Source organism: Ahaetulla prasina, chromosome 17, assembly GCF_028640845.1.
Source record: "Ahaetulla prasina isolate Xishuangbanna chromosome 17, ASM2864084v1, whole genome shotgun sequence".
Lineage (NCBI taxonomy): Eukaryota > Metazoa > Chordata > Lepidosauria > Squamata > Colubridae > Ahaetulla > Ahaetulla prasina.
Window position 1 is genome coordinate 1,465,682 of NC_080555.1, and position 69,673 is coordinate 1,535,354.

The 69,673-nt window shown below is 46.4% G+C and overlaps 4 protein-coding genes across 7 annotated transcripts; 1 reads left to right on the forward strand and 3 right to left on the reverse strand.

Moving 5' to 3' along the window:
• Positions 1-2,078: 2,078 nt before the first annotated feature.
• On the forward strand, positions 2,079-30,887 carry LOC131186675 (trichohyalin-like). Of its 3 annotated transcripts, XM_058160512.1 has the most exons (5): positions 2,079-2,329; positions 4,978-5,076; positions 26,788-26,885; positions 27,748-27,899; positions 28,556-30,887. In XM_058160512.1, the coding sequence occupies exons 4-5, from the start codon at positions 27,762-27,764 to the stop codon at positions 30,377-30,379; spliced, it is 1,962 nt and encodes a 653-aa protein (XP_058016495.1). In that variant the 5' UTR covers positions 2,079-2,329; positions 4,978-5,076; positions 26,788-26,885; positions 27,748-27,761; the 3' UTR covers positions 30,380-30,887. The 3 variants fall into 3 exon arrangements, with proteins under 3 accessions (XP_058016495.1, XP_058016496.1, XP_058016497.1); XM_058160513.1 differs by lacking the exons at positions 2,079-2,329; positions 4,978-5,076 and adding an exon at positions 15,099-15,218; XM_058160514.1 differs by lacking the exons at positions 2,079-2,329; positions 4,978-5,076 and adding an exon at positions 23,166-24,245.
• On the reverse strand, positions 5,339-14,658 carry S100A11 (S100 calcium binding protein A11). The gene is made up of 6 exons (XM_058160719.1): positions 14,593-14,658; positions 13,753-13,911; positions 12,732-12,896; positions 10,645-10,818; positions 6,862-7,020; positions 5,339-5,623 (listed from the first exon to the last, which is right to left on the reverse strand). Exons 1-6 carry the CDS (start codon positions 14,641-14,643, stop codon positions 5,465-5,467), a joined length of 867 nt encoding a protein of 288 aa, XP_058016702.1. The 5' UTR covers positions 14,644-14,658; the 3' UTR covers positions 5,339-5,464.
• LOC131186674 (trichohyalin-like) lies at positions 18,392-23,061 on the reverse strand. 2 transcript variants are annotated; one of them, XM_058160511.1, is made up of 3 exons: positions 22,818-23,061; positions 22,518-22,669; positions 18,392-21,575 (listed from the first exon to the last, which is right to left on the reverse strand). In XM_058160511.1, the coding sequence occupies exons 2-3, from the start codon at positions 22,653-22,655 to the stop codon at positions 18,546-18,548; spliced, it is 3,168 nt and encodes a 1,055-aa protein (XP_058016494.1). In that variant the 5' UTR covers positions 22,656-22,669; positions 22,818-23,061; the 3' UTR covers positions 18,392-18,545. The 2 variants fall into 2 exon arrangements, with proteins under 2 accessions (XP_058016494.1, XP_058016493.1); XM_058160510.1 differs by having other exon boundaries at positions 22,518-23,061.
• Positions 30,888-35,233: 4,346 nt separating the features above from the next.
• Positions 35,234-38,986, reverse strand: LOC131186797 (TRIO and F-actin-binding protein-like). Its single transcript, XM_058160720.1, has 3 exons — positions 38,849-38,986; positions 36,775-38,279; positions 35,234-36,584 (listed from the first exon to the last, which is right to left on the reverse strand). Exons 1-3 carry the CDS (start codon positions 38,984-38,986, stop codon positions 35,234-35,236), a joined length of 2,994 nt encoding a protein of 997 aa, XP_058016703.1.
• Positions 38,987-69,673: the final 30,687 nt, after the last annotated feature.

Sequence of the window (69,673 nt, forward strand, 5' to 3'; positions counted from 1 at the left end):
CTAAGTTATCGCAGTGAAAAAGTGCACGAAACTTTTCAGGAATGGCACGGCACGGATAAAAAAACGGATAATATTCAGATTTTTCACCTTGCAAACTCCCGATGCTTCCAATCAACTTAAGATGGATAAAAAAAACCTGATTTATTTACCTGCATCGTTGAGCGCTTGTAGTTTTTACCGCATTTTATTTTGCATTGTCTATACAGGTCCGTCCTCGACTTTAAACTGCCGCAATTGATGTTGCTAAGCAAGACAGTTGTTTAAGTGAGTTTTGCCCCATTTTACAACCTGGCTTGCCACAGTTGTCGAGTGAATTGCTGCAGTCATTAAGTGAGTCACATGGTTGTTTAAGTGAATCCGGCTTCCCTGTTGACCTGGTGTGTCAGAAGGTCGCAAAAAAGGGATCATGTCACACACACACACACACACCCCTCTGGGACACTGCGACCGTCATAAATATGAATCAGTTGCCGAGCATCCGAATTTTGACCATGGGAATGCAGCTATGGCCATAAGCGTGAAAAACATTCAAAAGTCAACTTTTTTGAATGCCGTTGTAACTTCAAAAGATCACTAAACAAACTCTCTGGGTTTTTTGTGTTGTTGTTTTTTGGGTGTGTATTTTATTGTGTGTTCACTAGACGCTGCATCTACCAGCCTCCAAAGAGCTCCAGATTTCAAAATCAAAACAAGCTTTGAGTTTAGAATTAATTTGCTAACTCAGGACGGGAGTTTCTGGATTGGATGGAAATTTTGCTGGAAGAGAAACATTTGAGATCTGGCCATTTTCTGGAGGGAGAGTCAACCTCCGTTTCCACATTTCAATCTCTCTTATATTACCGTGTTTCCTCAAAAATGAGACCCTGCCTTATATTTTTTTGAACCCCGAAATAAGCGCTTGGCCTTATTTTTGGGGAGGTCTTATTATTTTGGGGCACATGGAGCAAGACGGGGCTCCTCTTACTGTCTTACCTGATTTCCAGCTCTGACTCTCTAACCAGTGATGGGATTCAGCCAGTTCGCACCACTTCGGGAGAACCGGTTATTAATTTTGTGAGCAGTTTGGTGAACTGGTTGTTGGAAGAAATCATTAGGGTAGAGAACCGGTTGTTAAATTACTTGAATCCCACCACTGTCTAACCCTGGCCAGAGGAAATGGCGGGGACTGGCTGCGCATGCATTTAAATATTTTTGGGGAGGGCTTATTTTTTTGGGGGGGCGCGTATTATTTTAACGCATGCACTCAAAAGCCCGGTGGGCTTATTATCTGGGGAGGTCTTATTTTCAGGGAAACACGGTATTAATTAACGAATTGCTTAAGTCTTCCACAAATAGACCGAGGTTGGTTCCAGGCTAGCTGTTCTGGGTTGCCACGCCTTTGCCAGGCTCAAGTTGCAAACATCCACATTTTTCCATCCCAGGAAAAATGCTATTATCTTTGTTGCTTTCTTTCCTGCTTCCTTGGGAACTCTCCGATGAAGCCCGCAGGTGTTTTTTCCCCCCTGGCATTGTTTCTCGCCATTCTTTCGGCCAGAATATCTATCTATCTATCTATCTATCTATCTATCTATCTATCTATCTATCTATCTATCTATCTATCTATCTATCTATCTATCTATCTATCTATCTCTATATCTATCTATCTATCTGTATCTTCCGCCGATTTCCCAATTTCCATGTCCCCCCCCCCAAAAGTTTGCGGTGTGCGCCACCAGCTCTCTGTTTCTTTATGAAAGCATTTATGGTCCAATACATGTTGGACTGCAAGGCCATCTAACCGGTCGGTCCTAGAGGAGATCAACCCTGACTGCTCTTTAGAAGGCCAGATCCTGAAGATGAAACTGAAATACTTTGGCCACTTAATGAGAAGGAAGGACTCCCTGGAGAAGAGCCGAATGCTGAGAAAGATTGAGGGCAAAAGAAGAAGGAGGGGACGGCAGAGAACAAGGTGGCTGGATGGAGTCGCTGAAGCAGTCGGCGTGAGCTTAAATGGACTCCAGAGGATGGTAGAGGACAGGAAGGCCTGGAGGAACGTTGTCCATGGGGTCGCGATGGTTCAGGCATGACTTGCAACTAACAACAACAACATGTTGGAGGAAATGTCCATCTGGGTTCAGTTCCAAGTGGGGAAGAAAGACACTGGAAACATGGAGGCTGCTTGGAAAGATGGTTTTCAATGGTGGACAGGTCCAGCGGTGAAACCCTCTGAAGTCTGCTACCGATTCTGTGAGTCTGCTACTGAGCGTGCGCTTCACGCGCATGTGTACATGAGGTGTGCCCGTGCAGCGCTAAAAAAAGGAACATTTTGAAGACTTCCGAGTCTGCAAAGGTAAGTAGAACAGCGAGGGGGTGGTGGAATCCGCTGTGCCGCACAATTTAGATTAGCTAAAAAGCAGGAAATCCGACAATTCTAGCTAATATAAATCGCGCGTCACAGCTGATTGTCGCCCAGCTGATCGTTGGAAATACCGGTTTGCCCGAACCGGTAGCATTTTTTACTGCTAGTTCGGGAGAACCGGTCTGAACTGTAGTATTTCAACCCTGGACAGAAACACATGGTTTGGAGGTCTGGGGGGCGGGGTGGGGGGGAAGGAAGAGATGCTGAGAGTGCTCCAGTTTTATGCCCTTCTGGGCTTTTGAATTTGAGCTTGTATTCTGATTGGTTTTCAGACTCCCATGGGGCCATACAGGGGCAACTCTGTATGCTGTCCTGAGTCCCAAGCTTGGTTGACTCTTGCTGGGTGATGATGTAATGAAAGGGCTTTGGGATTCCTATTATGGCTCTGCCTGAAGGAGGTAAATCTTTGTTATGTAGACTCGATTGGCCAAGGCCTTAATGCCCCCCCCCAAAGGTGAGGGGGGGCGGGGGGCGGGCTGAGTTTCTGCCTCCCTTTTAGGGGAAACATTCTGCCCTTTTAATATTTCCTAAAATATCTCATTTTCCTACGAGAGGGACGGGTGCTAACTTCCTACATACAATTGCCGGAGCAGGGGATAATATTTCAGGTGCAGCAGTAGAGGAAGACTATAAGAAGAGGGAAGAGGAAAGAAAAACAAAAAACAAAGACACCCATCTCAAGTTTGTTTGTTTTAATATATGTGTGTGTGTGTGTGTGTAATCTCAGCACTCAGGGAGAAGTGTGTGATGCAAACAGCCTGACTAATTTGTGCGATGTGCCAAGGTTGGGTTGTGCAACGGAGATTTCGCATCGGTGGCAGGGGCCTTAAACCATGTTGTCTTGGAAGGCAAATATTTGTGGATTTTTCTGCTGCTGGGTGGATCTAGAATAACCTCCCTGCACCTGTCAATCTGTCAACCAAATTAGGTGCAGTCTCACCTGTTATAGCCCTTTTTTTCCCCCTGAGAGGACTGTACCACTGTGGGAAACGTGAGCCCGAGGAAGCCCGTCCGAACGCCCTTTGCCCCCAGAAGGACGAGAAAAATCCAGGAGACAGGAAGAAGCAGTGGGGAAAAGTTTGAATATTTCTTCCCAGCACGAATGGGGTGTCGGAAAGAAAGCTAGGCCAAAAAATAAATGAAAAATTGCAATCAAAGCTCAGGAATGTCCCGCGCCAGCTGATTATCGCAATGGGTTACAATCGGCGGCCGAGTTCCCACCCCGAGCAAAACCTTCAATTCTTTTTCCACCCAGTTGGGTGGGTAGTTCAGGGATGGTATTCGCTTCTCTTTGCTACCAGTTCGCAAATGTGAGCACGCATGCGCAAGTGCCTTCCGCGAATACGCAGTGGGTTAAAAACGCTTGAACCACGTACAACCGGCTGAATACCACCACTGGGATAGTTGTATAAACACAGATGAGAGCTTCTCAATCTCAGTGACTCAAAGATGGGTGGACTTCAACTCCCAGAATTCCCCTGGAATTGTGGGAGTTGAGGTTTGGCCATTCTCACGTGGCCGCGGTTGAGAAGTACGGTTTTAAATAGGTTTAATTTGATTTCAACCAGCGGCAGGTTGGTGCTGACTAAGAAGGGGAGGAGGAGGAGGAGGAAGAAGAGGAGGGGGGAGGAGGAAGAGGAGGAAGGAAGAGAAAGAAGAGGAGAGGAGAGGAAGGAGGAGGAAGAAGAGGGGGAGGAAGAGGAGGGGTAGGAGGAAGAAGGTGAGGAGGAGGAAAAGGAGGGGAAGAAGAGGAAGAGGAGGAAGAGGAGGAAGAGGAAGAAGGTGAGGAGGAAGAGGAGGAGGAGTGGGGGAGAAAAGAGGAGGAAGATGATGGGGAAGAAGAGGGGGAAGAGGAAGTCATAGGAGAAGAGGAGGAGGAGGAAGGAGGAGGGGGAGGAGGAGGAGGAGGAACTACACAGCATCTGATTTTTGCAAATGCCAACTCTCAGTGACATGGCCGTTATTCACCGCTGGTGACAAATAGCCGAAACGGATTCATTGTCCAGAGAATGTCGGAGGTCCGGTTATGTATCTGGGTGTGTTTTGCCAGAGTTCAAAATGCACTTTGGAGGACATAAATTATAGATATTTTAGATATGCGTACTGCCCTCTAGTGGTTCAGCCTGGTGTGGCCCATTTAGGAAAGGGCCACATTACATTTTTTAAATCCGGAGTGTACAGATGAAATAAAAATCAAAAAAGTCGAAATTTGTGAATTCGCCCCGTTTTACAATCTTGCTGGCCGGAGTCGTTCAATGAGTCACTGCAGTTGCTAAGCGAGGACCATGGTGGTGGTGAACCCGGCTTCCCCATGGACTCTGCTTGTCGTCAGAAGGTCACAAAAGGGAATCACTGCGACCGTCGTAAATGTGAGTCCATTGCCAAGCATGTGAATTTTGATCCTGTGACTCCAGGAATGCTGCAACGGTCATAAGTGTGAAAAGGGTTCCTAACTCCCTTTTTTTTTGGTGTCGTCGTAACTTTGAATGGTCACTAAATGAACTGTTGTAAGTCAAGGACTACCTGTACAGTATTTAGAAAAGATTTACTGCTGGAAAACACGTCTGATTCTCCTTTAGCCTCAACCCAACCAGCGGAGGAGTTTACATCTTGCGAAGTGTCCCATCAGACAGTGTCAAATACCGAAATAGCATTACCTTAAGGTGAGTTAGATAAAGGTAAGATTTATTAATAGGCAATAAATGAATCAACTAGTCCGGCCGAACGTCTGTTCACGGCAGGTAGAATCCTACCTGCTGTGTTGCCCTGCTCCTTCCCCAAACACAGAGGACTAGCAGCTTTATTTTTAAAACCCAAATCGTTTCGGATGTCCCGAACCATTCCTTTTCAACCAAGGCTAACTTTCCCTCGTCCTGCAAATACGTGACTCCGTGTGACCAACGCAGCTCTCTGCTCCTATGTGCACGGACAAACCAAAAATCTGTTTTTAATACTCAATTTTATTCAAATTTTAACAAGGAAAACAAAAAGGGTGAACGACATTGTACGTCCTTCCCTGATTTTGGAATGCTTTGGATGACAAGGTTTGAAATCGCCCGGATGCCTTCACAGTCTTTTGGGGGGCTCGGCGGCTGCCACGTGGTCATGGCAGGCCGCTGCCAGGCCTCCGATGAGGTTCAAGAACTCGGAAAAGTCCAGCTGCCCGTCGCTGTTCATGTCCAGCTTTTTCATCATGCGGTCGATGACGCCCGGATCTTTCTGGTTCTGCAAAGGATCAAAAAAGAAAAAAAAAGAAAAAAGATCATAGGAGATCAGCTTTTTGGTACTTCCCAAAATGAATTTCCTGAGGGATAACGGGTCAAAAACCTCGTAAGAGCACACCTGGAATCCTGCGTCTAGTTTTGGTCACCACGTTACAAAAAAGAGGTTGAGACTTTGGAAGAAGTGCAGAGTAGAGCTAACTAGGAGGATGAAAGGTCTGGAGAGTAAAAAATAGGAAGAACAGTGGGAGGAATTGGGTATGGCCAGTCTAGAGAAATGAAGGACTAGCGGGGGACATGAGAGCAGTCTTCCAGTATTTGAGGGGCTGCCCCAAAGAAAGGGGAGTCAAGCTATTCTCCAAAGCACCTGAAGGCAAGACAAGAAATGCTGGATGGACACTAATCAAGGAGAGAAGCAACCTGCAACTAAGGAGAAACTTCCTAACAGTGAAAACAATTAACCTGTGGAAGTGCTTGCCACTAGAAGTTGTGGGTGCCCCAACACTGGAGGTTTTTAAGATTGGACAACCATTTGTCAAACAGTATAAGGCAGTGATGGCTAACATCCTATAATTCTATGTGCCGAGCCTCCCGCACATGTGTGTGGGACCTCCCCCCCTGTGCTTCTCCCCGTTTTTGGCATGCGATGGCTCGGTGGGCCCGGTAGGCCCGTTTTTTGCTCTCCCCGGGCTCCTAGAGAGGCTCTGGGGAGAGCAAAAAACAGGCCTTCCCCCCTCAGGCCCTCGGGAGGTAGGAAATAGCCTGTTTCCTACTTCCGGGTGACCCAGAAGGCCTGAAAATCAGCTGGCCAGCACGCGTATGCACGTCGGAGCTAAGCTTGCGTGCCCACCGATATAGGTTCGCCATCATGGGTATAAGCCTTCCAGCCTGGCACTCGGACTAGAAGACCGCTGAGGTCCCTTCCAGCTCTGTTATTCTGCTATCTCAGCATTTTTCACGGGACAGATCCTGGTAAGAAGTCTGAATGGAAACAGCACCCCAAACGGCTCCTTTGTTTGCTTTGAAATTCCTGATTGAACCATCCTTCGCCTGGTTCCCACAACAGTGAAAACATCGAACTAGGCCTCGGTGCCTATCCCTGTTTGCAATTCTACATCCCACCACTGGAGGGAGCCCATACCCCACCAAGCAGGATTCCTCAGCTGAATTCTTAGGGGGGGAAAAAAATAACAACACATTTTCCCATATATATCAAAGAGATACGTAAACCGTAAATCACACCTTGGTGAAAGAGGCCAGCTCCGTGTTCATGAATGTTTTGAATTCGTTCTTGGAGAGAGTGTCGGTCTTTCCCTCCCTCCCAGCGTAGCGGTGGAAGACGGCCAGCAGCGACTCGATGCAACGCTCGGTTTCGGTGGGACCCACAGGGTACCTGGACGACTGCAGAAGTGAAAAAGAGGCATTTTAAAAAAAAACGTGCTTCTTTCGCTTCGGGATATCGCAACGATGCACGCTTCACTAAAAGAAGCATCTTGTTTCCAACGGGAGCCCGAAGGGAGAGGAGAACAGGGAAAAAAATCGGAAGTTGTGGATGCTCCAGCTAACTATCAAAGACAAGAATTGCCAGCAAATCGTTAATTCTCAGTGGTGTGTTTTGCAAATTTAAATAATAGATGGGGAATAGGTGCTACGTTTAACGTACCTTTTTCGCTTTTCCAAAAAATAACATCTGCAAAACCTCCACCACCCTTTTTTTAAAAAAATTTGAATTTATATCCCGCCCTTCTCCGAAGACTCAGGGCGGCTTACATTGTGTAAAGCAATAGTCTCATCCATTTGTATATTATATACAAAGTCAACTTTTATTGCCCCTAACAATCTGGGTCCTCATTTTACCTACCTTATAAAGGATGGAAGGCTGAGTCAACCTTGGGCCTAGTGGGACTCGAACCTGCAGTAATTGTAATTGCAGGCAGCTGTGTTAATAACAGACTGCATTAGCCTGTTGAGCCACAAGAGGCCCTTAGGAAACAAATTTCTCATTTTTACGGAAATGCTATTTGGGGAGAGGCTTGCCCCTCTGGGTGAAATAACTTGCTCGCTTGGTCGCTCTGGGGAGGGACTCCAGTTCCCATTGTCCCCCATCTGGCTGAGAAGAAGGGATAACCTTTCAGAAGAAGTGAAGGAGTGAAACATGAGGGCAATGATGGCTAACTTTTTCTGGACCAAGTGCCCGAAGTGCACATGCACAAACGCGTGTGTGCCTAAACCCCAAAATGCAGTGTGCGTGTCCCCCACGTGCCCCACCCCAACGCACGCACACATGCCCTCGCACATGCCATGCGCATGCCCTGCCCCCACCCCCCACGCATGCGCAGCAGAGACTCAAAGACCACCTGGCCGCTGGGAGATGTGCACGCATGCGCGGCCGAACTGAACTGGAGTGACGGCTCGTGTGCCATCAGGAAGATAGACTATGCTGAGCTAAGTGAGCTCCATTGCTCCTTGTGCCTCCATTTCAGTTCATACCCCGATGCCCATTAGCTGCATTTTGTGAGCCTAGAACAGTATTTTTCAACTTTGGCCTTTGGAAGAGGGGTGGGCTTCAACTCCCAGAATTCCCCAGAGTGTTTGGGGGATTCTGGGAATTGAAGTCCACCTCTTTCTCCCAGTGGCCAAGATTGAGAAATGCCGGCCTTAGAATGTGAATTAATTTCACAGCTAATTAAATTTGGATTAATTTCAAAACTAATTAAGTTTGCCTGCCTGCCCGCTGCTGTAGTTGCTTTTAAGTTTTAAGAGGGTCTTTCAAATAAATTGGCCCACAGATGTGGACATTCAGAATAGGCCCAGGAGGGGAGAGGCGCTCCCATTAATATCCCAACAGCCAATTCATTGAGGGCACTCTGCCTATGCCCAGGGGCTGTTCTTTCATTTGCAGATCAAAACTTGCTCATTTGCCCCCTATCGGCCTTGACTGGAACTTGGTTTTTGCTTGCAATGACAAAACTGTCCAACAGGAAAGACTTCAATTCTTGGCTCGGGAGAGAGTGCGCTCTGGTGTTGTTTTTTTTAAAAAAGATATAACGTATTTGGCAATATGTGCACACAGACATACAATTTGGCAACTTCGGAGGAGAGGCACTCATCAGTTTGGCCCTGCCCTTGAGACCAAAACCCCTGGGAAACAAAAGCTGCAGAACCAACTTACATTCTTCTCCAATCTTTCTCCCCACCTCCCCAGTAACCGCTTAGTTGCATTCACACAACACTTCTTGGTTACTGAATGAACCGTCTTTGTGGATTCACACAAGATGTTTCATGTTATGCTCCGAGTGTACACCGATATAGGTGCTCCATCACTGGAGATTTTTAAGTTTGAGCCATCATTCGTCTGAAATGAAACAGGGTCTCTTGCTTGAGCTGGGGGGTTGGACTAGAAGACCTCCAAGGTCCCTTCCAACTCTGTTATTCTGTTAGCCCACGCACACACAGACAACAAGCTCAGATTAGCAAATGGTAGACGGGCCCCCATCCAGGTTTCAACCTGGTCGAAATTCATCATAGCGTGGAAACATACCAAGTACGTCTTACTTCTTTTTAAAATATTAACGAGTAACGTCCAGAGTATTTCACCAATATATTTTACCTGCAAGAATGTGTAATTCAAGATTTGGGGTGTGTCTTGGTATAACTCTTCTTGCCTAGTCCTTAGTTCTGTTCTTCTGTACCACTAAGCGTTTTCTCCTACTACTACCCATTGCGAGCTGACTTTGCAAAAAATCAGCCAAGAAGATTATTTTGAGATCTTTTTTTTTTTTTTTACGGCTGATAGTTACCAATCGAACCACTCTCCAAAGCGCAGGAACGGTGATTTTTTTTGCAATCTACACTTGGCAAACATATGGTATACTTTTAGAGACCTGGAGTGGGGTCTCTAGAGGGTCTCTAGACAGAAATCCCATCCCCAAGGATTGTAGGGGAAGGCAGTTAAGCTGCAAGACCCCACTTCTCTCTAATTCCTGCCTGTTTTTCTCCTTGGCGGTGCTTGTAGGCCTCAAACTCTTGGGTGGCAGACCGAAATCCAACTGGTTAATGATCTGACTTTTGCCTAAGTCTTCCCCTGTTGAACTTCGCTCCCTGGGAAATTTTTTGCAAAAGGAATCCTGAGCCATTCAGGAATTCAAGAAAGCTTGTCCTCCGGTTCAGCCACACCCTTTCTCGCAGAAACAAAACGGGAAACCACAATCCAAAGCGGTAAAAATTTGACCGCCCGTTACTCTCTGCTCCTCTGACCTTGCAGGAAAGGCAAAATCAAATTTTCTATATATTCTGGTGAAAAACTCACATCCTCGGTGGCACGGATGCCTACCACGTTTTGAAACACAGAGACGGAGGGAGGGAGAGAGAGAGAAAGAAAGGGATAGATGGAGACAAAAGAGATAGAGACAGGAAGAGAAAGAAAGAGTCAGAGGATAGGCAGAGACAAAAGAGATAGAGAGACAAATACAGAAATGGAGGGAGGGAGGGAGGGAGAGAGAGAGAAAGTCAAAGAAAAGGATAGGCGGAGACAAAAGAGAGAGAGACAGACAGAAATAGAGAGAGGCAGGGAGGGAGAGAGAGGGAGAGAGAGAGAGAGCGCCACACCTCAGTGGCCTTCTCTGCTCTCCAGATTGCTGGCGGAGGAATCCCAGCACTCAACTTCCCATCATCCCCACCCTCTTGGGAGTGGAGGGACTGTGGAGCAGAGGAACCGGAGTCCCCACCCAGGCGGAAAAGTCTGGGACTGTCCAAAGGAGACGCCAAGAGAAAGAAGTCGGATTCGGTGAACTTTTGGGTCATTCCAGCTGCTGCCCATTTCTCCTCCTTCTCACGGTGTCATTTTTTCCCCTTCTCCTCCAGCCAAGTTTTTTTCCTGGCTCTGTTTTTTTTTTGGGGGGGGGGAACACCTTCCTTCCCTCTCCCCCCCCCCCCACCCCAGCTGCAGACAGAAACCCCTCCCTATTTCTGTCTTGGCCTGCATCAGAGGCCTCATCCTCCAAGCCAAGGCCTGGGTGCGCTTACCATAGCTGTGGTCGGCAACCGGCCGGGCAGAGAGGAAAGTTGGCTGTTGCTGGTGAGCTGGTTGAAGACCGGAGTGGTGAAGGGAGGGTTTGGCTCCTCCCCGGTTGAGCCAACGCCTGTCTCTTCCCCCGCCTGTTGAACAATTTTGGCTAAAGGCAGACTCAAAAAAAACCCCTACATGCCCCACCTTATTTCATTCACTCAGGAATGTGCTTTAAGGGAAGTTGGTTTTTCTCTCTCCGTTTTAACCCACTCAGGCCCTCTCTCTTTCTAACTTCTGCAGAAACCACCAACCAACAGGTGTGAAACCAACCGGGTGAGCTTTCTCAGCTGCTAGGAATCCGCTTCGAAGACTTCCCAACTGGTTCGGCTGAGTAAAAAAAGAAATCCCGCTTCGTGTGTAGCAGGCCGAAATTCAACTGTTAGCGATCTGCCTTCAGCCTAAGCCTTCAATCTAGTAGCATAGTCGGAAGAGACCTTGGAGGTCATCTAGCCCAACCCCCTGCTAACGCGGGAGACCTGTACTAGGGATTCGAACTGCCGAACTGCCGACCTTTCTGATCGACAAGTTCAGTGTCTTTCAAGTTTCCTCTCTTTTCCTACGTTTTGGTTTTGTGTCATTATCCATGTGAAACGCAAAGGAAACTCAGCAGTCTGGATGCTTGGAAGTCCTGTCCCCCCCACGACTTTGAATTTCTTCCAAAATCTAGGAGCCAAATCTTTTTAAGATACACGGAGGGAAAAAAAGAAAAAACCCACCTAGTCTGGTTTTAATTCTACCCCCCACCAGTTTTTAGAAATTTTCTCCTTTGGGTAAAAGCCAAACACGCTTCGCAGGACCGCATTTGCCTCTTTCCAAATGCGGGCTGAAGGTTTCGCGATGCTTCAAAGCAAGCAGAAAGACGCCAGCGTGAAGGGAAAAAATAAATAAATTTCCCATAACAGAAAGGGGAGTTCTGTTTGTAAAAGATGCAAAAAAATGTGGATATTTTTACAGAGTTGGGCCGAAACCGACGTGAGTATTTTCAGAATTCGGTTTTCGGACTGAACCGGGAAAACAAAGCCAACTGGCCTTACGATCAAATTTCTTCCCCGAATTCCTAATCTATACAGTGCTGGAAAAATAACAGGAAGCCAGTTTTCTGCAGCGCTTTGATTTTCCTTTGTGCAAAGAAGCCGCAGAGGGGTGAGTGAGTCATCCCCCTACTCCTCTGAGTAAACTCTGAGAAGAAGAATGGGGAAAAAAAAAGTTGGAGAGAGACATTTTTTCCCATCGTCTTGTGCCAAGAGACGGGCGCTAACTTTGCCACATGCCAGCTATCACCGCTTCTTCTCTTCTAGAATACACCTGGAGGCTTTCCCCATAACCATGAGGACTAGAGCCTTGGCATTTCTAAAAAGAGAAACTCTACTCAGGGCTGAATTTCTGCTCTGCTTTCATCAGGACTGGATATGAGTGTAACTTATGCGCAGTTGGGATTTTATAATTAAAATCAGTATTTTCTGTCCCCCCCTTGCAGTAGAGAAAGAAAGAGGGAGGGAGGGAGGGAGAGAGAAAGAAAAAAAGAAAGAGAAACAAAAGAAAGAGAACAAAAGAGAAAAAGAAATAAAGAAAAAAAAGAAGGAAAGAGAAAAAGAAAAAGAGGAACCCACCCACGGAACAGGTAGTAAAAAAAATTGGATTTCACCACTGGGTTAGATGTTTTAAAGGTCTGAGCATCGGTTCACACCCTGTCCTACCAGGTAGAATCCTACCTGCAGTGTTGCCCTGTTCCTTCCCCAAATACAGAGGACTAGCAGCTTTATTTTTAAAACCCAAATTGTTTCGGAGTCGGGGTTCAGATGTCCCAAATGATTCCTTTTCAACCAAGGCTAACTTTCCCTCGTCCTGCAAATACGTGACTCCGTGTGACCAACGCAGCTCTCTGCTCCTATGTGCACGGACAAACCAGAAATCTGCTTTTAATACTCAATTTTATTCAAATTTTAACAAGGAAAACAAAAAGAGTAAACGACGTTGCACATCCTTCCCCGATTTTGGAATGCTTTGGATGGCAAGGTTTGAAATTGCCCCCCGGATGCCTTCACAGTCTTTTGTGGGGATCGGCGGCAGCCCCGGATGTCACCTGTTCATGGCAGAATGATGCCAGACTTCCGATGAGGGTCAAGAACTCGGAAAAGTCCAGCTGCCCGTCACTGTTCATGTCCAGCTTTCTCATCATACGGTCGAGGACGGCCGGATCTTTCTGGTTCTGCAAAGGAAGAAAAAAAAAGATCATAGGAGATCAGTTTTTTAGTACCTCCCAAAATGAATTTCCTGAGGGATAACGGATCAAAAACCTCGTAAGACCACGTCTGGAATCCTGCGTCCAGTTTTGGTCACCACGTTACAAAAAAGAGGTTGAGACTTTGGAAGAAGTGCAGAGAAGAGCTAACTAGGAGGATGAAAGGCCTGGAGAGTAAAAAATAGGAAGAACGGTGGCAGGAATTGGGTATGGCCAGTCTAGAAAAATGAAGGACTAGGGGGAGACATGAGAGCAGTCTTCCAGTATTTGAGGGGCTGCCCCAAAGAAGAGGGAGTCAAGCTATTCTCCAAAGCACCTGAAGGCAAGACAGGAAACAATGGACGGACACTAATCAAAGAGAGAAGCAACCTGCAACTAAGGAGAAACTTCCTAACAGTGAAAACAATTAACCTGTGGAAGTGCTTGCCACTAGAAGTTGTGGGTGCTCCAACCCTGGAGGTTTTTAAGAAGAGATTGGACAGCCATTTGTCAAACGGTATAAGCTTTCCAGCCTGGCACTTGGACTAGAAGACCTCTGAGGTGCCTTCCAGCTTTGTTATTCTGCTATCTCGGCATTTTTTGCGGGACACATCCTGGTAAGAGGTCTGAATGGAAACAGCACCCCAAACGGCTCCTTTGTTTGTGAAAACATCGAACTAGGTGAAAACATCGAACTAGGCCTCGTTGCCTATCCTGGTTTGCAATTCTACATCCCACCACTGGAGGGAGCCCATACCCCACCAAGCAGGATTCCTCAGCTGAATTCACGCAACAACACGCTTTCCCAGGTATATTGAAGAGATACATAAACTGTAAATCACACCTTGGTGAAAGAGGCCAGCTCCGTGTTCATGAATATTTTGAATTCGTTCTTGGAGAGTTTTTTGCTGTATCCGTCCTTCCCAGCGTAGCGCTGGAAGATGGCCAGCAGCGACTCGATGCAACGCTCGGTTTCGGTGGGACCCTTGGTGTACTTGGACGACTGCAGAAGTGAAAAAGTGGCATTTTTTAAAAAAATGTGCCCCTTTCGCTTCGGGATATCGCAACGATGCGCGTTTCACTAAAAGAAGCGACTTGTTTCCAACCGGAGCCCGAAGGGAGAGGAGAACAGGGAAAAAATTAGAGGCGAGGGGATTGAGAAATGCTGGCCTTAGAACATGGATTAATTTCAGAGCTAATGAAGTTTGGATTAATTTCAAAGCTAATGAAGTTTGCCTGCCCCCCCTGCCAGAGTTGCTTTTAAATTTTAAGAGGGTCTTTCAAATAAATTGGCCCACAGATGTGGAAATTCAGGATAGGCCCAGGAGGGGAGGGGCGCTCCCATAAATATCCCAACAGCCAATTCAACGAGGGCACTCTGCCCATGCCCCGAGGCTGTTCTTTCATTTGCAGATCAAAACTTGCTCATTTGCCCCCTATCGACGTTGACTGGAACTTGGTTTTTGCTTGCAATGACAAAACTGTCCAACAGGAAAGACGTCAATTCTTGGCTCAAGAAAGAGAGAGATTGCTCTGGGTTTTTTTTAAAAAAAGATATAACATATTTGGCAATATGCGCACACAGACATACAACCTGGCAACTTCGGAGGAGAGGCACTCATCAGTTTGGCCCTGCCCTTGTGACATAAACCGCTGGGAAGCAAAAGCCGCAGAACAAACTTACATTCTTCTCCAATCTTTCTCCCCACCTCCCCAGTAACCGCTTAGTCGCCATTCACACAACGCTTCCTGGTTACTGAATGAACCGCCTTTGTGGATTCACACAAGATGTTGCGTGTTACACACTGAGGACACCGATGTAGGTGCTCCAACGCTGAAGAAAAGGATAGCTAGAAACGAAAGAGATAGAGAGACAGAGACAGAAATAGAGGGAGGGAGGGAGAAAGAGAGAAAGAGAGAGAGTCAAAGAAAAAAGAATAGGGAGAGAGAGAGACAGAGAGAGACAGAGAGAGAGCCACACCTCAGTGGCCTTCTCTGCTCTCCAGATTGCTGGTGGAGGAATCCCAGCACTCAACTTCCCATCATCCCCACCCTCTTGGGAGTGGAGGGTCTGTGGAGCAGGGGAACCAGAGTCCCCACACAGGCTGTAAAGTCTGGAACCCCTCCCTATTTCTGTCTTGGAGGCCTCATCCTCCAAGCCAAGGCCTGGGTGTGCTTACCATAGCTGTGGTCGGCAACTGGCCAAGCAGAGAGGAAAGTTGGCTGTTGCTGGTGAGCTGGTTGGAGACCGGAGTGGTGAAGAGAAGGTTCGGCCCCTCCCCGGTTGAGCTAACGCCTGTCTCTTCCTCTGTTGAGCAATTATTTCTTTATTTATTCATTTGTTGAGTACATATTAGATACTATATATATATATATAAGTAGAAGCATGAATTGAATGCATAAAATGTATACAATTAAAGAGAACATTAGGACAGGGATGGGGTGAGGTCAACAGTAGCCAGTCTGAGGTTAAAATTTTGGGGGTTTTGGGATGAAACCACAGAGTCTGGTAGTGCATTCCAGGCACTGACCATTCTGTTGCTGAAGTCATATTTTCTGCAATCGAGTTTGGTGCGGTTGACCTTGAGTTTGTATCTATTGTGAGCTCGTGTATTGTTGTGGTTGAAGCTGAAGTAGTCATTGACCAGGTAGGACATTGTAGTGGATGGTTTTATGAGCTATGCTTAGGTCAGACCGAAGGCGGTGTAGTTCTAATTTTTCTAAGCCCAAAATTTCAAGTCTGGTGGCATAAGGTATTTTGTTGCGAGCGGAGGAGTGGAGGACTCTTATGAAATATTTCTAGACACATTCAATTGTATTAATGTCCGATATGCAGTGATATGCACGGACACCTCAGACACACACACACAAAACCTCACACGCCCCACCTTATTTCATTCACTCCGGAATGTGCTTAAAGGGAAGTTGGTTTTTCTCTCTCCGGTTTAACCCATTCAGGCCCACTCTCCTCCTAACTTTTGCAGAAATCACCGACCAACAGGTAGAAAACCAACTTTTAGAAATTTTCTCCTTTGAGCAAAAGCCAAACATGCTTCACAGGACCGCATTTGCCTTTTTCCAAATGCGGGCTGATGGTTTTGTGATGCTTCAAAGCAAGCAGAAAGACGGCAGCGTGAAAGAAAAAAAAAATTAAATTTCCCACAACAGAAAGTGGAGTTCTGTTTGCAAAGGAAGAATGCAAAAAATGTGGATATTTTTACAGAGTTGGGCCGAAGCCGATGTGAATATTTTCAGAATTTGGTTTTCGGACTGAACCGGGAAAACAAACCCAACCGGCCTTACGATCAAATTTCTTCCCCGCATTCCTAATCTATACAGTGCTGGAAAAATAACAGGAAGCCAGTTTTCTGCAGCGCTTTGATTTTCCTTTGTGCAAAAAGGCCGCAGAGGGGTGAGTGAGTCATCCCCCTACTCCTCTGAGTAAACTCTGAGAAGAAGAATGGGGGAAAGAAAAAAAGAGAGTTGTAGAGAGACATTTTGTTCCATCGTCTTGTGCCAAGAGACGGAGAGCTAACTTTGCCACATGCCAGCTATCACCGCTTCTCCTCTTCTAGAACACACCTGGAGGCTTTCCCCATAACCATGAGGACTAGAGCCTTGACATTTCTAAAAAGAGAAACGCTACTCGGCTGAATTTCTGCTCTGCTTTCATCAGGACTGGATATGAGTCTAACCAGTGGTGGTTGCTACCGGTTCGCACCAGATCGGGCGAACCCGTAGTGGTGGCGGCAGGAGGCTCCGCCCACCCACCCAGACGCTTCTGCACATACGCGCACAAGCGAACCGGTAGCAACGGGATTTGGAACCCGCCCCTGAGTGTAACTAATGTGCAGTTAGGATTTTATGAAGTCAATATTTTCTGTCCCGCCTTGCAGTAGAGAAAGAGAGAGAGGCAAAAGAAAGAGAACTGAAAGAAAGGGAACAAAAGAGAAGGAGAAAGAAAGAAAAAGAGGAAGAAGGAAGGAAGGAAAGAAGGAAAGAAAGAAAAACGAAAGAAAGAAAGGAAAGAAAAAGAAAAAAGAAAAAGAAAAAGAAAGAAAAAAGAGAAAAGGAAAGAAAGAAAGAAAAAGAAAGAGAAAGAAAGAAAGACAGAACATCTTTTAAAATCTTTTTATTATTTTAATTCCTATTGCATGTAAGTTTTGCAAAAGTTCATCTTTTTAACATCGCGAACTGGCCAGAGTTACCTTGCGGTACGATGGGCAGCCAATATATTTAATAAATAAATAAATACCATTTTAAAAATAAATAAATAAATAAGAGAGGCTTCTTTTCAGAAGAATTTTCTGAAGATAAGCTGACTTTCTTCTCCGCCCTCTTGCAAACTGGAAAAAGTCCAGCAGAGATCCTTTTCTTTTTTTTTTAAAGAAAAAATTGCAGGGTTGTGTGCTAATGAAAAGGATTGGGCAAAAATTCAGATTAAGTGTTCCCTAGCAACCAAAACGGAAGGGGGTGGGTGGGTTAAACAGAGCCCGTGGCAACACCCAGGACAACACAATCACAGTGGTTGTGAAAGACACAACCTCCCAGTTGCATTTTTGCAGTTCTGTCTGTCCCAACCTTCCCCTTCGCAAGTTGTGACTTGAACATGAACTTAAAAAAACCCACAAAACTCTCACTGGCTCTCAAACCAGCATTTCCCCAAATATTTAACCCTTGTGAATCCTGGCTGATTTTTTTCTGCGCTTTGCTGCCCCTCCACCTTGTGGCCAACAGAGGAATCGCCCCCACTTAAAAAAAATACATAAGGAAGGAAATACTGTGGGCTGAAAGAAACAGAAGGAAGGGGAAGAATGGATGCATTCAATCAGAAGGAATTTATTGATATTAGAAGGAAGATTCCTAAGGACACTGAGGGGGTTGGTCTACATCCATCTAGATTTGCTTCTTGATTACTCCAGGCAGAATTTGGGGTTTTCTTTCCTCATTGTGAGACGCGGTGGCTCAGTGGCTAAGACGAGTTTGTCGGTCGAAAGGTCGGCAGTTCAGCGGTTCGAATCCCTAGTGCTGCCGCGTAACGGGGTGAGCTCCCGTGATTTGTCCCAGCTTCTGCCAACCTAGCAGTTCGAAAACAGGTAAAAAATGCAAGTAGAAAAATAGGGGCCACCTTTGGTGGGAAGGTAACAGCGTTCCGTGCGTCTTTGACGTTGAGTCGTGATGGTCACATGACGCCGGAGACGTCTTCGGACAGCGCTGGCTCTTCGGCTTAGAAACGGAGATGAGCGCCACCACCTAGAGTCGGGAACGACTAGCACATATGTGCAAGGGGAACCTTTACCTTTTATCTTTCCTCATCTTGTACCCTTTTCTGGAGTTTGGAAGAGCAAAGGGGCTGCTCGAGACCCTGATTAGAGGAAAATCCAGATGATTACAGAAACCCCCCCTCCCGCCCTTTTCTCACCCTAAGTTTACATTTCCATAGATACATCCCAAAGGGAAGAGATCACGACCCCGTAATACCCTTTGCTGGGTATCGCCTTGGACCAAAAGGATTGATTTAGAGATGATTAGATTAACTGATTAGAAGAAAACTCAACAGGATCGAAGAACATCTGCAGAAAGAAAGGAAGGCATGAAAGCAGAGTGTCCTTCAAGCTCGCATCTTCATCCCATCTTCTAGGGTTGCTCCTGCTTCTTCTGGGCCAACAGATATTCATACAGCGGGTTACAAATTACACACGATTTGCTTTCCACAAGAGAACTGCTCGGCTTCTCCATGATGGCTTGTTGGTCATCGTCCTCCAAAGGGGGCTGAGATTCCTGGGCCCATGAGCCACTTCCGTCATCTTCCTCCACTTTGGGTTCCTCCATTTCAGGTTGAGGAGCTTCTCCTTCACGGTGGACTTGCTGCTGGTTAAGGGCAGCAGGTTCTTGAGTTTTGTCTCCCTCTCCAGCCGGAGATAATTCAGACTGGCCTTCAGCTTGGGGGGCTGGTGTGGGATGGTACCCCTGGATCCAGCTTTCCTGGCCCTCGGTGATCTGTCGTTCACTTGGTTGGGAGAGAACTCTCTTGCTTGCAGGTGAACCTACCTTTGGTTGGACTTGGTCCACTCCTGCTTCTTGGGCTTCAGTTTGGCGTTGCAGCCACCTTCTTTGGGGACCTCTCTGTTCTGGTCCAGATAAATTTTGGCTCTCTCTTGTGGCCTGGTGCTGTTCATGTGGACTCACCAGGCTTCGTTCTGCCTTAGATTGTCCCGGCTTCCTTGATGGTTGAGGTTCACCAGACTCTGGTGGCCTTTGGTCTCTCAGCAGATCAAGTTCACGGTCAGCAGTTTGGTTGGAAAGAGAGGTGGCTTCACGTGGCCGAGTGCTGTCCCCCATATTATCTTGTGTTACTTCAGTATCCCTGAAATTAGGGTCAGAGGACTGCACTGTCCTCTGTTGCTCACCATCCCTTGGGTCAACTTCATATGGGTTGGAAGGCTTCTGACCATCTTCTACTAGGTCAGTTTGTGTGCGGCTCCTCCATCTCTGGTCAACAGACTCATGTGATGGCATTCTCCTTGGTTGTTGATCATCTTTAGGGCCAACCTCATATGTTGGTGATCTCCTCTGGTTGATCTGTCTTGTACCAGAGTCATGCGATGAAGTTCTTCTTTGGTCTTCACCTTCTCTTGAGCTAACCTCATAAGTTTGGGTCTGCCTCTGATCAATGTTTTCATCATCAGAATCATGTATCGAGGTTCTTCTCTGGTGTTCACTCTCTCTGCGGTCAACACCACGGAATTGGTCAACATCTCTAACCTCAACATTGCTTCTCCTTTGCCCTTCGCTTTCTCTTTGAGCAATATCGATTGCCCAAATTTGTCTCTGGGCATTGCTTAGTCTATTATAACTTTGTCTCCTCCCTTCACTTTGTAGAGTATGTCTGGACTCGTATAACTGTTGTCCATTCCGGTCATACTCTCCTGGACTATCAGATGGAGAAAACCTATCTGATTGTGTTGGTCTGGTGACTGCTTCTCTTGATTGGAGTTGTTCCCTTTCATCAACTCCTGAGTCAACCAGCTGAGGCCTTCTCATCTCCCTCTCTCTGGGTTCTGAGTAACGTAACTGAGGCCTTCTCCTGTCTCTTTCACTGTCCCAGGTTTCATGTTCATCATACCTTTGCCTCTCCTGGTTGTCTTCTCTCTTGGGTGATTCACGAGGTTGGAGCCTTCTCCTCCTTTCAGCATCTCTTTCTTGGGACCGAACCTCGTAGTTACGGGGTCTCCTCTGGTCATCTCTCCTTGCTTCTTCATAACTTTGAGATCTATCATACTTGGGGTCCCTGAGTTCAGGTTCTTGGGATTGGGGTCTCCTTCTTATGCTTTCTGTTGCACGGGTTTCGTCCCGGCTGAACTCCCGCCTTCTCCGCTCTAGGTCCTCAGGACGTTGGGATCTTCTGACCTCTTCTCTGCCTTCAGACTCATGAGATCGGGAAGGTCTGTCCATATTCTCGAGCTCAGAAGAATAGGGCCTCCTCCTCCTCCTCTCTTGTTCCCTGCGTTCCAGATCTTCCACTTCTGGCCTTCTTGAAGCTTCACGTGGTCGTGGTCTGCTCCACTCATCTTCAGCTCGTCTCCTTTCAGATCTTCTGACTTCTTCCTCTTCGGCCTGGATTGCTCTATCGACATCTTCTCTCGATTGAAAGACAGAGCGTCCTTGTCTCCTCCTCTCACCCTCTCTGTGGTCAGCTTCATGGAACTGTGGTCTTCTCTCACCTTCTCTGGACAATGGGCGATGCTCCTCATACTCCGCTACTGGGCTACGGTGACGAATACGATCTCGGCGCTCATCAGCCACACGGGGTTCAAAGGCGCGAGACCTCTGCTCACTATGCAATTCCGGCTCCCTCCTTCCATCTTGCCTTTCTCGCCGTTCACGAGACGGACGACTTCTTTCAACATCGTAATCTGCACGATCCACTCGGGCTTGAGAACCATGTCTGAAGAGTCTTCCCTGAGCTTCCTGATGTTCAGTCTCTTGGCCCCGGCGTTGCCTCCCATCTTCCCTCCTGGATATGACTATTGGAGAATAGAGGTCTTCTTCATCTCTGTCCAGGAGACCCCGAGCTTCACGTCTGTCATTGTCATTTCTTCTCACAAGTTGTCGGGACTGGCGGGGAGAGTCTTCATCCAGTGCTGATTCCCGTTGTCTCCGTTTACCGGGTTCTGGTATCTCGATATCTTCCCACTCTTCAGGCTCATGCCATCGTTGTTCAGGGTCTCTTTCCTGACGTTCCTGAGATGGACGGCCTCTCCTATCACCATCCCTCAACTCGGGTTCATGTCCTTCAAAGCTGCTATCTTCTTCTTCTTCTACTTCTTCTACAGGCTCAATGGGAAGGTAGCGTCCCATCAACTCCCCCCGTCTTCCTTCCTCCATGGAAGTCCCATCTGAACCTTGTCTCTCATGGACAAAGTCTCCTCTCCTTTCCCCATCCTGAAGCTGCTGACTTCCTCTTTTGGATCCTCCTGCTTCTCCTTCGCGTAGGGCTCTGCTACTTTCCTCCCGAACAAGATACTCTCTGGGCTGCAGGTACCTGTAACAACCCGTGGCAATTTGGAAGACGAAAATCAGGTACTCGTTGAAGTCCACCAAGCTGTCTCCATTGACGTCCAGCAGCTTGAAAGTGAGCTCAATCGTCTGAGGGTCACAAGGATTCTGGAAGTGAGGAGAAATAAAAAAGAAAAGGGGTTGGTTTTTGGGATGGACCTACTGGTCATTCCAACCACCAGTAGCACCTCAACATTTGTCACTCTTAAGATGATCATTTATGATGTTTTAAATGGAATGATATCCAAAGATAAATTATCCTGACCAATAGGATTGCTCAGTGGTTGGCATAGCCAACAATGGGTCCTGCCCAAGGTTCACGGGTTCAGGAGAACCTCTAGTTAAGATTCTGTGCAGTTTGGAGAACCCACAAATCCCAATCCTGACTGGCCCCGCCCACCCTGCCGCTCCCCTCCCGGGAGTCCCTGTGCAGCCCGTTTTGGATGCAGGTAAGTGCAGGGAGCACGCGGGGGCTCAGAGAGGGAGAAAAACGGCCCTACCAGAAGTTCAGGAAGGCCAGAAATGGGCCTGTTTCCAGAGGGCCTCCGGAGCCTGGGGAAGGCAAAAACGTCCTTGGTGCAGTAGGCTGACTAGGCTACGCCCATCATGGCCAAGCTCACCCAACAACTGGGCAGAGAACCCCTTGCTAAAAAATTTTGAAGCCCACCCTGCTCCTGTCATCCCTTCAACCCCAAATTCTGGTCTTTGCTTGGCCTAGATGTATCCGCTGACATCCCCCCCCTCTTTTCTGTAGTTGTAGCTCAGTGTGTTTTTAGTCTTGTAGAGCTGGAAGGGGTCATAGAGGTTCTCTATCCCACTTCCTAGAATATGCTGCACCAGACCATCTCTGATAGGTGGCCCTCCAGGCTGGCTTGACGTCCTCCACCGAAGGAACGCTGTGTAAGGATTCATGGTGGATGGTGCAGGATCCTAGCCAGAATGTGGATGAAGGCTGCAATCAGGACATGGGCTTGGGACGAAGGGTCCTGAAAATCCATCACGGTGGGCATTGCCCAATGTCGCCCCTCATCCCCCACGGTTGGTGCTCACCTCCAAGACTTCAGCAAACTCTTTCTGGATAAGCGTCTTCATTTCTCTCCGGTTGAGAGCGAGGTTGCCATCCTGACATCGGGCATACTTGTGAAAGATTCTGACGATGGTGCAGACACTGTCCAGAAAGTAGCTCATCCTGAAGTCCCTTTCTGCAAAGACAGGGAAAGGGACCGTGAAGAAGGAAGGGCCTTTCTTTTTCTACGGTGCCATCCCTTTCAAGGACCTCTAAGGGACTGCTCAACTCTCCCCACCTTCTTCTGTCTTGATGTCCCCCCATTCCCCAATTTTTCAACTCACCCAGCTCAGCAAAATCAGGTGAGCAGCCTCAGAGACAAAAGTGTGGAAACGCCAAGAAGCCGAACCCCTTTTATAGGTTGGCTAATTGTACCGTGCAAGGCGACACCCTCTTCAAAGGACAATCTGATTCATCTTCAGTCCCGGCTCCTTCCACCTCTGTGCCTTCTGAACAAATTGCTCGGCGACTTGTATTTCCACCTTGTCGTCGTCACGTTCCCCAAAAAATGGAAGCCTAAAATAGCATTTGCTGTCTTCCTGCAATTTTAAAGGAGGAAAGAACCGTGGCCTTCCATACCTTGTGGGGTGATCATCGACGTCTCCCCGCTTCTGAGGTGCTTCTGAGGTTTTATCTGGACATCACGCAATGCGAGGGTTGGAAGAGATGAATTCCATAGCACATGCAGGTTTCTTGATTCGTCTTTAAGTTCAAAAACTAAGATTGGTTTCCGGAAGGAAGAGTGTTTGAGCTTGGGCAGGAGAACATGAGGTCTTGTGACAACATCAGGATTTATGGTTTCATCCGGTGCAGAATTCCACAGATTATGGTCCAGAAGAGATCTATCAATCAACGGCTTTTAGCTCTATTCATTAGCTTTCCTCCAGGTTGGGAAGCAATATATCCCAGAATGATAGATTGTGTAGGCCAAGAATGGGTGAGGTCCAATTCTCTGTCATCACCCAGCAGGAGAACCTCAAGAAACCTCTGTCACTAATGGAGGGAGTCAAACAAATGGCCTTGGTGAAGGACAGATTTATCTTCCCAGGCTTCAGTGTCTTATTTTTCTTGCAAAAAAACCTACAAGGAGAAACAGAACCAAGTTTGAGGGGTACGAATGTTCTCCAGGAGCCCAAGTTTATGTGATCGTCCCCTCCCTTTCCAATTTTTTAAATTAACCTTAACCATTAAGGTAGGTAAGACTTCAACTCCCAGAATTCCTCAACCAGCAGGTTTGGAGACAGTTTGGGGCAAGAAAATGTTTGGAGCCAGGTTGGGTTTTGAATCCAAGCGTGGCACGACCCTAAGGAGTTATGGTGGGGTAATAGTGGTAGGAGAAGATATGGAAAAATCTACAATAAAAATTATAGTTATGAGGTAAATTGTACGGTGAGTTAAATCAGTTGGATGCGCTCAGTGGTGGAATACATCCTCCACAGATGGATCCCCAAAAGAAGGGGGCATTTTTTTTGGAGGGCTGAGAAGTTCTCAAGAACTTTGAGGGCAACTTTGTTTGCCCAACCACAAATGTTTTGAGCAAGGCGGGTCAATCTGGTGACTATTTTCAGAAATATTCCTTTTGTTTTGTTCCTTCAAAGTTCTCTGGTCCTTACCCTACACCATTTATCACTTTATTTTAAGGTTCCCTGCCTTGTTTGTTCAACCCGTCGAGGTCACCTCCTTGTTGTTTTTCGTTCCCTGCAGAAAAGGATGTGAGTAATTTTTGTCCTGTAGCCACTTCTTTTAGCGGCTGGGCTAATTACACCTCGGATAATGATACCTTAACTCATCTAGTAGTTAAATTTAAATGGGTGTCTTCCCCAAATGGAGAATACAGCAACTCTGGTGGGCTGCAAGCTCCAGCTTTGGAATCAAACTCTTGGGCCCGAAAGGGATCTGGTTTGATGTTGCCCATGAGAAGATAGAGACCATCGGATCATTTTTCTTGCTGAATTCAGTTGGGTCAACTTCTCTGTCCTTGTAAGAAGTCAAAACGAACCTCTCTTCCTTTAGTTGTTTCTCCAACCTGCAGCACACCCAAGCTTGTATTCACCAACATCACCTTTATGAGCACAATCGGCTCTAGGTTGTGATTTCAGGAAGATATCTCGATGAAACATCAGGCTGTGACTCGGTGCCAGCACAACGTGGTCATCTGATGCTTTTTCAAGGTTTCAAGACCTTCCCCCCCATAAAGCTTCAAGGCATGATGAAGCATAGATGATGGATCTTGTCTGGAGAACCTGCCTTCAAGAGGCCAACAGTTGGTTGACCTTTTGACTTGGACGATTTGGGGGGGTTGTGTGTGCAAGAACAACTGTTGACCCCCCCCAAAGCCAATGAAGCTAGATGGTTAAAAGCCTTCTAGATATTTCTTCACCCCCAATTCCCATTATGCTTGTCCAGTGGTGGCTTCTGGGAACTGGAGTTTGGTGGACCCTGAAAAATATGGAGTCCCACTGCTTTGAATGTCAACGTGCCAACTTTGATGTTTTGGATCTGGTAGGGTTTGAGGAGCTAAGAAACATAGGATAGTTGTACAAGTGAAGCTTGGCCCCAACTATTAGAAGGTGGAAAAATTACTCAAGCCAGTGTCAGGGTTCCAAGTAACCCACTTCTTCCCCACCACTTACTTCTATAGCAAAGCCCTTTCCAACAAAGGCATCCCTCACAGTGGCTCTTCACGATCTGCCATTCCGAGAGAAGCTAGGAAGTTAACCATCCTTACTCATTTCTCTCAAATCCCCAGATCTTTTGGAAAATGGAATTTCAATGCAGGACAAATGCGACGTTTCTCCGAACCTCTGAGCTTCCATGCTTTAGTTTAGACCAGGGGTTGGCGATCTTAAACACTCAAAGAGCCATTTGGACCCGTTTCCCACAGAAGAGAAAACACCGGGAGCCACAAAACCTTTCCCGTGCCTGACTATTTTTCCTGAGTAGCCACAGAACTAGCATCTGTAGTTGAATTAAACGTTCTGTTTTCTTCTGAAACTTTTCTTGGATTTATCTATGGTTGGCCTACCAGGGGTCGAAAAGCTCAATAAATCGTGTGCCGATGGATATCACACATTGGCAATTGTGACGCATATTTTGAGTGATGGAGCTGCAGCAGACGGGTGAAAGAGCCACATGCGGCTCCAGAGCTGCGGATTGCTGACCCCTGGTTTAGACCTTCTCTGGATTGCATCCTTGGTTTATTCAGAAGGATAAATACGTGAGGTGCTCCCTTCCTCTCCTGCTCAAGAACTGCATCCCAGAAGGAAACGACGCCCCTAAAATTAGTATTATTACCCCAAGGGTGCGGGCTGTCATTTGCTCACGGTGGTTATTTATCTTAAAAAAAGATTTGCTAAAAAAAAAATGTCCCCCACCTGTTGAAAAGCAGGAATGATTAGTCGAAGAGTGTAGACTTGTTCTACCAAGGAGTTTCGGGTGGCCATCAAGTCTGAGTTGCTACAGGGATCTCGAATTTCAAGTATTGCTCCAAGCAACATGTAGGGAAGGAAAATACTGGTAGCCAGGAAGGAAAGAATGGGGAATTGAACAGAGGTGGGTTCCATATAATTTTACCACCGGTTTGCCACACACAGAAAATGTGGGTGTGCGCGCATGCTTCACTCATGTGCGTGCCATATGCGGATGCACACCTTTTACGCATGTGTGCCTTCTGCACATGTCCTTTGCTCTTGCGCATGCAGCTTAGAAAACATGGCTAACAGGATGGCATAGCGCTGGGGCCTTACACATACATGCTGGTTCTCCGCCAAGTCTCCGAATTTTTATCGCGTGACTGGGGGGGGGGGGATGCTGCAAAATTCATAAGTGTGAGGACCAGTCGCTTTCTTCAGTGCCGTTATAACTTCGGAAGGTCACTAAACGAATGGTTACGAGTCAGCTGTTACAAAATAGATTTGGGAGGGACCCTGGAGGTCTTCTAGTCCAGCCCTCTGCTCAAGCAGGAGACCCTATCCCATTCCAGACAAGGGGCTGTCCAGTCTCTTCTTAAAAACCTCTTCGCATTAACCAGTAAGGGTTTCTTCCCGCCCACATAATATTTAATCGGAGATCTAACCCTGGAAAGATAGAATTCCGGTTAGTCCCTGGAAACTGATGTTATTTTGGTATGTTTATTTTAAAAAAGACAGCTATGAGGGGGTAAGTTGAAATACAAGGATTAACAACCTGCTTGAAAAAGGCGAGGTGTTGCAAACCGGGCTGGGCTGGATGTAAATTTATCTATCATCCAAGCAGGGTGTCAGCATCTTAAGAAATATATAAAAAGGAATTGGATACCAGCTATTCTCCAACAGTTCCCTGAAGGCTTCAGACCATTGAATATACTGAGCTGGGTGAGTTGAAAACTACGTTGCTACATTGGGAAAGAAAATATATAATATTATATATTATATTATATTATATTAAAATTAAACTTTGGAGATTGCTGAGAAAATTAGAAAGAGCAGGACCAAGCTGGAAAGAGGAGAAGCTGGGTAGATTAAAAGGATTGAGGAGTCATATTTTGGGGCAACGTAGCTTAGAAAAAGGGGAGAAGAAAAAAGGCAGGGAGGATAGAGACTTTGCTCCAGTGAATGGAAGGAGGTTAGCTTATCCCGGGACTCAAATATAGATGCTGTTGTGGTCCGCCAGCGGACCTGGTAGCAGATTCAGACAGCGAGGAGGTTGGGGAGGAACAAGGGCCAGTCCTGGAGTCTGGGGAAGTCTCTGACAAGGGCTCTGCATCAGAGGCAGAGTGGGGGTCAGGGCCGCATGACAGTTATCAGCTGCCTTCGGAGTCAGACATAAGTGAAGCAGACGAACAGCTGGAGCCTGTTCCCAGTGTGCCCATGCATGCACAGAGTTGACAGGAGAAGGGAACAGGTAAGGAACAAGGGTTGACTCGGGAGTAAGGCCACAGGTAGACAATGAATGGCCCCTCCCATAGGGAATAAAAGAGGAGTGGAGGGGTGTTTGCAGGAGACAATTAGTTCGCTTAATTGGTTTGTGACTCTCTGAAATCAGCCTGGCAGGTCTCCAAGCCAGATTAGGTCTGTGACTGTAAATTCACCCTTGAAAGACTTCGCTGGATGTGAATGAGAGGATTTCACAGTAACTTAATAAAAAGGGATTTTTGTCAGGACAAGGAGTCTGTTTCGTGGTTTGGGAATGCCTAGGTCAGAAGAGGTGCAAATTTTCTTTCCCTTGTTTCTGCAGACAAAGTCTTTGACATGGCTGGTCTCGTGGACAGTATCTGCACCATCATCGCCGTCTTTCACAAGTATGCCGACAGGAAGAGTGAGCATTCCTCCATGAAGCGAAGGCAAATGAAAAGACTCATCCAAAAAGAGTTTGGTGACATTTTAGAGGTAAGGAGGTTCTGTTGTGGCCCACCAGCAGCCAGTGGAGCTGGCAGCAGATTCGGACAGTGAGGAGGTTGGGGAGGAACCTGGGCCAGTCCTGGAGTCTGGGGAAGGCTCTGATGAGGGCTCTGCGTCAGAGGCAGAGAGGGGGCCAGGGCCGTCTGACAGTGATCAGCTACCTTTGGAGTCAGACATCAGTGAGGCAGACGAACAGCTGGAGCCTGTTCCCAGTGTGCGCATGCATGCACGGAGTTGCCAGGAGAAGGGAACAGCTAAAGAACAAGGGTCGACTTGGGAGTAAGGCCACAGGTGGACAATGAATGGCCGCTCCCAGAGGGAATAAAAGAGGAGCGAAAGGGGAGTGGAGTTTGCAGGAGACTTTAGTCTGAAAGATATCGGCCTGGCCACTCTCCAAGCCTGATAAATGTCGGTAATTGTGAACTGTCTTGAAAGGAGAGGAAAGACTTTGCTGGAGACGAATTCACTGTCAATTAAATAAAAGGGGTTTATTTAAAATCGGGACAAGGACTTGGCTTCGTGCTGCAGGGGAAGCCTAGATCAGAATAGAAGGCTAGTTTGGGAACTTTAGAAGTCGGGTGAAGTTGGGAAGAGTTGTCCAGTCTTGAAAGTAAAATCTTTGTGATTTCTGGTTCCCCCCCCAGAACCCTCGTGATCCTCAAATTGTCAAGCTGACCTTCCAACTGCTGGATGTGAACGGAGATAATCGCGTTGACTTCAACGAGTTCCTCTTCCTCATCTTCGAAATGGCCACTGCTTGCTATAGTGTCTGGCATCTCCAGGAGTGTCTTTCATACAGTGAGGAAAGCAGGAGAGCCATGCGTGACGAGGAACCACGTGGGAATGGAAGCAACCGCCGGGAGTTTCTGGAGGAGGACAGGAGAAGAGGCGATGTCCCTGAGAGACGAGGTGCCGACAGGACCTCCCTCCAATCCTTGGAAGAAGGCAGGCGAGGGGAACTTTCCAGTGAACTTCGAGAAGAAGTAGACCGCCACTTTGAAGGACATGAACCCGAGTTGAGGGATGGTGATAGGAGAGGCCGTCCATCTCAGGAACATCAGGAAAGAGACCCTGAACAACGACGCCTGGAGCCTGAAGAGTGGGAAGATACTGAGATACCAGAATCCCGTCAACAGAGACAACGGGAATCAGCACTGGATGAAGACTCTCCCCGCCAGTCCCGACAACTTGTGAGAAGAAATGACAATGACAGACGTGAAGCTCGGGGTCTCCTGGACAGAGATGAAGAAGACCTCTATTCTCCAATAGTCATATCCAGGAGGGAAGATGGGAGGCAACGCCGGGGCCAAGAGACTGAACATCAGGAAGCTCAGGGAAGACTCTTCAGACATGGTTCTCAAGCCCGAGTGGATTGTGCAGATTACGATGTTGAAAGAAGTTGTCCGTCTCGTGAACGGCGAGAAAGGCAAGATGGAAGGAGGGAGCCGGAATTGCACAGTGAGCAGAGGTCTCGCGCCTTTGAACCCCGTGTGGCTGATGAGCGCCGAGATCGTATTCGTCACCGTAGCCCAGTAGAGGAGTATGAGGAGCATCGCCCATTGTCCAGAGAAGGTGAGAGAAGACCACAGTTCCATGAAGCTGACCACAGAGAGAGTGAGAGGAGGAGACAAGGACGCTCTGTCTTTCAATCGAGAGAAGATGTCGATAGAGCAATCCAGGCCGAAGAGGAAGAAGTCAGAAGATCTGAAAGGAGACGAGCTGAAGATGAGTGGAGCAGACCACGACCACGTGAAGCTTCAAGAAGACCAGAAGTGGAAGATCTGGAACGCAGGGAACAAGAGAGGAGGAGGAGGAGGCCCTATTCTTCTGAGCTCGAGAATATGGACAGACCTTCCCGATCTCATGAGTCTGAAGGCAGAGAAGAGGTCAGAAGATCCCAACGTCCTGAGGACCTAGAGCGGAGAAGGCGGGAGTTCAGCTGGGACGAAACCCGTGCAACAGAAAGCATAAGAAGGAGACCCCAATCCCAAGAACCTGAACCCAGGGACCCCAAGTATGATAGATCTCAAAGTTATGAAGAAGCAAGGAGAGATGACCAGAGGAGACCCCGTAACTACGATGTTCAGTCCCAAGAAAGAGATGCTGAAAGGAGGAGAAGGCTCCAACCTCGTGAATTAGTTGAGAGAGAAGACAACCAGGAGAGACAACATTATGAACGTGAATCCCGGGACAGGGAGAGAGATGGGAGACGTGCCATGTCCCTCGAAGCTGAAACCAGAGATGAAGATCGAAGAAGGCCTCAAGAAAGTGCCTCCAGATATGGGGAAAGGGAGAGCCTTCCAGAAGGAGATGCCCGAATGAGACGTGCAGGACGAGACATGGCGAGTCCTTCTGAGGCTGGTCGGAGAGAGCTTGATCCCAGCAGCCCACAGCAGGTTTCCAGGCGCAGAGCTCCTGAACTCAGAAGATCTGAGCCCCGTAGCCTTATGCCAGACATCAAAGGCTAGAAAACGAAGGTTGAAGCCAAAGTAAGCAGCAGTTGGGTAACTATAGTTCTCCAGACCTTGAGAAACTACATCTCCCAGTAGTTCTGGTCCATCTTCTCTAAGACAAGAGTTGCTGGGAACTGTCATTTGATCAATATCTGGAGAGGCTCTCTGTTCCTTGTCCTTCTTTTGGAATGTTTGACCAAGAAGCCAACCGGTTTGTTCATAGTTGTAACCTTACTATTGTCAATAATGCTATATTTCCCCACCTATCCTAGCCATTCGAGTAACGAAGAACAAATTGAAGACATCCATCAAGAACATTCCTCAAGGTGGACTAACGGAAACCAGTCTGGTTCTTCCTTGATGTTGAACGTACGAAATGAATGTGTTCACTGTTGATCAAACGACTGTCAACTCCATCGGATTGTTGAACGCCAACCGTTCTCTATTTTTCCCCTTCCCCTTTCTTCTCTAATTTTTTTCTAACTTTGGATTTAGGGTAAATCCAACTTGGTGGATTCGTGGGTTTTTTGGTGGGCTACTGGTGATGGAAATGAAACAAGATAAATAAAGAGCAGTTTCTTCTAAACAAAGTCCATGTTGTTTGTGTTTTGGGGTGACTTTTAGTTCTTGGGTGGGTGCACTGAGGTTAGAAACAGGTGAGGACACAATCCATCTTGTAGAAAATGATGGAAACTTATCAAGGAGAGATACAACACTGGAAATTTTTAAGAGATTGGACAATCATTTGTCTGAATTGGGATAGGGTCTCCTCCTTCAGCAGAGGGTTGGATTAGAAGACCTCCAAGGTCCCTTTCAACTCTGTGATTCTGTATCCTCCGAGTGTGGAGAACAACATTCTCTAAAGCAAGGATTGACAACTTGAAGATGCGTGGACTTCAACTCCCAGTATTCCCCAGCTAGCACGGGCTAGGAAATTCTGGGAGTTGAAGTCCACACGCTGAAGACTGCGGGGCCCCTTGAAGTCCAAAAGGCATGACCCAGAATTGGAAACTGCCCCTTTCTGGAATGCTGACACACGCCTTCAAGTTGCCATGGCTGAGAAACACAGCTCTAAAAACATCCCATAATACATTTCGTTAAAATAATCTGCTATCTATCCATTGACCACAAGATGGTGCTCAAAGATCATCAGATGTTGTTTCTCTCACTAAAGTCATGTAACTGTTCTCGGTTTATAAAGGTAAAAGTAAAGGTTCCACTCACACATAGGTGCTAGCCGTTCCTGATTCTAGGGGGCGGCGCTCATCTCCATTTCAAAGCCGAAGAGCCAGCGCTGTCCGAAGATGTCTCCGTGGTCATGTGGCCGGCATGACTCAACACCAAAGGCGCACGGAACGCTGTTCCCTTCCCACCAAAGGCGGTCCCTATTTTTCTACTTGCATTTTTTTTATGTGCTTTCGAACTGCTAGGTTGGCAGAAGCTGGGACAAGGAACGGGAGCTCACCCCGTTACGCGGCGCTCGGGATTCGAACCGCTGAACTGCCGACCTTTCGATCGATAAGCTCAGCGTCTTAGCCACTGAGGACCTTCTAATCGTAAATCAGGCACTCGGTTTCCATCACAGCAGGCTAGATTAAAATATGTGGATAGTTTTTGACTGGGAACCTAACTTTTAAGTGAGGTTTGTAGTTTTAATTTCTTTTCAGAAATTAAAACTAGTCCACTTTTTGCTGAATTATTCCTGTTACAAAACCACGCAAATAGCGCAGAGAAGAGCAAATAAGATGATTAAAGGCCTGGAGACTAAAACATATGAAGAACGGCTGCCGGATTTGGGTTTGGTCAGTCTAGTGAAAAGAAGGATTGTGTGTGTGGGGGGACATGATAGCAGTGTTCCAGTATCTGGGGGGCTGCCGCAAAGAAGGGGGTCAACCTATTCTTCCAAACACCTGAATGCAGGACAAGAAATGACGGATGGAAACCAATCAATGAGAAAAGCAACCTAGAGTTAAGGAGAAATTTCCTAACAGTGAGAACAATTAACCAGTGGAACTACTTGTCACCAGAAGTTGTGGGTGCTTCTTAAAAGCTGGAGGCATTTAAGAAGAGACTGGACAGTCACTTGTCTGGACTTCCCAAACTTCCTGTAGGCCCGTTTTTCACCCTCTCCAAGCTTCCATGTGTGCCCTGCGCTTACCTACATCCAAAATGGGCTGTGTGGAGACTCCTGGGAGGGGCAGGGTGGGGTGGGTGGAGCCAGCCAGGAGTGGGATTTGGGGGTTCTCCAAACTGAACAGAATTTTAGCTAGAGGTTCTCCCGAACCGCTGTGATTCCCTCAATACAGTCAAACTATTTACTAAATCTGCACTACTATTAATCTCCTCATCGTTCCCACCACCCATCTCCTCCCACTTATGACTGTATGACTGTAACTTTGTTGTTGGTATCCTTATGATTTATATTGATATTGATTGTTTCCTGATTGCTTATTTATACCCTATGACTATCATTAAGTGTTGTACTTTATGATTATTGATGAAGGTATCTTTTCTTTTATGTACACTGAGAGCCTATGCACCAAAGACAAATCCCTTGTGTATCCAATCACACTTGGCCAATAAAAAATTCTATTCTATTCTATTCTATTCTATTCTATTCTATTCTATTCTATTCTATTCTATTCTATTCTATTCTATTCTATTCTAAGCCCAGATGTAGACCTTAACAATTCATTCTCACGAGTAAGACATGTCTCTTGAGTCAACCAACCCAAGAAGAGTCCTATTTCATAGATGGAGACTACCAGACAACGGTTGGTTGGTCTTTCTCACTCTTGACCATGTAGTCTATGATTGAAAGGCCAACACAAACTCGAAAAGGGTCAGTTTGGATGATTGCTACTTCTTTTCAAGCATGAAATCATTGTGTTGTAAAAAGGAAGCGTACCACATGTGCTTGCAAATATTCTTTTATTGTATCACCGAAAGAAGCAGAAGTTTAGAAAGAACGATTTAGATTGGTTAAGATACACCATTTGACACTTAGCTATGAATTTTTGACCATTTACAGTTGATCGTCTACATCACACTTCTAGGTTGTGACAAGGTTGAGCTAGACTGTTCATTCTACAGTATGGCGGACAGCTTAAGGAAGTGTGGCTCAACTTGGACCACTTGAAGATGAGTGGACTTCAACTCCCAGAATTTCTCAGCCATTCATGGTGGCTGGGGATTTGTGGAAGTTGAAGTCCACCCATCTTAAAGTAGCCAAAATAGAGAAACACAGACCTAAGAAGATCTGGAACATCTATAGTATGAATAGAAACTCAACCATCTCATGAACAATTTTGTTATACAGTTCTGACATTCATTGGATCATGGGGACATTCTCTCAATGCAAAGCTGGATCCTTTATTGCATTATGGAACGATTGTATTATTGTATTATTGACTTGATATAAAAGATAGCTGGAGATGGAGGCTGCATCCAATAAACCACTCATCCTGAGCTTCACAAGGTCCTTCTTGTGATACCAAGGCTAAGTGGGCCTACTGGGAGACAGAGGACGGGAGAGAGAACATGGTTACAAAGATCTCAGGATTCTTCTCAAAGATTCCTTGCATGTAGAAATGAAGCATGTTTGAAGCAAGGATCCTGGTTCTTCATAAAGAAGCAAAGCAAGATCTAAACTACTTGAGATCCACCAAGCTTAATGTAGCTCACCCCTGGCATTTACTGCAACTGGCTGTGGGCTGTGCTTCTCCACTCACGTTTTGTAAGATGTAGTTGGTGAGCAAATCCAGGAAGGTTTTCTCCAAAGCTGCCACAAATCCTGGGTGAGATAGATTGATCTTGGTGGATCAACTGTGTTTCCATGCTTTTGTGGAGAATTTCTTGGCTTTCTAGGAAGTGTTTATTGCTTTGTAGACCAGGGAAGAGGGAACTGTAATGGCCTCTGTTTTAGCTGGAACTCGGCAGGTTGGAATGGGCGTCTGGGAGAAGAACCTTGAGAACATTGGACGATTGTGAGTTCTCCAGGCTCACCGCATGGGTATCTCTCAGCTACTTGAGGCCTGGTCAATTCCTTAGACACAGCTCTCTGCTCTGATGGACCACGTTGGCATTGTCCTAATGTTGTGGGATGCCTTTCCTTTTCTTGATGAGGTCGGTAGACTGGCATTTGAGGTTCTTGACGTCTACTTATGACCTGCCCTGGAGCTTCAACTTCTTGGTCCTGTTGGACAACCGAACGCTGCTCAACTCCTTGAGATTGACGTCTCTGTTGGTCATTCTGATGCTGTCCCAGCGTGACAGAATGGGATTCTTGGTCACAAATCTGGACCACCTGTGGATTCCTGAGTTGGCCAGATGCTGATCGTCTTTCTTCAACCTCCACTTGCTGGTTCTTTCCTCCAGAAGGCCTTTGAATAGTTTCTCTCAATGGTTCATGGAGGACTTCCCCAGCTGAGATTTGTTCCATCTCAACAGCTGATCGTTGACTTCCTCTTTTCTGCACTGATGTTTGGGAGGTCCCTTCCTCCTGACGTGTGCTGCTCCACTCTTCCACTGGACGTTGTTGGGATGTTTGCTGGGGAACACTCTGAAGAACATCTTGACTTGCTTCTTGATCTGGGCTGAGGGGTTCCTGAAGACAGCGACGGCGGGTGGGAAGAACACTTGGATGCCTCTGAGCAGGAACCTGCTCGGTTCTCATTTCTGCTGAAGAAGTTTGGCAGGTGAGATTTCCCCTTATCATGTCTTCAATTGTTCTCTGAACTGATTGCACCCTTGATGTTTGTGTTCTTGGGCGAGTAGAAGCCTCTTCCTGTTGGGACTGCTCCTGATCGTCATAACTGGTCTCCACTCTGGTCCTCTCCCTCTCCTGTTCCTGAGTGAGTTCCTCTGCATCTAAAATTTTCTTAGGGGGCACAAGCTGCTGGCAAGGACGAGGAAATGCTTGTGAGGTTTGGGCCTCCTGCTGCTGTGTGCTAGTGATATTTCGCATGGATGGTCCATCTCTGGACATTTGTTGAGGTGGGATGTCCCGCTGTTCAGTGCTGTAGGTATCTCTTTGGGCTGGTCCATCTCTGAACAGTTGTTGAGGTGGGATGTCCCGCTGCTGTGTGCTAGTGATATCTCGCATGGATGGTCCATCTCTGGACATTTGTTGAGGTGGGATGTCCCGCTGCTGAGTGCTGGAGGTATCTCTTTGGATGGTCCATCTCTGGACATTTGTTGAGGTGGGATGTCCCGCTGTTCAGTGCTGGAGGTATCTCTCTGAGATGGTCCATCTCTGGACATTTGTTGAGGTGGGACGTCCCGCTGCTGTGTACTGTAGGTATCTCTTTGGGCTGGTCCATCTCTGAACAGTTGTTGAGGTGGGATGTCCCGCTGCTGTGTGCTAGTGATATCTCGCATGGATGGTCCATCTCTGGACATTTGTTGAGGTGGGATGTCCCGCTGCTGTGTGCTAGTGATATCTCGCATGGATGGTCCATCTCTGGACATTTGTTGAGGTGGGATGTCCCGCTGCTGTGTACTGGTGATATCTCTCTTGGATGGTCCATCTCTGGACACTTGTTGAGGTGGGATGTCCCGCTGCTGTGTACTGGATGTATCTCTTTGGGATGGTCCATCTCTGGACATTTGTTGAGGTGGGATGTCCTGCTGCTGTGTACTGGAGGTATCTCTCTGAGATGGTCCATCTCTGGACATTTGTTGAGGTGGGACGTCCCGCTGCTGTGTACTGGTGATATCTCGCTTGGATGGTCCATCTCTGGACATTTGTTGAGGTGGGATGTCCCGCTGCTGTGTACTGGAGGTATCTCTCTGAGATGGTCCATCTCTGGACATTTGTTGAGGTGGGACGTCCCGCTGCTGTGTACTGTAGGTATCTCTTTGGGCTGGTCCATCTCTGAACAGTTGTTGAGGTGGGATGTCCTGCTGCTGTGTACTGGTGATATCTCTCTTGGATGGTCCATCTCTGGACACTTGTTGCGGTGGGATGTCCCGCTGCTGTGTACTGGATGTATCTCTTTGGGATGGTCCATCTCTGGACATTTGTTGAGGTGGGATGTCCCGCTGCTGTGTACTGGTGATATCTCTCTTGGATGGTCCACGGTGGACACTTGTTGAGGTGGGAGGTCCCTTCCTCCTGACGTGTGCTGCTCCACTCTTCCACTGGACGTTGTTGGGATGTTTGCTGGGGAACACTCTGAAGAACATCTTGACTTGCTTCTTGATCTGGGCTGAGGGGTTCCTGAAGACAGCGACGGCGGGGGGGAAGAACACTTGGATGCCTCTGAGCAGGAACCTGCTCGGTTCTCATTTCTGCTGAAGAAGTTTGGCAGGTGAGATTTCCCCTTATCATGTCTTCAATTGTTCTCTGAACTGATTGCACCCTTGATGTTTGTGTTCTTGGGCGAGTAGAAGCCTCTTCCTGTTGGGACTGCTCCTGATCGTCATAACTGGTCTCCACTCTGGTCCTCTCTCTCTCCTGTTCCTGAGTCAGTTCCTCTGCATCTAAAATTTTCTTAGGGGGCACAAGCTGCTGGCAAGGACGAGGAAACACTTGTGAGGTTTGGGCCTCCTGCTGCTGTGTGCTGATGTTATCTCGCTGGGATGGTCCATCTCTGGACATTTGTTGAGGTGGGATGTCCCGCTGCTGAGTGCTGGAGGTATCTCTTTGGGCTGGTCCATCTCTGAACAGTTGCTGAGGTGGGATGTCCCGCTGCTGTGTGCTAGTGATATCTCGCATGGATGGTCCATCTCTGGACATTTGTTGAGGTGGGATGTCCTGCTGCTGAGTGCTGGAGGTATCTCTTTGGGCTGGTCCATCTCTGGACATTTGTTGAGGTGGGATGTCCCGCTGTTCAGTGCTGTAGGTATCTCTTTGGGCTGGTCCATCTCTGAACAGTTGTTGAGGTGGGATGTCCCGCTGCTGTGTACTGGAGGTATCTCCCTGGGTTGGTCCATCTCTGGACATTTGTTGAGGTGGGATGTCCCGTTGCTGTGTACTAGTGATATCTCGCATGGATGGTCCATCTCTGGACATTTGTTGAGGTGGGATGTCCTGCTGCTGTGTACTGGAGGTATCTCTCTGGGTTGGTCCATCTTTGGACATTTGTTGAGGTGGGATGTCCCGTTGCTGTGTACTGGTGATATCTCGCTTGGATGGTCCATCTCTGGACACTTGTTGAGGTGGGATGTCCCGCTGCTGTGTACTGGATGTATCTCTTTGGGATGGTCCATCTCTGGACATTTGTTGAGGTGGGATGTCCCGCTGCTGTGTACTGGAGGTAACTCTTTGGGATGGTCCATCTCTGGACACTTGTTGAGGTGGGATGTCCCGCTGCTGAGTGCTAGTGATATCTCGCTTGGATGGTCCACCGGTGGACACTTGTTGAGGTGGGATGTCCCGCTGCTGTGTACTGGAGGTAACTCTTTGGGATGGTCCATCTCTGGACACTTGTTGAGGTGGGATGTCCCGCTGCTGTGTACTGGAGGTATCTCTTTGGGATGGTCCATCTCTGGACATTTGTTGAGGTGGGATGTCCCGCTGCTGTTTACTGGTGATATCTCGCTTGGATGGTCCATCTCTGGACACTTGTTGAGGAGGGATGTCCCGCTGCTGTGTACTGGAGGTATCTCTTTGGGATGGTCCATCTCTGGACATTTGTTGAGGTGGGATGTCCCGCTGCTGAGTGCTAGTGATATCTCGCTTGGATGGTCCACCGGTGGACACTTGTTGAGGTGGGATGTCCCGCTGCTGAGTGTTGGGGTTATCTCGCTGGAACGGTCCACCTGCTGGACCCTGGCATTCCTGGACTTTTTTATAACAGGCTTTGACCACCTTGAAGACCAGGACTGTAAATTCTTCAAAACCCACTTTGCCGTCACAGTCGGTGTCTAACAGATGGAGCACCGTCTCAATCGTCTTGGGATCATACGGATTCTGCAAATAAGAAATTATACAAAGATCAATTTGTCTCATCTCAACTCCTCTCGATTATGCCCTGATACCCATGAATGGCTTCGCTCACGTGCTCTATTCTGATGGACATCTAATGGGGTTATTTCTACTCTCCTGCATTCAACTACTAAGTTCTTGGGAGGACATCACTAGTAACTGGTGCAAACCCTGAGAAAGTTTCTTAAAAAAAATAATTGTGTAGATTTAAGATAATAGGTAGAGAAACCGATTCATAAATTCTGTGCATTTGGTTGGGAGCACTCAAAGTTGAACGACTTTTTAGGATGCGAATTTCCTCTTTAGTTGGGTTGACTTGCCACCCCAGACCATAACATGGCGGTTTGGTTTAGAACTCAGTTGTGGTTCTCCAACATATTTGGAGGCACCGAATGCCAACAAACCACAATCGCATCTAACCATGGCTTGGTATGTGATCCACAGTCCAGATTTTGTCCCTTCCTACTCTATGCTTCCAATTTCTCTACCGTGCTTCTACTAGACAATCCATTATGGTCTCCTCCTTCCTTTTGGCCTAAATTCTCAGCACTCACCACAATGACGTCAGCAAACTCTGTTTGGATCAACTGTTTCAGCTCTCCTTTGCTCAAGGTATTACAGTCCCCATCATCCTTGGCATACTTTTCGAAAATGCAGATGATGCTGCGAATGTTGCGCAGAAGGTGAGGCATCTCTTCACACATTTTAAGGGTCCTGGAATGAAAGAGCAGAGAGAGGACAAGGTTGACTCATGATGGCCATTTTCCATCTTGGTATTCAAGACTGATTGACGGTCTACCAGGCAGGACTTATCACCACTCCCCAGTCTCCAGCTGCATCTAAGCATTCAAAGCTGCTGCTTTTTCAAGGAACAGCGGCTTTTCTCTCTAGAGCAAAGAACCTAGTCCTCATGGATCTCAAGAAATCCCAAGATTGAACTTGGAACGAAGGAAGCTGCATTCAGTGTCTGTCTAGTTTCTTCTGAAGCAATGTGAAGTTTGTCTCAGCCCTGGTCCTTCAACCACTACTCCATTCCTTCCTTGCTCAGATTTGTGAACAACTTCTACGGGTCCCTCATCTCAGCTCATTTCCCCAGGTTTCTATATCCAAGGACCATCAATGCATTTTCTCAGCTTCTTCCTCCAGATCTCCTCCTTCTCTTTCATCTCCTTCTCTGTCACCTTCTCCTTCTTCATTCCCTTCTTATTTTCCTCCATCATCCTCATCTCCTTCAATCCCCTTTTCTTCATCCCCCTTTCCTTCTTCATCCCGTTCTCCATTTCTTTCTCCTTCACTCCCTTCTCCTTCATCTCCTCCATCCCCACTTCTCTTTTTCCTCTTATCCTCTTCTTCTTCATCTCCTTCATCCCTTTTCTTCATCCCCCTTTCCTTCTCCTTCACCCCTTCTTCTTCCTTTCCTCCACCATCCTCTTCTTCATCATCTCCTTCAACCTCCTTTTCTTCATCCCCTTTCCTTCTTCATCTGCTTCATCTCCTCCTTCATCCCTGTTTCCTTCTTCTTCATCCCCTTCTCCTTCTTTTCCTCCACCATCCTCTTCTTCATCTTCTCCATCAACCTCCTTTTCTTCATCCCCCTTTCCTTCTTCATCACCTTCTTCCTTTCCTCCTCCATCCCCTCCTCCTCCTCCATCCCCTCCTCTTCCTCCCTACAATACTCAGGGCTCCCATCTCTCCAAAAGGTCCATGATTTCGCCTCTTCTCCTTCCATCCATCCATCCATCCCTTGAACCATCTCACCCTCTCGCTCCACTCACCTGTTCGCCAAGTTCCAGCCTTGCAGAAAAAACACACACGGTTTGGTTGGAGAGCCAGCTGGCAACCTATAGCTTTTTATACCAAGCCCTCTTAATCACGGCTCGGTGACGGGAACCTCCCCCCCACCTTCCACATTGCCCCTCTGATTCAGCCCCCAGCTCCGCCCACGTCACCAACCCCCGGCTTGTCCAAACCCCCCATCCTCAACCTCTCACTTGGCCTTCCACATCCCCCCACCCCGCCCAAGGTGACAAAGAGATTTCCGACACTTTTGTCATTTTTAACGGGGCATCACCAACCTCACCAAGCCGGTTGCGCAAGGGCGAGAACGGATATAACCAGCCTGTTTTTTTAAACAAAAAAAGTTTATGTTTCAAAGTTGTCATATCTGATGTTTTTCTTTCCCTGTGGCGGCTAAACAAAAAACCCATTAAGGAGGGGAACAAAAAAAACCAACCCACAACGTTTTACGCACCCTTCCACACCTTCTTTTGTTTTCACTGACCGGCACGTGATTTTTCTAACATCGTTCGTCACCCTGTTAGTGCGTGTCACGTGGCCAAATCGTCCAACACCTTCTCTTTCTTTGCAGAAATAGTGCGGTAAGATAGACTGTGTCCGGACCAGGAGGCTCTGTTCTTCTTTCTCCGACCTCAGAAAACGAAAAGCCAGGAATTAGAGATGGAATACAGATGGTCCTTGACTTACAGCAGTTCATTTAGTGACCGTCCAAAATTATAACGGCGCTGAAAAAAGCAATTGAGGACCATTTTTCACACTTTTGATACACGCCTACTGCAGCATCCCCATGGTCACATGATCAAAATTCAGATGCTTGGCCATTGACTCATATTTATGAAGGTCGCAGTGTCTCCTCCCGAGAAGCATGAGGACTAGGGTCTTGGCTTTGCTTCATCAACTTTGTTCAATCAAACGGGAAAAGCGGGCGTTTTGGGACATCGTCCCTGGCATGGATTAAAAGCAAGCTTCTATGCTTGGAAAAGACTATAAAATACTTCTGGGCATAAGCCTTCATGCCTCTCCAGGAGACCAACATCAATTCTATCAGCAGCTGGTCACTCAAAGTGGACCAACCGGTTGGGCGAGTTTGCTGTTCTCCTGAAGGATTTTCCCACAATGCATCGGGCCGTCCATCCCTCGGAGCTAAACACCTGGAGAAGCAGCTGGACAGATTTTGCCAGATGGGCCTGAGAAATTACTAAGAAAAGATGACACATGTTTTTTAAGAAAACATCTGCTCCAGGATCCATTTCGCTCCCTCCTTTAATTCCCAAACCTCCTGTCTCCATGTTATTATTACGTATATTTTTGGGGTTCTGCCCATCCAAATCCAGGGCTTGCCTCACCCTTGCAAAACCCGCAATTCTGAAAGATAATTCTCCTCTGGGGGTTCATTTGAATGGCCTCGGAGGACAAGAGCAGGGAAGTGTAGAAGAATACAGCGCATTGGGATTAGACAATGCCAAACACGGAAACCATCGTGGCATAAGATAATGTATTTGGGATCCTCAGCAAGGATCAGATATTTCTTCACTGTGGACCGTCATTTCATTTCCATAAAGATAACATGTTTTGAAAGAAGGAAGGAAGGGATATAGAAGAGAGAGAAAGAGGAAGGAAGGAAGGAAGGAAGGAAGGAAGGAGATGGAAGGGAGAAGGGAAAGGGCGACAGGGAGGGAGGGAGGAAAGGCAGGCAGGAAGGAAGCTGGAAGGGAAGGAGGGAGGGAGGGAAGGAAGGAAGGAAGGAAGGAAGGAAGCTGGAAGGGAAGGAGGTACAGGGAATGAAAGAATATAGGAGGGAGGGAAAGGAAGGAAGGAAGGAAAGAAGGAAGGAAAGAAGGAAGGAATATAAAAGAGAGGGAGGGAGGAAGGAAGGAAAAAGGTGGAAGAGTAGGAAGGACAGAGGGAAGGAAGAATATAGGAGGGAGGGAAGGACAGGAAGGAAGGAAAGAAGCTGTAAAGGAAGGAGGGACGGAGGGAAGGAAAGAATATAGGAGGCAGGGAAGGAAAGGAAGGAAGGAAGGAAGGAAGGAAGGAAGGAAGGAAGGATGAAGGAAGGAAGGAAGGAAGGAAAGATCAAAGAGGAAACCTTTCCATTTGCAGGTTTTTCAAACCACACAACAGTGAGAAAAGTGTGATTTTCATCATGGAGAAAGTCCAACAGAGGGAGCTCATTACACAAAGTCCTAGCATAAAAAGGCGAACATTTGCATTAATTCATATTAATTTGTTCTGGGGTTGCCCAGATGCCAAAGCACAACCTATAATCTTCTCTCTTAACCAGGCCACAATGCCGCATTTTGGAATTTTATTTTATTTATTTATTTTTTTGGCAAGGAAGGCCTTCCAAACTCCAAATAACTTCCCCCATTTGGGCACTTAAGTTTCTCTGAAGCTCAAAAATGCCAGGAAACTATTTTGGACCTAAAAACCAGGTTTCTAACTAGATTTGGGAGAAGCCCAGTCCCCTCTTGTAGAGATCAGCTGAGTCTTTTGATTCCTTGGAAGATGTTGAAGTTAAAAAAAAAAAAGATAATTTACGTAGATTTTACGATCACTCACCAATGAGAAAAAGAAAGCCAGTAAAAGACAAAAAATAAAATGCAAAACAATCAAAGCATTAAAAGAGAGAAAGTGTATTAAAAAAAGACCCTCCCACACATACATATTAGCCCCTAGTATGATAATGATTAATACATTACTATGATATTCATTAAAAAAATGAATTACGATTATTATTTTTAAAAAGGGAAGGAACGGACAACCCATTCTTACGAAACACAAAATTTTATCCAACTCATCTCATCCCCAGATTTATTTAGACGATAAATCTGGTTGGGGACAAGTGTTTGGATTGCACCAGGTAGAAAACGTTTGAATTACACCACCAATCTTTTAAGATAGACTGCACCACGCCAGGGAAGTTTTGTTTGCTGGCTAAAAGCCACGCAAATATTCCTGTCCTGTCCTGTCCTGGCGAAGGGTCAAATTTAAGTAGTTGTAAAGTCATTGGACAAACATCTCCTAATGGATGGAGAATCGGGGAGGGGCTGATTGAAAATTCAATTAGTCAATTAACACCCGCACCCAACGGATTTAATCTGGCTGTCCCAGGAAGTGACACTACGTGGGAACAGGAATAAAAAGGTGGAGGGCAGCTTTGGGGCCATCAATCGTCCCTTGGTGACTTTTCTCGACGTCTCTGTCTCTTCTTGCAAACTTTAGGTGAGTCCTTTCGTCTTATTATCCACAGCACGGTAAATCTTGGATCTTCCCTCTCCTCTCTCTCTCTCTCTTTCCTTCCTTCTGGTGGTGACACCTTCTCCTTGCAATTTTTTTTTTTGGCAGCTTCTGAGTTTGGCTTGGTAATGGGCCTGGCTAGTTTAGTGAAGAGAAGGACCAGGGGAGACAGGATAGCAGTCTTCCAATATTTGAGGGGCTGCCACAGAGAGGGGCAGTGGGTCAAGCGATTTTCCAAAGCACAAGAAAGAAAGAAAGAAAGAAAGAGGAAGGGAGGAAGGAAGGAAGGAAAGAGAAAGAAAGAAAGAAAAATGGAAGGGAGGGAGGAAAGGAAGGAAGGAAGGAAAGAAAGAAAGAAAATGAATGAATGAATGAAAGACAGACAGACAGACATCTGAGTGAACCATGGATGGACAGAAGAAATGGCTAGTCTAGTGAAGAGAAGGACCAGGGGAGACATGATAGCAGTCTTTCGATATCTCAGGGGCTGCCCCAAAGAAAAGGGAGTCAAGCTATTCTCCAAAGCACTTGATGGCAGGACAAGAAGCAACGGGTGGAAACTAATTAAGGAGAGAAGCAACTTAGAACTAAGGAGAAATTTCCTGACAGTTAGAACAATCAACCAGTGGAACTACTTGCCTCCAGAAGTTGTCAATGCTCCAACACTGGAAGTTTTTAAGAAAACCTTGGATAACCATTTGTCTGAAGTGGTGGAGGGTTTCCTGCCTAAGCAGGGGGTTGGACTAGAACACCTCCAAGGTCCCTTCCAACTCTGTAATTCTATTCTATTCTATTTTCATGAATATGCCCCTGGATTTCTGCAAAAAAGGTCCAAAATAAGATTTAGGGAATTTTTTTTTGGCTCTTGTGGAATGAGACGCTCGTGTTCAATACAGTTCTTAATTTCCCCCTTCTCTTTGCAGGCTTCTTCACCCTTTGGAGACCATGAGTCAGCAGAAACAAGGTTGTAAGCTCCCTCCTTGCCCAGAATCTTGCTGTCCCCCAAAATGTCCCCCAAAGTCTTGCTGCCCACCTCCGAACCAGGGAGTGCCCCAAAAGGGGCCCTGCTGCCCTCCGTGCAGAGATGTGGAGTGTCCTCCGCAGAAGGCCAAATACCCTCCTAAACAGTGTTGATGGTTGCCATGCCCCACGGATAAAGGGGAAGGGGCTGGGGAACAACTTCTACCCACCCTCCTCCGGTGCTGCTTCCAAGTCTTCCCACCCAGCATTCTCTTTCGGGTCCTTCAGGAGGTCTCAACCGACGTCTTCTGGAAATGGTCCCGGCGATTGTTAGATCTTCTCAAGAACATTCACATTTCGTTCTATTTCCCATGGACCGACTCTCTAGCTATCAGTGAGATAACAGCAAAGTTTTAATAAAAATACGCGCTACTCCACCGAACCAGCTGAGTGTTGGGTTTTGGTTTTTCTCATGGACGAGACACCTCTGGAGAACATCTGGGGATCAGGGTGGGATCTGAGTTCAAATGCAGTCAAGGATGCCATAAATCTCCGCAGGCTGATATGGGGACCCCCTAATACTTCGGTAGAGTCCCAAGTCTTTGGCTGACACTTATTAATGGAAGATCTTTTTGGTGGTTCTTCTACAGCACCTGGGACGTTGTAATGATCAAATGTTGGGGACCTTCAGAAAATTTGGTTTTCCCACTGAGATTCATTTCATTTGTCTGTCTGTCTGTCTTGATTTCTCCCTTTTCTCCATCCATCCATCCATCCATCCATCCATCCATCATTTCTCTCTCTCTCTTACATTCTTACTGTCTCTCTCTCTCTCTCTCCATCCATCCAACCATCCATACATCCATCTCTCTCTCTCTCCGTCTCCCTCTCTCTCTCCATCCATTCATCTCTTTCTCTGTGTCTCTGTTGCCCTCCCTCCCTCTCTCCCTCCCTCTTCTCTTTCCATCCATCTCTCTCTCTCCATCTCTCTCTTTCTCTCTGTCTCTCTCTGTCTCTTTGTGTGTGTGTCTCTGTCTCCTTCTCTCTCCATCCATCCATCCATCCATCCATCCATCCATCCATCCATCCATCCATCTATATGTCTCTATGTTTCTCTGTCTCCCTCCCTCCCTCCCTCCATCCACCGACAAACAGACAAACTAAAACCAGATTGGAAAGTCCGCCCTTGAACTGCTAGATCAAATCTTCTCCATAATCCAGAGATAATAATGTTGCCAAAGGCAGAGACCATTTGTCAAACCAAGCCGGTTTTTAACTAATCTTAGCCTGAAGCTAACCAGGATGCCCAAGGCTATGACTTAATTGAACGGACACCCAACTCCTCTGACCAGGTCTGTGTATAATACACAGAGCAGATACTACTAGGTGTTCATTTGCATGATCCTGGGAAGGAGGCTGCCTCTCCTTGAGGCATTGCTTAAGTAAAACCAGACACAACACCCACCAACACCCGGGACATTCTAAGCTGAACGGAATAGCGATCTTTACAAGTCCTGGCGAACCCAAAACTTTCTTGTGATTTGATCTGCGGATCAATTCATCGCGTCTTCTGCTTGAGCACAGCCAAACAAGAAATCACTTCCAAAGATATATGTCGAAATAACCCAGCATTTTATTGCAGTTTCACAGAGGCAGAGAAAATATCCAGCCAAGAGAATTTTCTGCTCGAACGAGAAGGAGAAACAGAACCAAATGATATATATATATATTTATTTAAAAAATAAGTCGCATGAGCAGACACAGGGAGACAAAACCAGAGCGGCGTTTCTGGGCTTGGATGCTTATTATTATTATTATTTTTTATATTTAATTTACCTGGCTGCCACAGGTGATAGAGATAATGTCCAATTGCTGGTAAGAAGATGCTTGAAGGAAAACAGGTGTTGGAAATGGTTTGCCCTGAAATTTCTCGCTTAAATGAAGCCAAAAACAGAAATCGGGACAAGATGAAAGGTCTGGGTTGCTCCAGGGTGTCTGGTCTTTAAGATGGGAGGACGAATCCTGAACACAGGCAGAGATATTTTTTTTTCCCCATGTGAAAATTCAGGTGAGCATGATGTGAAAATTCAGGTGAGCAGCCACACCATCCAGGAGTTTGAGGATTGTTTTGAAGGCAGGGATTGGGGATGGGTCTTCTCCAAATGACTTGGAATATTTGGCATGCCCCCCCACCCCAAAACTAGACACTGATATAGCTAAAACTTTGACACCCCCCCCAATAGCGGGAAAGGACATCCAGAAACAAGGATGGGATATTTCAAGATTTTTCTTTTCTTTTTTGGGGGGGGCAACCCGATTTCCTTTTGCCGCTATGCCAGAAATCCTAAACCGGAGTGACTTCAAGTCAACATGGCTCCAAACAAAGTTAAGTATAGGTAGTCCTCGATGTATGACCACAACGGAGCCCCAAATTTCTGTTGTTAAGTGAGACACTTGTTGAGAGTGGATTTTGCCACCGTTTTACGACCTTTCTCGCCCCCAGTTGTTAAGTGAATTGCTGTATGGTTAAGTTAGTGGCACGGCCGTTAAGTGAATCCATGGACTTTGCTCATCGGAAGGTTGCAAGAGGGGATCACGTGACCTCGGGATGTGGTGACCATTATAAATATGAGTCGGTTGCCGAGCATCTGAATTTTAATCACGTGATCACGGAGGTGCCACAATAGTCGTAAATGTGAAAAACGGTCACTTTTTTCCCCAGTGCCGTTTGAACGGTCACTAAGTGAACGGCCGTAAGTCGAGGATTACCTGTAATTCGGCATGACCAGAAAGGGGGGGAAAAAAATGTGATGCATGGCTGCAATTTTGCATTTCAGTGGAACAGAATTAATAAGAACAGAGAGGGTCTTCCCTTGGATCCTTTTTGAGTACAAAGAGTCCTCGACTTACGACCGTTCCACTTAGTGACCGCTCAAAGTTACAATAGCGCTGAAAAAAAGGGACTGGGGACCGATTTTCACACTTACGACCGTTGCAGAATTCTCGTGGTCACGTGGTCAAAACTCAGAGGCTTGGCAGCTGAGTCGTCTTTACGACGGTCGCAGCGTCTCCGGGGTGTGTCTGCGTGTCATGTGATTTCCCCCTTTGCGACCCGTCCGACGAGCAAAATCCAGGGGGAAAGCGGATTTGCTTAACGACCGTACCACGGACTGAAAAACTGCAGCGATTCACTTAACCACGGTGGCCAGAAAAGTAGCTAAACGGGGAGGCGGGGGGAAGGAACCCACTTAACCAATGTTTCCCTTAGTGACATAAATTGTGGTCCTAACTCGGGAACTACCCGAACATGTTTTGCGCAAAGATGCACATTTAAATCCAGCTTTCAATACCCCTGGGAAAAAAAACAAAAAAACTATGCGAACGAGCCTGTCAATTTCCGAGGGCCGCAAAGGCGGAATTGACTCCTGTGTTCAGGAAACAGGGCGAGGTTTCCTCTTAAATAAATAACTTTTTCCTTGAGTCCCAGGGACAAAAGAACCGGACGGGAATTTTCAGAGGTTTTCCCGCCCCGTTGGCCCGTCCCCGCCTTTCATTAACGCCAATTAAAGAGAATATTTATTTTTCATGCCACAATCAAAGGGCTTCGGTAGACGAGACTGACTCATCCCAGAATCTGGCAAAAACGCCCCCCCGGCTTCTTCTACTTGAAGTGAGGTTTGTAAGAGGCCAGGATAAGCGTATTGTCCTCCAGCTCCGGAGAACCGACACCGGGCTTCACCGAAACCGACCCCGACGGTTCTAAACACACGATGGAGCCTGGAACCACGTAAGGCTTCCCCGCATCGTCTTCTGGGTCCGAACAGCTGGGTCCACATGTGGGGGGAGATGGCGGAGCGCAGGCCTCTGCCGTCCCCAACGAGCAAGGCTGGGGTACATCTGGGCAGGAGGGGCAAGGCTGCAACGTTCCGGACCCACACGGGATGGAAGAAGATTCTGCATGCATTTCGGTGTGCACGGATAGGCAAGGCGACGCACGGGGGGTGAAGGTGGCCTTGGGGCACTGTACAACCCCAAAGGAAGGGGCTGCGCATGGCTGCTTGGTTTGGCACGAAAGGCTGTTGGGTGCCCTGCAGGCTTGCAAAGGGGGACAATCACAAGTTCGAACACACTGCTGGGCGATATCCATGGGTGGAGGAAGGCAAGGCTCTTTGCGCTGGTAAGCCATGTTGTAGTAGAAGGTCAGGACTTCGGTCTAAGAAAGGGAAAAAAAGAAAGAAAGAAAAGAAAACAGCCACACATTGGAATTGTTTGGGATCTGTAACGTGGGAGCAATTTTGTGCAACAAGGCATCTGTTCCAGGGCTGATGCCCAGCTGCATCAGTGGGGCAGAATAACAAAGTCGCAAAGTTGGAAGGGACCTCGGAGGTCTTCTAGCCCAACCCGCTGCTCAGGCATTAAACTCTATCTTATTTCAGACAAATGGCCGTCCATTCTCTTCTTAAAAAGCTGCAGTGATGGAGAAGGAAGGAAGGAAGGAAGGAAGGAAGGAAGGAAGGAAGGAAGGAAGGAAGGAAGGAAGGAAGGATAGCAGAATAGCAGAAAATAAAGTTGGAAGGGACCTTGGAGGTCTTATAGTCCAACCCCCTGCTCAGGCAGGAAGCCCTATATCATTTCAGACAAATGGCTGTCCATTCTCTTCTTAAAAACCCGCAGAGATGGAGAAGAGAGGAAGGAAGGAAGGAAGAAAGGAGGAAAAGACAAGCAGAAGAAAGGAAGAAAGAGGGAAGAAAGAAAAGGAAGAAAGGAGGAAAGAAAAAGTGGAGAAAGGAAGGAAAGAGGAAAGAAAGGGAAGGAGAGGAAGGAAGGCAGGGAGGCACTAAAAAGAAAAGCAACGAAGGAAGAAAGAAAGAGAGAAGAAAGAAAAAGAAAGAAGGAAAAAAAGCAGAGAAAGGAAGGAAAGAGAAAAGAAAGAAAGGCAGAAAAAAGCAATGCAGGAAGAAAGAAGAAAGAAAGAAACAGAGAAAGAAAGGAAGGAAGAAGAAAGACAGGACAAAAGGAAGAAAAGAAGAGCAAAGGAAAGCAAGCAAGGGGAAGAAGGGACCGAGGAAAAGGATGAGAAAACAAGGCAGGCAGCCACCCACCCCTCGAACCCACCTCACTGTCTCTGTCGGATCTCCCCAAACCTCCCCAAAGACATTTCAAAGGAATTTTAAAACAGCCTGCAAAATCCCTCTTCCCTACGACCAACGGCCAGGCTTTGGTGAGAAACCCCGCAGCGTGTTTGCGCTCGGAGCCCACCAAGCTCTCTTTCCAGGGGTGGGTTCTACTTACCTTTACCAGCGGTTTGCAACAGGGTCGCACGCTTCCTGATGACATCTGGGTCAGTAGGCTGAGTCTCCCACCGGTTCTTACGAACCGGTCTGAACCAGGGGCAATCCACCACTGTCCCTTTCCCCTGGGTTGACAGTGCTGAGCCCAGGGCCACAAAAACCCATTAAGGTTGCGAAGGTTAACCCGGGCACATGCAGAGGGCATCCGACTCTACCCAGAAACCCACAAGAGAGTTATTTTCCCACAACCCAGCAGCCAAAGGGACCGAAGAGGACGCACAATCGTGCTTGAAATGCAAAAAGAGCAAAGAAAGAAAAATACAGTATATAAAACCCCAGGTGAGTCCGACTTCCCAAGTCAAGACGAGACTTACTCAACTCTTACAACTGCCTGGAGAGATGCAGGAGCCGCAGAGGTTTTGTCGAGAGGTGTGGTGAGAGCCAAAAGCTCTCTTTTATACACAGATAGCAATTTTTTTTTCCGCCGATCCATCCTTTTTGCCCCACCCACGCCTTTCATTCATGAAGTAGACCAGCTATTAAAACCCGTGCATAATACAGGACATGGCATCGGATGTTATTCCCCGTGCAAATTCTTCCAATCAATACCTGGCTGTCACTCAAAAGCGGTAGGGGCGGTCCTTTCAGAAATGCTTATTTTGACACTTGTATGGGACACGTCCCGGAGGCTAGGAGGTTGGGTGGCAACGCCTGTCCAATCTTCCTTGGATTGATGGACCCGAATGGTTTAAGCTGATGCTTCGTCCCAACCTCCACCCGATTTTTGGAATCCATCCAAAAGACACAGCATCAGAGGAAAGTCGGACGAGGAGGGCAGAGAAAAAACACAAAGGAACACCTCCCCTCTCCGGTTCTTCAACTCACATTCCCAGTTCAATTCCATTCTCTTAATCGGCTTTCTAGCTTGAGCGAAGAAAGAAGTTCGAGAATCTCTTTTTAAATTTCTCTCGGTGGCGTTTGCAACGCTTTTCGTTTCCCTCCAACACGAGGGAAAAGTTTCCCAACTGCTGTTGACACCTCTTTTCAATGCCCTGAAGCCATCTTGATCCTGGGTTGAAAAAGAAAATCCATGGAATGCGGGTTTCCACCCATATTTTATCCTTGATTCAGGGTTATAAACCCACCAGCGGATTTCTTCCTTCCTAAAGGGAGCTGGTAGAAAAAGCTTGCTTGGTTTTCTCGCTCCTTCTAAACCTCCTCAGGAGATGCTTGGTCTCTTTTAAAGCATATTCCCACCCCTATAATTCCCCCCCTCCCAGATGGAATTTCACCTCTTCATTGAGAAAAGGACTTGATAGAAGTCCTTTGGTAGCATTCGCTGCTATGGAAAATTACTTCCCAACGTCATACAAAGGGCGACTTTAAATTCTTTTCGAAGAGTTTAAAAGTTTTCTCAAAAACAATCGGCTTCATATAGATATGTACTGTGTTTTCCCGAAAATACAACCTACCCCGAAAGTAACTCCTAGGAGGAGGGAGAGAGGATTAAGAGGTTATGTTCAAGGTGTTAGCCCCATCTTTTGTGTTTTGTCTGTTTTATTTTTCAGGGTGTGTTTTTTTCTGCAGGGGGGGGGGATGCCTGTCATCTTTGGAAGCCATATTAGGCCAGAAGCTTCCATGCTGCCACTTTCTCATGTGTGGGAAAATAGGAGGGGGGATTTGGTAGAGGGGTTGTCTTTAGACATAATAGCATTCTTCCTGTCGGTCAAGGTCAGGCCGATCCTGCATCTGGAGAAGGAGTGGTCGGAGTGCTGTCTCGAGATGGGACGGTTGGCGATCGGAGCATGTGATCGATTGAGGAGTGAGGGGATGGTTTGGGGGTTTTTTTTTAATTTACTGAGGGGAAAACCCGGACCTCTCAGATTTGGGTTTTCCCAGATGTGCCACTTTACCTATCCTAGTAAAGAGAACTTTGAAAAATGCTTGCTTCAGAGTTTTTACTTGGAGTCGTGGGGTTTTCTGGAACGCCGACACCTATCTTGATTTCTACACGTACACCCAATATAAGCCCTACCTCCAAAATAAGCCCTAATTAAGACCCTGCCCACTCCAGGGTGCACGGGTAAAAATTAAACTGGGTGAGGATGAGGGTGTGGAGCTGCCCTACTACTTACTGTACCTTAAGACAGTTGCAGCCAGGCCTCGTGCACCCCAAATACCTGCCTTGCTGGCCCATTTCTTCTGCAGCTGGCAAGGCTTTCCTGAAGGCCTCTGTAGTCGATAGCTCCAGATCAATCTGTTATCAGCTGCAGAGGCCTTCAGGAAAGCCATGCTGGCTGTAGAAATTGTTCCTGAAGGCCTCTGACGGCGAAAAATAGGCTGGGTGGGGTGGAGGGGATGATGCGCGCAAGTGAGATGAGTCAGTAGACACCCATCCCTCAAAATAAGACCTGGCACCTTTTTTGGTGGCAAAATAATATATATAAAATATGACAGGGTCTTATTTTCAGGGAAACAAGGTATTATGAAGCCAAATGTCTACAGACAGAAGAATTAGCTTCAAAAAATGACCTACAACCATGCAAAAGGTGTATCTGGCTAGGATGTCCGTAGAGATCTTCCCTGTTCCGAGACAGTCTACCAGACAGTTGCTACAGGAAAAGAAACTGGCAAGAAGGGAACTTCTCCCAAGGAACTACACCTGTGAACTTTTTCTTCCTTCTTACCTATCCATCCAGGAAGAAGTTTTCAATATTCATCAGTTGTCTCTCCCGCAAGAGAACGTGGTTGACCTGATGGCTGAACTCAAGTCATTTCCTGGATCTACATAATGCACGGATTTCAAATGAACTTAGTTTGCATAATAGGCATCTTAAGCGGGCTGGTCTTTCACAAACTTGATTTATTTATATATCAAATTTAGCAACCGCCTGTCTCAACCACAGACCGATTAAATTAAGTGTGTTGTATAAAAGCTTTCCTTCCTTCCTTCCTTCCTCCCTCCCTCCCTCCCTCCCATCTTCCCTTCTCCTCTAATCCTTCCTTCCCCCCTCCCTTCCTCCCATCTTCCCCTCCCTTCCTCTCTAATCCTTCCTTCCTTCCTTCCTCCCTTTCTCCCTCCCATCTTCCCTTCTCCTCTAATCCTTCCTTCCATCCTCCCTCCATCTTCCCTTCTCCTCTTATCCTTCCTTCCTTTCTTCCTCCCTCCCTCCCACTCACATCTTCCCCTCTTCCCCTCTAATCCTTCATTCTTTTCCTCCCTCCCTCCCATCCATCTTCTTCCCTTCCCTTCCTTCCTTCCTTCCTTCCTTCCTTCCTTCCTTCCCTCTAAATAAATATATTATCTATGTCTTCCCCTTATCTAGCTATTTTTCTGTCTGTTTGTCTGCCATCTATAACTCTCCTCTATCTAGCTATTATCTATCCATCTTCCATCTTCCATCTTCCATCTTCATCCATCCATCCATCCATCCATCCATCCATCCATCCATCCCTTCCTTCTTTCCCTTTTGGACACTGAGATATGTGCCAGTCCCTTGAAGAACTTCAGAACGTACCAGAGAGATTCTTTCATCTGCTTTTATTTGCTCTGGATGAGCAGGGAAGTGACAGGAAGAGGAGAGAAGTCTGTCCGTCCACTAGCAATTAAAATGGGACCCCTCCCCCACAATAAAAGGGGGATCCTTCAAAAGACCCGGATGCAGAAATTGCAATCCCAGGATACGGCAGAAGTGGCGAGCAGAGAAACTGTAAATGTGTATGGAAAAAAAAAACCTTCTCTTGTATGGGGTCAAAAGAAGGAACTCAGGCAAAATTCACCAAAGAAGGAATTCAACATCTGTCGACGTGGTTGGCTTCCTGCACTCCAGCTTTGAAGTCGGGGCGCGTCTGCGCACGTTCAGCATTTCTTCACGTTGCATTGGTTCGTGCTTACCGACTGGCACCCCTTCACGCAGACCGTGTCATCGCAATTTTTCACGGACTTCACGCCCTCGCAAGGATCCACGCAAACCACGGTTCCGGGCGTGGCGCATTTCGTGGCACCCTTGTTGCCCCCTTTGGAGGTCACACAGACATTGCCGCAGGGGTCCTGGCAGACCACCGCGGCGGGGGCCACTGCGACAGGGGAAGCGCAGATGGTGGCACAGGCACCTTGGCTCTGGATGGTGGCCACAGATCCATGGCAGGCCACACAGTGGCAGCCCTGCGTTTGGGGGATGCAAACGGCGCTGTTTTGCCCTTGGTTCTGGCTCACGGAGATGGTGGCACAGGGAGGCAAGCTTTGGGCCTGCACCGGACTCACTACCACAGAGCCACAACAATCGTGGCAAATTTTGGCACACTGGCCCGAACTTTGGCCTTGGGTCACACAGACGGCGCCAGTGGGAGACGCACAGACTTCAATGCTCTGGCCTTGCGTTGGGGAGACGCAGACGGTGGTGCCAGGACCCACGCAGACGGTGGCTCCTTTCAGGCAAGGGGGAGGGAGGCAAGGTTGTTTGCACTGGTAAGACATCGGGGAAGGAAGTTGGCTTGTTTTCTGCAAAAAAAGAAAAAAAACCCAGACATTTCAGAATAGTTGGTTTGAAAAGAGGTTAGTTTACAATCCAGCAATCTCTTTGGCGCAACCTTGTGACATAACGAAAAAGGCACAGGACTTGAACCAGAGGTGGGCTGCTGGGAGTTTGCAGGAGTTCAGGACAACTTCTAGCTAAGATTCTGTGCACAGCCCCCAAATCCCACTCCTGGATGGCCCTGCCCAGCCCTGCTCCTTTGCAGGGTAGCCCGTTTTCGATGCAGGTAAGTGCAGGATGCGCACGGAGGCTTGGGGAGGGCGAAAAATGGGCCTACCGGAAGTTCGGAAAGGCCAGAAACGGTCGAGGAAACCCTCCGGAGCCCGGGAAGGGCAAAAATACCCCCACCCCCGGCAATGCAGGATGCTGACTAGGCCATGCCCACCCAGCAACCAGGCAGAAAACCCCTTGCTAAAATCTCCGAACTGCACAGTATCTTAGCTAGAGGTTCTCCTGAACCCCTGCGAACCCCCAGCAGGACCCTCCCTAATTTACTCAAGAGTCAAAGGAAAGGATCGGAGCAACCCTTTCCCTCTTGCAAAATTCTATGAATGGAACTCTGCAATAAAAAAAATAAATAAATTTACTGCGTCTGGTTGCTGCTTCTTCTCTGAAGCAACTTACAAGACTAAATTTGGTTGACTCAGGATCAACGAGGTCTCACATGGCCAGAGAAGAGCTGAATTTGCAAAAGACATTTTACCCCGGGATTAATGGATTATTTTCAGCCTCCGGGAGAGGCTATTGCAATCCGCTAACATTCCCGGAAGAAAACCAAAAGGAAGATTAAAATGAGGGAAGCAAAAAACCGGTTCACTGGGCCTGATTAAATCTCTGGTATGAATATTGTATGATAAATATATTTTGGGGAAACTCCTTATGGGCGCACAGCTAAGAACCATCCGTTCTTAAAAATGCGTTCCATTTTAGTGAGTTTTTGGCTGAAGGGTTTTGGTGGGAAGTTTCAACGATACTTTTCTTAATTGTCTTCTTTGTATTTATAGACAATGACTGACTAGGAAACAGCCGGAAAAAACTTCCAGAACTATCGAATCCAATGCTATGAACACACATCATCTAAAAAGCTACAACATAATTATCATCATTTTTGACAACTTTCTACAAGGGAGACCAATTCCTCTTCTTGAGTCTTGAACGAGAACCATGTTAGAGGCATCTCCGCCATCAAATGTTCTCCTTCTTGCTTCGGCTGGTCTGTTCTACGCCAACCTAACAGTTCTAAAGCAGGTAAAAAATTGCAAATAGAAAAACAGGGACCACCTTTGGCATTGAGTCATGCCGGCCACATGACCACGGAGACGTCTTCGGACAGCGCTGGCTCTTCGGCTTTGAAACAGAAATGAGCACCGCCCCCTAGAGTCGGGAACGACTAGCATATTTGTGCGAGTGGAACCTTTACCTTTACTTTTCTACACCCTGGTTATCCTCTCTCCATCTTTCTTCAATCTTTACTTTTTTTTTTTGAATTTATATCCCGCCCTTCTCCGAAGACTCAGGGCGGCTTACACTGTGTTAAGCAATAGTCTTCATCCATTTGTATATTATATACAAAGTCAACTTTTATTGCCCCCAACAATCTGGGTCCTCATTTTACCTACCTTATAAAGGATGGAAGGCTGAGTCAACCTTGGGCCTGGTGGGGCTTGAACTTGCAGTAATTGCAAGCAGCTGTGTTAATAACAGACAGACTTAGTCTGCTGAGCCACCAGGTCCCCCCTCTGGGATGTTCCCCCCCTCTGGGAACATCTGCTCCAACCAAATTCACCTCCCTTGTGTGTCTTCACTCCGTTTCCGTCCTTTCTTTGCCCCCTGTAATTCCCCATCACCATTCGTTTAAGAGATTGCTTTCTCTGGCATCTTGAAGGGTTGGGTTGATTCCCTCATTCCTGTCTGTCTAAGCACCATAAACTGCCCTGAAGACATTGGTGGAGGCTGCTACCTTGACTCTTCCCAACCGTGTTCTGCCCCCATCCCCACTTGATGGCCAAATCCAAGGAATGTTGCCACAGAAAGGTTCTTGGTTGCAAATCCTTCTGAGCGGGACATCTTCCACAGAGATGGAGAACAAGAAGGAGACACTTACCGCAGTGGTTGGCGAGCGGCAGGAGTTTCCAGGAATCCGATGTTCTCTTGGAAGGACACCTTCAGATCTGGTCTCTTTTATATGGCTTGGAGCAGACTGGCCTCCGGGAAGTTGCCCCAGGCAAGAGAGAAATGTATGGTTAGGAGAACCCCAATGAATTCCACCTAGTGCTCTTCAAATTGCTGACTGACCAGCCTCATTAATTTTGGGTGAGCGGAAGTCCTAATGAGAAGGTTCATACATGTGGAGTGGGAGACATGGTGGCCTGATCTTCTGAGATGATTTGGAAGTGGTTCAGGCAAGCTGGAAGCAATGAAGGGCCTAGGCCAGGGGTCAGCAAAGCTGGCTGAGGAACTCTGGGAGTTGAAGTCCACAAGTCTTAAAAGAGCCAAGTTTGCAGACCCCTGGCCTAGGCTAGCTAAGAAACACCCAGAACGAGTTACGTTTTTGAAGACCCTCATCTACAGGCTCCTGTTGCTCTTATCTTCAACCAGAAAGACTAAGATCTTCTTTTGGAAATGTTGGTGACTCCCATTGCTGGGACGTTTTTGTAGCTTTTTGGGGCTTGATTGGGAATGGCGGTCAGTTGGAAGATAACCGTGGGGGGGCCCAATCTATCTTAGAACTTCATTCTGCAAGGAAACCCAGCCTACCAGCACCAGACATTAGCTGCCAGCTGATATCTTATGTATACAAATAAGTTGACTGCGGCCATTAGGAAATGCACATATATGCATGAAACCACCAGAATCTCATTGCTCAAGTTGAGCCAAGACGGATGTGTGTTGTAAATGATTAAAATTTGGCACACCACCTGCAAAGGGACTCACATTTCTATAAGAGCCACTGGTCACTTAGGAATGTAACCACGTGGAAAACCTTCCTGTGGAGCTCTGAGTCTCTCGCCCTGGTTTTATGACTTTTAGTTTTATTCTTCATAAAAGAAGGCAGGAAAGGGAGCAGATAAGATAGGAAAACATAATCAAAGGATCTAACTGCGCTTTACTGGAAAGCTACCTTCCCAATAAAGGAGAATTTCCACTAGAAAAAATTGAAAGGATCACGTACCTCAGTTCTAATTTACATAAAAGCTGGGACATGACCACTGAAGTAAAAACAAGGATAAAGAAAGTTTGAACAGCATTCTTCAAAATGAAAAAGGTCTTCTGCAGTCATGACATAAGCCTAAGACTGAAAACCAGGCTTCTTCAGATGTTACATCTCTTCTATCCTGCTCTACAGAGTAGAGAGTTGGTCTCTGACAGAAAGCCACTTGAAGGGACTAGAAGCATTTGAAATGTTGGGTTGGCTGTTGGGTTGACAAAATCAGAAATGAGGAGGGGATAAAATCAGAAAGGCCTGGGAAAGCCAAGGGAAATCATCAAAACCATTACAAAGCGAAAGTCGGACATGTGATGCAACGCCTGGAAAAAATAGGGCATCCTTCATTTTGTCCTCCAGGGAAAGATTGAAGGCAAACAAGGTCCAGGCAGAAGAAGAACATCAGGGCTTCAAAATCTAAGGGATCAGTTTGGACAAAACTCAGCAGCACATTTTTGTGTGGCTGCTGATAAAAATAGGATCACCAATGTCTGATGACGGAAATGGAAGAAGACAAAGGAAGAAGGAAGAAGGAAGAAGGAAGAAGGAAGAAGAAGAAGAAGAAGAAGAAGAAGAAGAAGAAGAAGAAGAAGAAGAAGAAGAAGAAGAAGAAGAAAAAGAAGAAGAAGAAGAAGAAGAAGAAGAAGAAGAAGAAGAGGAAGAAGACCGAGCTGCTAAATTAATCCACTGGTCATTATATAAAAAAAATACAACATTCCTGTATCCGTCATGGGAACATAAAATGAAAAAAGTTATAGAAAATGAGAAGGTGAAGATCTTGTGGGACTTTTGAATACAGACGGATCGTCACTTGGAACACAACACGTCAGATATCACAGTTGTGGAAAACAAAAACGTACAATTTATTGACATTGTGGTACCAGGAGATGCCAGAGTCGAAGAAAAAGAACTGGAAAAAAATCACAAAATATCGTGACCTGGCCATCGAAACTACACGGCTGTGGATGAAACATGTCACAATGATACCCATTGTCATCGAGGCACTTGGTACCATGTCCAAGAATTTTATAAGATATATCAACAAATTGCAGCTTCCTGCAATAACACCAGCAGAACTGCAAAAAACTGCGCTACTTGGAACATTGTACATCTTAAGAAGATACTTGGTTGATACCTAGGAGGCTGGCAGCAATCCGTATCAACCACCAGCACCAATCAATGGTATTTGTGATGCCTTTTTGAATGTTCAATTGACTGAGTTTCATGTTTAATGAATAAAAGAGATACTACTACTACTACTACTACTACTACCCCGGATATCACGATTGTGGAAAAGAAAAAAGTGTGGATAATCGACATTGCTATACCTGGTGACAGCAGAATTGATGAGAAACAACTTGAAAAAGTCACCAGATATCAAGATTTGAGAATCGAATTGCAGAGACTCTCGCATAAACCAGTGCAGGTGGTTCCAGTGGTACTGGGCACACTGGGAGCTGTGCCTAAAGACCTAGGCAAGCACTTCAAAGCAATTGGCGCTGACAAGATCACCATTGGTCAGCTGCAGAAGGCCACCTTACTGGGATCTGCTCGCATAATCCGACGATACATCACGCAGTCCTAAATGCTTGGGAAGTGTTCGACTAGTGATCTGTGATACGAAATCCAGCATAGTTATCTTGTTTGCTGTGTATACTGTCATTTTGTGTAAATATAATAATAATAATAATAATAATAATAATAATAATAATAATAATAATAATAATAATAATAATAATAATAATAATAATAATAAAATAGTTCCAAGAACTTATGGATGGATAGAATACGCTCAATTCATGCATCCTTCTCTTTGACTAAACCTAATTAAAAGAACATCTAATTGAAAGAATAGTCTGTCAGGTATTCTTAGATCTAGAAAAATAACAATTATAATAATTTTACAAAGTTGAGTGTTGGTTTTGTATTGGGTAATGATGTCATCTGTTTCATGTTTTCTTTTGATCAGATTCCGACTTTTGCCTATAGCAGAAGTCAAGCACAACGAAAAAACAACAACAACAAAAACCAGGAAAGGAAGGAAAAAAAAAAACCCAGGCTGTAATTAAATAGCATTATTCTTTTTTTTGCAGTTCAGTGCTTTACCTCAGAAAACCATTAGAACACCGTTCCCGAGGGCATGCATTTACTTATTCACCCCGGAAAAATAAACGAGATATTTAACACAGATATATGTGTCACGTCAACTTAAAAGCTGGGTAAATTTTCTGAGTCTGCAAACCGTGTTTTGGATTTTGATTGCTTGGCATAAAAACCTAGGCGAGACCAGGTTGAAAAGAAAAGAAGAGAAAAGAAGAGAAAAGGAACAGGTTTGGCTGAACTTTAAATCGCGTCGAATTAAATCTGCATGCAGATCTCTTCAAAAGCAAAGTCAAGGAAATGCAGGACTGTCTCAGTGCTAAATCATTCCCTTAGCTGTCACCTTACAAAACTGCAAATTTGACAGCAACGTTTGACGAGAGGGTTTGGCGCCGCTCCCAAGCTTTGGAAGAGCTGCATTTTGTGGCTACGGATCTGAAATAGCAGGTCGCGTCTGGGTAGCGGAGGAAGGTTGAAACAGAGATGCGCAGGGGAGGAACTGCTTAGAGTTTAAGCTTAGGCCCTCTCAAATACAGAGCAGGGATTTGGCGTTAAGTATTATGTTTGATACGTTAGAGCCACGAACAGCTAGTCCTCTTACAGCAGTTCGTTTAGTGACTGTTCAAAGTTTGGACGTCGCTGAAAAAGATGACTTATGGCTATTTTTCACGCTTATGGAAGTTTGCAGCATCGCCATGGTTCCGTGATCAAAATTCAGCCGCTTGGCAAATGACTCATATTTATGACGGTTGCAGGGCCCTGGGGGTCACGTGATCCCTTTTTGTGACCTTCTGACAAGCAAAGCCAAGGGGAAAGCCAGATTCGCTTAAAAACCGTGTCATTAAGTTAACAACCGTAGTGATTCACTTAACCACAGTAAGCAAAAAAAATATCTCATTTAGCAAACAGAAATTTTGGGCTTCATTGTGGCTGTAATTCGAGGACTATCTGTATAAATTTTTCAATGACTCTCAGAAAGAGCCCTAATGAACAGATGACTGCTAAGCAATATAAACCCATCCATCCGCCACTATTTAGTCAGAAGAGAAGAAGCTTCTTGGATGAGAAGCGAAACCTCTTCAAGGAAAAACAAAGTACAGTTGTCTTTTTTTTAAAAAAGCACATTTGAGACAAAATGAATCCAATAAATTGCACAATCAACTAAGAATCCTCATCCAGATGAAACATTGGAAGAATTTATTGGTTTGGAGAAGAACGTTTTGATTTTGATGTTCTAACTTGGATATTAAGAGCCTCCCTCTATATTTGTGAGCAATTATTAGGACTAGTCAAGCCATCAATCAAATTGTTTATTACAGCCATAAGACCAGATATAGTAAACTATTTAATAATAGAACTGTCACAGTCATCTACATAAATAAAACAGTCATCTATGTATATGGAATAGTCATCTATGTATATAAAACAGAAAAACAATTAATATAAGATCTAAAGATAATGAGCTGTATAATAAAATAATATTACATGAAAATATTATAAAAGTGATGAATAAATAGATGGAGAGATTAACAAAATAGAAGAAATTTGTTTGGAGTTGGTTCAACAATCACCCTCGCAACTTCGTTTTCTGGCCTTTAGTTGCGAATTTTAGGGTTTGCTAATTTTCCCTCTTTCAATAAATGACCAAGACCTGCTTCTAACTTGAAAGCATGTGATGAATAGCATCAGAAAAATAAAGGAGGCTTCCGATGATCAAACGGAATAAAGTAAATTCACTGAGTCATTCTTTTAGGGAAATAAAAATTAAGAGAATTAAGTGGCGTGACCCATGAATTCACGAGGGACCTTAAGTCTCCTAGAATGGAATTCACTCTGTCATCCAATGGGTGGATCAGCAGCGAAGTTCCCAAGAATTTATGTCATGCTTCTATCCTTCAAAACACTTAAGGGATTTAGGAAACCTATTTGGCTTCCCCCATTGGAATTGCAAATGACAGCAAGCATCGTTGCCCCAAGAAATCAACTTTGAAGAGGCTTTGATGACTTTGCCCCAAGTGACAAAGCTAGGGCGGTTGTTGCATGATTATGACCTTGTGTCAGTCAGATGTCGCAACATTAGAGTGATGTTGCATTCTTCGCATAAAGACGCCTAAGGTAGATATATCGGCAGCAACACCTTCCTATCTTTCTTGGCGGAGGACAAATTTCCAAGATTTCATTTTAATAATCATCATAGCAGCAGTAATTTACTAAAACCTGTAGGCCATCCATTTTGCTTCTTTGTGGAAAGATATATAGAATTAATACCGTGGACGAAGCTGTCCATAATTTAGATGGCGGTGAATTCTGTTTGCGACGTAATTTGGAATAAGCGGGCAGGGAGGCAAGGAGGAAGATCAAAGGGATCAAAGTCTACCAGGGATCTGCTGGCTTAAGCGATGTCGTGGAACAGTTCTCAAGAAAACCACAAGACTTGTTGTGGGCGGTTGTGTTATTTCCGGAGATGTTTTATGCAGTGTGGTTTAAATCCCTTCGTGAGTTCATTGTTTCCACTCTTTGTAGTCATTTTCTCTGGATGCTAAGTAAGCAAGAGATGGAATGTGCACCAAGAACTTTGGTGAGCATCCATGGTCCACATTAAGAGCCAAATATTCTCCGGCCGGATGTGACATCAGGAGAATCCAGGAGTGTGGTTTCTACTGAACATGGGGTAAAATGTCCAAACGTGAAGAATGTTGGTCAATCCAACCCACCAGGCAGAACTTGAAAGGTTATTAAGCCACTTTTCACCTAGTGAAGGAAATCCAGAGGTCCATGAAGATTCAACCTTTTTTTTTCAAGAGGCAACTGCACTTTCTTCATTTTCTCTTGAAGACATTTAGCTTTTCATCCAAGAAGCTTTTTCGGCTCCTCAGTCCGAACTGAAAGAAGCTTCTGGGATGAGAAGAGAAACTTCTTCAAGGAACAACAAAGTCCAGTTGCCTCTTGAAATTAAAAAAAACACCTTTGGGACAACCGTGACCTGGATGATTCAGAATCTCCATCAACAACTGAAGTTTGTCCATCATTCCTTGATGCTTCCCTCTCAGCAAGGAAGAATTTCTAAGATATAACAAATGGTTTCATCACTGAACTGCCCATGAGCCCTCAAGAATGTTTCCTTAATGGTCCATGAAGATCTGGTCTGGGTGAGATCATCAGTGGCTTCGGTGTGAGGTACCAGCTGTACGCTGTACGCTGATGACACCCAGCTGTACTTTTCCACACCGGGCCACCCCAATGAAGCTATCGAAGTGCTGTCCCGGTGTCTGGAAGCCGTACGGGTCTGGATGGGGAGAAACAGGCTCAAGCTCAATCCCTCCAAGACGGAGTGGCTGTGGATGCCGGCATCCCGGTACAGTCAGCTGAGTCCGCGGCTGACTGTCGGGAGCGAGTCATTGGCCCCGATGGAAAGGGTGCGTAATTTGGGCGTTCTCCTGGATGCACGGCTGTCTTTTGAAGATCATTTGACGGCCCGCTCCAGGGGAGCTTTCCACCAGGTCCGCCTGGTGCGCCAGTTGCGCCTTTCTAGACCGGGATGCCTTGTGCACAGTCACTCACGCCCTTGTGACGCCTCGCCTGACTACTGCAATGCTCTCTACATGGGGCTCCCCTTGAAGGGCATCCGGAGGCTGCAGTTGGTCCAGAATGCAGCTGCGCGGGTGATAGAGGGAGCCCCTCGTGGCTCCCGAGTGACACCTATCCTGCGCAGGCTGCACTGGCTACCTGTGGCCTTCCGGGTGCGCTTCAAGGTGTTGGTGAACGCCTATAAAGCGCCCATGGCATAGGGCCGGGTTACTTACGGGACCGCCTGCTGCTACCGAATACCTCTCACCGACCCGTGCGCCTCACAGAGAGGGACTCTCAGGGTGCCGCCGGCGCGACAGTGTCGCCTGGCGACACCCAGGGAAGGGCCTTCTGTGGGGGCTCCGCCTCTGGAACGAGCTCCCCAGGACTTCGTCAACTTCCGGTCCTCCGAACCTTTCGCCGCGAGCTCAAAACTTACTTATTTATCTGCGCTGGACTGGGTTAGTTTTTTAAGTTATGGGTTTTTAATGGTGATTTTATAGTTTAGGGTTTTATATCGGTCGTTTGACCGTTTTTAGTTTTAAATTGGCCGGTTAAATATTTCATTTTAAATGTATTTTAAATTTATTGTGTACCTATGTGTTTTAATAAGGCTGTACACCGCCCTGAGTCCTTCGGGAGAAGGGCGGTCTAGAAATCTAATTAATAAATAAATAAATAAATAAATAAATATGTTGCTAGAATTATTCCTCAAGAGAAAATAAAATATGTGAGGCCCTTCAGATATTGTTATGGCCCGCCAGCAGCCAGCGGATCTGGTAGCAGATTCGGACAGTGAGGAGGTTGGGGAGGAACCTGGACCAGTCCTGGAGTCTGGGGAAGGCTCTGATGAGGGCTCTGCGTCGGAGGCAGAGAGGGGGCCAGGGCCGTCTGACAGTGATCAGCTACCTTTGGAGTCAGACATCAGTGAGGCAGATGAACAGCTGGAGCCTGTTCCCAGAGCTGCCAGGAGAAGGGAACATCTAAAGAACAAGGGTCGACTTGGGAGTAAGGCCATAGGTGGATGATGAATGGCCCCTTCCAGAGGGAATAAAAGAGGAGCGAAAGGGGAGTGGAGTTTGCAGGAGACAATTAGTTCATTGCTGCATTCTTGCCAAGTATTGCAGCATCTGAAAGATATCGGCCTGGTCACTCTCCAAGCCTGATAAAGGTCGGTAATGGTGAACTATCTTGAAAGACTGTGGGAGAGGAAAGACTTTGCTGGAGAGGAATTCACTGTCCATTAAATAAAAGGGGTTTATCGGGACGAGGACTCAGCTTCGTACTGCTGGAGAAGCCTATGTCAGAACAGACATTTCCTACAACATTCCATCAGGTCTTCTCTTCACTGGCCTAAACATTCCCTGTTCCTTCCAACATCCCACATTAGATTTCCCTCTCCACAACTTCCTGATAATCTCCAATGTTTTCCTGTGAAACCATTTCTCTAAGATCCAACCTTCCTTCCTTCTTTTGAGTTCAACGATTCTTTTGTTAAACAAGTTAACCAAACACGACACACAGTAAGGTGTTTTTTTTTTTTTAACGGCCTTTTATTTGCTTCAGGAAATATTTTAGGCAGAGCTCAGATAAGAGGAAGACGATTATGTTTCAAGAGGAATAATATGATCCCATATGGCGCAGGGTAGTGAAGAATGAGAACTCACTTCTGATAATGTCCTGGGGCTCGGAACACAACTTAGGCACTCGCAGCTGACATTGTTCCAAAAATGAGGAGGGAGCACGACGACATCATTACATTCATGTCGTCATTCTGACAAGGTCACTCACACAACGGGCTGCGATTTGGAGGTCGTCGTGATTTCTTAGGGACACCGCGACCAAGAAGGATAAAAGTGAACAGAGCTTAACCCTTCCCTCCTCCCTAAAAATGGACCCCAATCAGTTGTCAGGATGATATGGGGGTTTAAGATAGTTGGTGGGCACATGACCATGGAAGGGGGTCCTTGAAATGAGTAGCGAAAAGAGAAGAAAAAAGCAGAGCAGAAAAAAAGTCAAGTTGGGGCGGTCCTTCCATTCCTGAGCTTGTCTTATGAACAGTTACAGGCCCTGCAACACACGCACGATGAGGCAGGAGCACTCGCGGGTTGCACAAGATGTAGAGTTATGGGCACGCATGAGGGATGGGCAGAAGCCTGGGCGGGGATAGCACAGATAGTCAACGTTTGGGCAGGGGCAGGCTTAGTGGTCTGCACGGGGATCCCGCAGCAAGAGACAGACTGGCATTGCGATTGAGCAGCAGCCTGCGCCGGGACGCAGATGGTAAAAGTTTGCGGAGGCGGCGAGGCAGATTTGGTCTGCGCGGGGATCCCGCAGCAAGAGACAGACTGGCATTGCGATTGAGCCGCAGCCTGCGCCGGGACGCAGATGGTAAAAGTTTGCGGAGGCGGCGAGGCAGATTTGGTCTGCAAGGGGAACCCACAGCAAGTAATCGATTGACTTTGAGCTGAGGCCGAGGCCGGGACAGCACAGATCGATACGGTTTGAGGAGGGGGAGAGCCGGTGGACTGTAGGGGGATCCCACAACAAGTGATAGACTGAGATGGGGCCTGGGCTGGGACAGCACAGATTGACACTGTTTGAGGAGGGGGAGAGCTGGTGGACTGTACGGGGATCCCACAGCAAGTGACAGACTGAGTCGGAGCAGAGGCCGGGGCTGGGATGGCACAAACGGTCAGTGTTTGAGGAGGAGGAGAGGGAGGTGCGGTCGACACGGGTATCCCGCAACGACAGGTACAGGTGGAGGACTGGGGTGCCGAGGAGCTTGCCGATTTGGTCTGCGAGCTTGATTTTGTGCCAATCTTCAAGCATCCTGGGAGCTCAGGAGGGAGTTTGCACTGGTGAGTCATCCTCAAGTTTCGGTTGCCTGAAAAAAAGACAGAGGTGGGGAGTTTATTCAGCTTTTTTTGTTTTGTTAGTGGTACTCTTTTCTTTTTCAGTTGCCACAAATTATCACCATTGTTTTGTCCTAATTCTATCAGGTCTGGAGGAGGAGCCAAACCAGGGGACACCATGAAGCCATAAAGAGCTTAGCGATAGCAATAGCACTTAGACTTATCGTATAAGTCGCTACTTTTTCTTTAAATTATTTACTTGAAAATTGAGGTGCGTCTCATAGACAGGAGGCCAAGGAGAAGGCTGCACATGCCAGATGAGACTCTATCTTATATGCAGCTCTATCATTCCTCTCTATGTAGTGGCTTCCTGTGTTGCATTGCCACTCTAGGGTTCAGCTCTATTGTTCCTGTGATGCATTTCCTGTTCTTTTTTTTTAAAAAAAATATTTATTTATTTGTCAGCAAGTACAAGGAAACAAGTAACAGTGCAGACGTAGACATAAACACATGAAAATTTTTTGGCACAAATAATAGGATATAAATAAGGAAAGCATAGCCATAAACATGTGAAATGAGTACATATAAATGGGAACAGTCGGAAAGGAATGTTCTTGTTGTATTGCTCACTCTAACAAGATGGCTTCTGAACAGTGATGGCTTATACTGTGCTTACTACAAGAAATTATATGAAACATGGGGGTGTCTTATACATGGGGGTGTCTTATACATGGAGAAATACGGTATATACCACTTCACAGCCCTCTCTAACTGGTTTACAGAGTCAGCCTATTGTCCCCCAATCATCTGGATCCTCATTTCACTAACCTCGGAAGGATGGAAGGCTGAGTCAACCTTGACCCGGTCAGAATTGAACCCCTGGCAGTAGGAATGCAGAGTTAATCTGCAATACTGCATTCTAACCACTGTACCACCATGGCAATAAAGAATAAAGGAAGGAAGGAGGAAAGAAGGCAGGAAGGAAGGAAGGGAGGGTGGAAGGAAGGAAGGAAGGAGAAAAGAGAGGGAGAGAAAGAAGGAAGGATAGGAAGCAAACAAGCAAGCAATAGCACTAGGACTTATATACCGCTTCACAATGCTTTACAGCCCTGTCTAAGCAGTTTATAGAGTCAGCCTATTGTCCCCCAACCATCTGGGTCCTCATTTTACCAGCCTCGGAAGTTTGGAAGGCATTGAGTTAACCTTGAACAGGTCAGAATGTAACTCTTGGCAGTAGGAATGCAGAGTTAGCCTGCAATACTGCATTCTAACCACTGCACCACTATGGCTCTTAGTGAGAACTCTTTGCCCACTGCCCACCTTCTCACCACAACCAAATCCATGTGTCTGGACCATTAAGAAGAAGACTTGGAAGAGAGCCCACAGTCCAACAAATCAACCCTGCGACAGCCCAGAGGGCTCATCCCCTTGGTCAGTCATCCCCTTGGTCAGTCAACTGACCAACATGTTGGCGACTGACCAAGGGGAATTAGCATGTTCCTCCATCCATTGTCCTCCCTTGCTTCTTCTTTCATTTTATCACATTCTTTATTTTTGTAAAAGAAAACAGAAGGAACCAATGGTAGTAGAGCAATCTTGAGTCACAGGAGAAAGATAAGGGAAGCTGGAGTCCAGGCTAGAACTCTAACCAATTGTGGTTGTAAGTTGAAGACCACCTTGGTTATAGAGCAGGAAGTCAGGTGCCCAAACTAGAACACCTTCAGATAACTTGTCCTAAAGTAACTTCCAAATTCACAAGAACGAGTGCCAAAGCAATTTTCCCCGACTTGCATCTTGCAAGCTATAGTTAGGGACCTCGAATGAACTGCTCCAGGGGATCACAATTCCAAGAAAAGCTAATATAGATCTCCAGTTTCCTTTAGAGGAAACATCTAGCATCCTTCTGTGCCTCTCTGGAAACTCTCGTTCCTCCCCCTGCTCATCTCCTCCATCCACCAGGTTAAAAATGTCCACCAAAAATGTCCACAGCTGTCTCTTCCAAAACATCTCAAACCAAGCTTCTGCTGGTCAGATTGGAAGATGAAGATCCCAGAAGAGCTGAAACCCAACGGCAGGAAAGCAATATCCCCAAATCTTCTTCCTTATCAAGGGAACTCTCTAGGTCTGCCCCCAAAACGATTGTCCATTGACATTCTTCCATGGTCCTCTAATGATGGTAGAGGTAGAAGATGCTGGAAGGTACAGAACTTCCCCAGTAGATTCCAGCACACTTACCTGGATCAGTACTGATAGAAGCGAGTTGTCAATGAACCAAGCTTAGAATGGCCATCTAGGAGGATCTAATCCTTTTTATATAGTTCTTAAGAACACGGGTATCCGGAAATTAGGAGCCCAGGGCAACGAAGAAGGAATTCAGTTTTGGGTGACCCTTCAATTACTCCAATACTTCATTACCAGAAATGTGGAATGTATTTAATTGGAAAACAGAAGACCACAGGGCAGTAAACCAATGCTGATTACTCATGGTATCTTCCAGAGATTATCCCTATCTTCAAATGCTGGTGGCCATCAACCCAGTTCTTCATCCGGCGCCTCCATTTCGGTCTTTTCATTCTTCTCGGAATGCAGGAAAGAGATCTGCCTGGATAACGTCTCTTCCCCTCTCGGTTGAAAGTTAGCCATCACTGTGGTAGGATTTTTTTTTTTAAAAAAGGAAGAAATCACCGACCAAATTTCCAGGCTCAACAAACAAACCAACAAACATTGAAACTTGGCAACCAGCAAACAGAGTTAGGCCAGAAGGCGTGCAAAGTATGGGCCTTTGCAAAATCTTTTAATGAAGGACACCACGAAACACATTTTGTTTTCCCCAAGGGTAGCTTAACGAATCAATCTGACTTTGATTAAAACTCAGCCCGATGCCTTCTTCCTGCTGGCCCCTCGCAGGAGAGGTCAAACTCTTCAGCAATTTGCCCTTGTCCAGAGTGACACCGGTCATTATCCAAAATGAACACAGGGCTGAGAAAAAAATCCCTAAATATCAGCATGACCCTTAGTGTTACTCTCTGTAGCTGGTGATTTGGCCGCCGGTTTAGAGCTGATACAGAGGTTTACGGCATGCCAAACATTCCCTAAATATCATTCCTCGCAACAAACCAGGAATGGTGACCTTAGATATCCATTGGCAGATGGAACCAGATTGGCCTGAGTCAAGCGAAGAAGAAAATTGAACTTCGTTGTTCACCTCGCATCACACCAGCTAATCGCTAAATCATAAGATTAGCGTCATAGTTACTTCACCGCATGTCTTTAAATACCTCTTTCTGGGCAATGTTTTTCTCTCCAAACGCACATTTTTAATGTGCGATTGGAGCGGTGACCTTGGCTCTCCTGTGAACCGTCATCTAGATTCTTTTCTGCTGGTGTTTGCAGATAATTCGTTTGTCGGTTCTGGAAGATTCTTTAAAGGGAATTGAAACATTAATGGGCAAATCCAAGAGTTTGGAGATTAGCAGGTTTTAAAGATGAACAAGCAGACGACAAAGATGCTAACAAAAATAATAATAATATGGAAATAGAAGATCTAACAGAACTGATGAATAAAAGGGGTTTTATGGTTGAGAAAAAAGGTAAACCATTTGGACGTCACTATGATCAAAATAAAAGCTGTATATTATTTCAAAATAATTATATTAAGGCATGGGACAAAGTTAAAAAAACACAGGTTAAGATGAGAGAAAATACAACTATCATCGCTGGGGAGAATTTCTGAGATAAAATTAATGTTTTATTTATTTATTTCTGAGATAAAATTAATGTCTTGCCTAATAAAATGCTTTTATTTCAGAGAATATCTGTTTCAACAATC

Bases quoted from the DNA above. Each gene is read 5' to 3' on its own strand.
- LOC131186797 (XM_058160720.1), bottom strand. From the start codon at position 38,986: ATGCCTCACCTTCTGCGCAACATTCGCAGCATCATCTGCATTTTCGAA. The intron at 38,280-38,848 runs GTGAGTGCTGAG...TCTTATTTGCAG, and splicing joins AGTTTGCTGACGTCATTGTG to AATCCGTATGATCCCAAGAC. The intron at 36,585-36,774 runs GTCCCAACAGGA...CGCTGTCTTCAG, and splicing joins AGTTATGACGATCAGGAGCA to GAACCCCTCAGCCCAGATCA.
- LOC131186674 (XM_058160511.1), bottom strand. From the start codon at position 22,655: ATGAGCTACTTTCTGGACAGTGTCTGCACCATCGTCAGAATCTTTCAC. The intron at 21,576-22,517 runs GTGAGCACCAAC...CCTCACTTCCAG, and splicing joins AGTTTGCTGAAGTCTTGGAG to AATCCTTGTGACCCTCAGAC.
- LOC131186675 (XM_058160512.1), top strand. From the start codon at position 27,762: ATGGCTGGTCTCGTGGACAGTATCTGCACCATCATCGCCGTCTTTCAC. The intron at 27,900-28,555 runs GTAAGGAGGTTC...TTCCCCCCCCAG, and splicing joins AGTTTGGTGACATTTTAGAG to AACCCTCGTGATCCTCAAAT.
- S100A11 (XM_058160719.1), bottom strand. From the start codon at position 14,643: ATGGCGACTAAGCGGTTACTGGGGAGGTGGGGAGAAAGATTGGAGAAG. The intron at 13,912-14,592 runs GTAAGTTTGTTC...TCACTTCTGCAG, and splicing joins GAGAAAGATTGGAGAAGAAT to TCGTCCAAGTACACCAAGGG. The intron at 5,624-6,861 runs GTGTGATTTACG...GATCCTTTGCAG, and splicing joins AGCTGGCCTCTTTCACCAAG to AACCAGAAAGATCCGGGCGT.